Raw genomic sequence first — 72,089 nt, 5'->3', positions numbered from 1 at the left:
GCAATGATTCAACAGTCCTAATAATAAACAGATCTCAATATCAAGCATCACTTCATGACCAAAAGAAAATAGAAAAGAACAAATAAAGATAACCTATACTACAGTCCAAAAAAGTACTCAATCACCATATACTCAAACAGCAAACAGCATATAAAACACTGATGTAACTATGTGATCACCCATTCCCTTTTATACAAGCTTCTCTCAAAACAGGTCTAATACAGTAACATAATTTGAAAGCACTCTAAAAAAGATTTTTATAAAGGGTATAAGAGAAGGATGAAAAAATTAAAGATTATTACCATTGTATTTACATTGAGAACACAAAATCAAAGCACATATCCCCATGGCAGCATAAAGAGCCTTCCATCTTTCAGTATTATAGATTTGAATTTGAACCTGTATTAACATAAAAAGTAAAGTGTGATATATATATATATATATATATATATATATATATATATATATATATATATAGCATAAAAATATAAAGGAATACAGTAAAGACATTGTATTTCATAAGACTAAAAGGAAGAAAATTTAAATAAAAGATAAAAAGATAAGTGAGTAAAACAATGTGTGATACAGCTAGAAGAAGCTATGCACATGTGACAAAGAAAATTAGTCACATATTCATAAACACTACAATAAATATAGTGAAAAGGAATTAAAAATAGAAAAAAGGAAGAACTTTACCTTATTAAAATTTGTATACAAAAAATGTTTATATTATGCTAATGCTCTTTAGACAGAAAAAGAAAGTTATATTCTTTAAATGTAGAGTCAGTGGATGTATTTGTTTTTACTTCCTCTTTTTGACATCTGACCAGTTAGATTTAACTGAAGATCTATTAGAAGAGGATGGCATCCAGTCCATTTCTTCTAAGGAAATTATATTATTTTTGTTGAAAGACCAAGCTTCTTCTTCTAAGATGTTAAAGTTTCTAATATCAGAACATACATGCATTTTTATTTTTGATGGAAAAATTAGTTGAGCATTGATATGATTTTTTTCTTAATTCCATTGTTTTAGATGAGTAGTCACTATCAAATCTGACAGTAGATTGTTCATATTTTACTGGAGCTTGTGACCAAGCAGATTTCAAAACCAACTCTTTATCCGAACAGGAAAGAAATTTAACAACTATTGATCTGGGGCAAGTACAGGAGTCTAATGAATTTTGTTTACCAATTGAACTGTGAGCTCATTCAATACCAAATGATAAGCTTTCCTGAAGATTAAGAGTTTTTGGTAACCAGGTAGTTAGAAACTAAATCATGACATCTCACTCTGATTTTTCTGGTAAGCCAAATATTCTTATAGTCTTCCAGATCATCCACTTTTTCCAGTAACCAAGTTTTTTTTTTTAAGTCTCTGTCAGGGAATTATTTTCTCTGAGATGAAGGTCTATATCAGCTAAGGCAACCTCAAGATCTAAGACTTTTGTTTGTGGTTGCTGATGTAAGTCCATGAGAATATTTGTTTATTTAAGACTATTTTTTAACTTACAAGAAGTTTCATTGAGATCCACCAATCTTGACTGATAAATCATGTATTACTTGATATAGTTTCTTCTTGAGAGAAGAATCTGTGTGGTTATTTTTATAACTTCTCATTGTTACTTGAAGAGGTTCTTGAAGAGATTAATTCCTAAAAATAATTTGGCAGGATATATTTGGCAAAATGATCTCAAAATTGAATACAAGCTAGATGTGATACTCAGAGATCATTTAAAGTATAAAAAATATAATTTTTATAAGAAATTCCTGTCATAAATATATAATTACTGCAGAGCTCTGAAAAGAACTGTTATCGCAAAGCCCCCCCATCTTTACAACTTTTTTTCAGTTTTCCCAGTATAAAATTCCTCACAGAATTTATATATGGCAGTATAAGTTATATTTTAGTTGTGCAGTCTATGTTATAGAATTTGTCTGCTTCCTGATGCCTAAACCACTCTATGACAACTATACACTGTAACATATTACACTCATGACATTTTAATATGCCTCTTCAAGAGCTAAGCAAATGCTGAACTATATAGGTTGTTATATAACTCCTTCAGATTAATAGATTTTTAATAAATATAATGATACTTCAATACCACATGTAATACCTCACTGTTGGTAGTAAATACTAACCAACTATTTCATACAATTATCTCTATCACCTAAGATGAAACATATGTAAAAATAAAATGAATGTTGTCGTTATTAATTCCATCAGTATAATAGTGAGGGCCTTTGCGAAAACTTCTCGGATGTGATTTAACTTCATCTCCACCAACTTTATTACTTAACTCATCCACCACCTTAAACAACTTTTCTTGATAGAATCTGCTGGCTTTAGTAAGTTTTGATTAATGAGAGCAAGGAAAGAACATTAAGAGACTAAAAAGTAGTCCTTGATTTTCAAGAAAACACTTTGAATTCTGGGATGTTGGAGTTCATTCACGGGTGTTGGTACGCTTATTATATAATGTCATTCTAAGACAGATACATCAGAAATATCAAACACTGACACGCAATGTGAACTGAGATCTCAGGTGATTTCCTCGGTAACCACATTTACTACTAATTCTATAGTAGCTGACTTCAGATCTAAAGGAAATACCATGTCAGCACCTCATAAGTAAGCTGCCTTAAGCTTGCTGGCTCCATGATTATGGTTTAATGCCTCACAACTTTACAGTCTATGGTTCATCCTGATTTCTAGTTCAGTGTCTAGACAGTCTGTGTTCTTCTCTTGTCTTTGTGTTTCTTTTTTTCCAGGTACTCACGTATTATTCTATCTTCCACAGACATGCTGCCTCACTGGCTATTTTAAAATGCACAGTGCCTTCACTATCTCTGCAATAAGCTACCTGAGCAGATTAAAAAATGTGATATATTATCATCCTTCAAAAAGAACCTGGGGGACTGGATGAGTGCTCTTGAATTTACCCCAGAGCTAACTGGCCTAACCCTCTTGAGAAATGAAGCCTGTGGGTGGGTATTAGCAAGGCATTGATGGTCATGAGAATAAATTGCCTTAAAACTCCTATGTGGCCTGTGAGTATATATTTGTATTGTATTTACGTCTGCTTTAGAAGCTTGACTTGTGGTTAAAAAGGGTCTGAAAGTATCAATTCTCTTACGTATGAAATAAGAAAAAATAAATAAATCACTCTACTATACTGTCATCACTTAAAGGGCAAATGTAACATTTGGTAGTTGACCTCGCGTACTGCTAAATCAGTGATGAAGTCACATGAGATAATTTTTTTCTTCATTTTTCCAGATTTCAGAGCCGTTGTTCTTGAGTGGTGTATAAATTATATGTGGAAGGAATTATTCATAAATGTGGCAATAAGTAACACAAGTTCTGTTTCTGTGTTCTAGGATAAGAGTAGCATTCCAGCTGCTGTATCCAGTGATCTGACATATAACTTGTACACTCATCCAACTGCCATGAATGCAACATTGGAAGTGAATTACTGGGGTAGTCAGGGACTCTTTTTTCCAAGCAGTGCTGTATTCCCTCTGAAGCAAATCTCAGTGTGCACAATGTGTGTCCTCAAACAAACAAAGATCTTTAATATAACATTTTGAGCATTAAATAGTGAGCACTGTAATGAATGTCAAATAATGCAAATGGATATTGGTTATTTTGAAATGGTTTGTGTAGCCTGTCAATATGCAAAGTACAGCTATACCTCAGATACCTACTTCAAATAAGTAACCTGAAGTTCGTTTAGCTAAGCTGAGGAATTTTAACCTTTATTTATAAACCTGATACCAAACTATAAAGAAATAGCAGGTAATATTTAATTAAATTTAGGGCAAAGATCATTGTAGCAGTGCTTAGTATATTTACCACAGCCTTAGAGCTGCACAGCTTTTGTAGACCTCTTTAAATACAAATGAATGGCTCTATCTCAGACATGTCTGCAGGGCACATAAAATACACTGTTGTCATTTATTGTGGAATTATCTGTCTTGCTGACTTGGAGAGTATAGTACTGTTGGGGCATTTAAATCCTAGCTAAAGACTTTTTCAGTCAGACATTCATTGACCCTTGACATTTCTTTGCTCATAATAGCTATTATTTCATTTATACAGTCTGGAACATAAGATTTACTTTTATTATTGCTTATTTATCAGTGGTTTTATGTTATTACTTTATGGGTCTGTACTTAATGAATGCCACATGTATTTGTTTATGATGCTCTTTATCTTGTAATGTAAATGGTCAGTACTATAGGGCGCTATCAATTATGATAGAATTGAATTGAAACATACACTTTGTGGTTCAAAAGAACAATTACTGAATGACCTATAACATCTGTAGTCCTATCAGGTAATTTCAGTCATCCAGAATTGTTCAGCAAAAATATTCCACGTTGGGGAATATCAACTTCCAGTATAAGTTTATTCTCTGTATTTCAGGTTTAGTACTTGTATTGTTTTCTTCCCATTTTTCACTCCTTGCATTTGTCATCCATGAAGGCCATGTTTATTTCATTCATGAGTGTCATGAGTTGAAAGCTGTGAGTAATATAGAGCAAACGTTAAAACTTCTACTGGCCTCAGTTAATAAGATTAAACTGTTTCATTCTGTTTTTTTTTTTTTTTCTGACTGCTCTGTAAAAAATATTGCCTTCATCTGTAACTGTAATTTCTGCATGATAGCCTAATATATTATACAGTATTTTCAATATAATAAAATATGTTTTTATCTTGACATTACTGTTTGTGATTTAGCAGCTGAAATTATAATAATATAGCAGTATGTGCTGTTAAAGCATCTGCTATAATTGACAGACAGATCTTCTGTTAATGTACTTAAGGGGTCCATGTCAGTTTTCTCTTCTTAATTAATCCTATCTTACTGAAAACAATTTACAGAAAAGTCCAGCTTATGGAATGTTTACCAAAATGTATCTTGTAACTTTAAAACTACTACACAGATTTTGTGGGGAGGTAGGTCTCTCTATATCACTCATGCGGGCAGCTCTGCCCAAACCCCTAACTATTTAATACTCTCATTCTGAGGTTGCACTGTGTCAGAAAAGGGAAAATAAATAATATGCACTGCAGTCCATTTACAGACCTTTTCTTCTGCAGAGTTTCCATTACAAAAACAATGGTATTAGCTATACAGGTGAAGGCCTCCTTTTATATAAAGGCTTGACTGAAAGTCTGTTTGCCATATTGCCAAAGTATTTTTCCACAAGTACTTGTTTAACGAATGGGAAGGACATTGAGCTGAGAGAGTGTTTGACAAGGTTTGCAATGAGCCTTTCTGGAGTAATAAGAAGACTGAAATGAGTTTTGACAGCTATTTGTTTGGATGACAGAGGAGTAGGAATGCTGGTGTATTTGGTCATCTAATACTTAAGGTATATTTAGATACTGTATTTCAAACTGGAGAAGAGCTGTGTATCTGTTAATGTTGTCCATGAAATCTTGTATACCTGTTAAATGATTAACTTTCTGAGCAGATTAAAGAATGGCACTACATTGTGCATGTAGGAATAGTCAGGATGAGTGACAGAATTTTTTGAGAAAGTGTTTGATGTGAGGCATTCCTGCAGATGAAAAGGAAATTGATGTGTTCGGTGTTAGCAGGAAACATTAGTAAAAAGTGTTTCTGTTAATAGACTAAAGACACAGCCTGTTTGAATTAGGTTGCAACAAGAGTGCACAGAACACTGTGTGATTTCTATAAACTATACTGTAAGGATTTCAGCATTGGTATGCACTGAACAGAAAGAGTGAATACAGGAATGGAAATAAAAATTGGAAATTCTGAAGGAATGGGGTTCCCCTTGTTAAAATCAACTACACAAATGCTTGCTAATTAAATCATTGAAATGACTCAAAATCTCACCATTTATTAAGACTCAAGCCTCATGGGACACACAAACACAAGAAGAAAATATTCCCTTTTCTTTAATGTTTATGATCATACAGTGATGATATTTAAGCTTTTTGAGTATGAAAGGCACAGAACACTACATACTTTGGGAGCTTTCATACCTTCAAAAATTACATTTTTTTGCACTTTGGTGATTGCTCACCTTTTCATTTCACTGATTCAGTCAATCAGCATTTGCATCATTGATTTTGCAATGTGAACCAAGTAGGAAGGCAGAACAGCTAACAGAGAGATTGGGAAAAAGAAGCAGTATTGGTTAACAAAATGTTCTTACTGACAGCCTTTCATTTAAGGGTTAATTATGCATTCCAATAACATATGGAGATATCTTTACATAGTAAATTTGAGAATGTCACCTCAGTCTAGGTTAATAGGACACTGCTCTATCTGAAAATAAATGTAGGGTACCTAAATATGTTGAGCGTTATATTATATTATATTGCTAATTTTTCCAGGTGAAACATTTTTTTTTTATTTCTGCAGAAGACGTGTGGCCATCTGATGGCTATTGTGAATGAAGGATGTATAGAGAGAGGGTAGTGTTATGAGTACGCATGGTGTGTATGATCAGAATCTGCTTCTTACAAGCTAAAGTTGTGGAAAGTACAATGTCAGGATTATGGAATATTTATGTGTGCTTTTTATGCATGTTTGTAGTTGAGAATTTATATTTTGTTGGTGAGGATGTCCAGTTGAACAGAACCCATTTTCAAGTGGTTGTGTTGGGAGAAATCCTCCTCAATTTACATATGACAGCTTTAACAATCATTGTAATTAACAATAATTACTGAAAAATACTATTATACCTAATACAATAAAATAACTATCTCAGGAAAAGGCAGAAAAAAGGCATAAGAGTTAGCAATGAAATACAAAAAAAAATGTCATTAGTACATGAAATACATTACGGAGATCTTAAGTATGGATCAGGGCCTTAAGCCAGACAAAAAGCAGATGAAATTTAAAGTGTGATAAGGAAGAAAATACTTGGACAAATGGTCAAATTATGCAAAGGCAACATATGAAGCACCAGTTCTTGAGGAACCAGATTTCAGACTTTCCATTTAATGATTATGCTTATGCCAAGTAGGACGTTCAAAACTTTATCCAGGTAGACACTGCATATGCCTTCACCAAATGAGTTATGACTTATAGATGAGTAAACAGAAAAGGTGTTTCCATTGCATAGGTTATGCCAAAGAGTGCCTTTAAGACAAATTGATAATAAATACCTGCTTTCATTACACAGTAATTTAAAGGAAAAGCTTACATGCAGAAGATATAATCATCGGACAGCTTCATCAATCTCGTTTTTAGTGCAGAGCAATAAGGTTCCCTTCACCTAGCGGGAGTAATACATTTTGTTGCCGTGAGGCATACCATTTCTAACTTGCCAAGCTGACTAGATGACTTTTTTTCTGCTATATATATAAATAAAAGAGCCAGAGAGGAAGCAAACTATTAATACATGTATACTGAGAGTCTTGGGTTACAAATAAACTCAGATTGTAAAAGCATGCTAAAGTTTACTTTCTTGAAAGGACACCTGGCCTAATCCTCACCATCTAGTTCAGTATGAAGATAGGATTCCTAAATATTTAATTAAGCTAGGTTGTTATACATTTTATTAGCTCAAGTTTAACTAAGAGATTTTCCTATAAATGTAAATGCATTTTTCTAACCAAAACACCATGGTAGAAAACGTTTGAGAGTATTTAATGTAATCCATGAAAAGGAATTCTGTAGTAGGCAAGGAAAATGAAGAAAATAACAATATTCTGATTTTTTTTTTAATTTAATTATATCATGCAATCCATTTTATTTAATTATATCATGCATAAAACAAAAAGAAAGGAAATGTTAAGGACTTGTAAAATGAGAATTGGCAGTAGGATTCATTCAAGTTTATGTGGGAAAATTACTATAAAAATATAGTATTTTAAACAACGGTATCACATTTTTCAAATAACATGTTTATTTCTTGCTGCTTCAGTTTTCATAAACTGATTCTTCATTCATCAAGATCTACATCAGTGCTTATATGGCTTGTCACTTGAAGCTTTGTCATCATATGCATTCGGGGGGGGGTGTTTATTATCTTGGAATGTCATAGAAATGTTCATAGGTTCACAGCTGAACACTAGGCTAACTGCTCTGAAGGGCCATTTTAAGCCTAGCCAATAACCCATGGTCAGAATCAAACCTTGTACTTTGTGTCTGTGAGGTGAACACCTTAACCTTTATGCCAAATCCACCCCAATCTAATTAATGCGCTTCTGGGAGCAATATGTTTAAGTATACATGTATAGATTCATTCAAGATGAACCCTCTGACAAAAGAATCATCTATATACAATAACCTAAAGACAAGTGAAATACTGACAGAAAGAAAAGAAAAAAAATAAGGCCAGGTTCCAGTAAATGATTCCATACCAAATAGATGTTTCTTCTTCTTCCTAGCAGCTCAGCATCACCTGCCACCAGCTCTACTCATTCACAGGAACCACTGGTCCCACCTCATGCTCTCCCAGGCTCAACATGACCCATGTCTAGGGCAGATGAGGAGACTGAGGATGCTGTTACAGCATCATGCCACTGCCAGGGAGTGTGCCCAAACGTGTGCCATACGGATCAGCATTGCAAGCTCTGTAGTCACTGACTTCCTGAGGTGCATGCATGCTTCTGTGCACACTCAACTTCCCATTTAAGTGACACACTGCTTATGCAGCACGGCAGTCACCAGACTCACAAGGCTGGTTTATTGACATTGGCCATTCACTCCTATACTTCCCTAACAATCTCCCCAGGACTGTGCAAGTAATCAAACTTGTGTCATCTGGGTTACAATAAGAGCTTTATCCCTCTGTGCCACTGGACCACTCCATATTATATAGAATTTTCTGCATAGAGGAATGGCACCATTTCTGTGATCCAAATAGCTGAGATTTGTTTAACATTGTAAACACTACTGGAATATGGCAGAGAGGAGGAGTAGAAAAGAGCCATGGCCTACTTGCCTCTCCCACTGGAAAGCTGCAAACACTTGGACTTTCATGGAGCCAATGATATTTCCCTGGAAGGGAACTGCTTGTAGATAACTCATCTTGCAGAAGTAAGGAGGAACCTTCCATAATCAGCCTATTGCACAATCTCAGCCAGAGTGTTGTTGAGTGCACACAAGGAGTTAAAAGCCATAAAGTAAAAAGCCAAGCCCCCCCATGATGGCTGCCTAAAAGATGGCATGTCTCTGCTGACTTACAACTTGATGATTAGGGAATGAATGGGTACATTGGATGGGGGGGGGTTGATGATCAACAAGCAGCAGGGGGCAAAAAAGTCACATAAATGTAGACATTTCTGGTATTTCTTTGACATATTTTATAGTATCACTTTATAACACCCTTGTGCTGCATCTGTCTATCATCCCAAAATGGGTAAATGATTGTCTATCAAACTTGTTATGCGTTATCTTGACTTGCCTATCAAGTAACATCCAGTCACTGTTGCAACCAGGTGAAACGAACCAGTTGAAGCCATGACCAGATGATAAAGCATGTTAAATTTTATTTTTTCAGGGGGGAGTTCATCCCCTACCCTACACCGCTTGCCTGAATGTGTTATCACTATGGTTGTATAACAGTGGAGAAAATTGTAACGTTCAAAACCCTGTACTCCCTGGTGGCACCATTACTGAAGCACTAATATATCTCAATAAAGAATAACAGCTAGTGAACTGCAGTTTTTGCAGCTGTACTCAACAAGTTGCAACCTCAATAATTTTCAGTCGGGGAAAAGGAAGCCCTATTCTTAAGCCATAAACAAGCTATACAACAGAAGGAAGAAACTGTTGTCGAAAAGAGGAAGAACCCAGGATTCAAAAAACTCCCTCACCAGCCTCAGTAGAAAGCTGAGATTCCTCATAAAATCTTCCAAAGCTAGTTACGAAAACAAAATTGCCAAAGATTCCAAAGACAACCACAAGTCATTCTATAGCTATGTCAAGAATCTAAATGGCAATACTCAGATCTGTTCTGAGCTACAGCAGAATGGCACTAGATATACTGATCCCAAGGATATTGCCAATATCCTGGTAGATAGATTCAGTGCCAACTTCACCCCCCCTCTCACCCCTTAAAGGGCCCACCTCAATACAGAAAGAATGCCAAATTCCGATAATCAAGGCCACTCAGGTAAAAAAACACACTCTCCAAAGCCAAGAATACAGCATCCATGGGACCAGATGACATCCCGGGCTGTGTACTGCATGAACTACAAAATTAACTGACACCTCACCTATGTATCATGTTTAATCATAGCCTCACCTCAGGCTTCATGCTCACAGAGTGGCTCACAGCTACAGTCATCCCACTTCACAAGGAGGGATCCAATTTGGATCCCGGGAACTACCGCCCCATCAGTCTTACGAGCCAGATCTGCAAGGCCATGGAATGTATTATCATGGAACTTAACAAAGACATTTGCAACCTTCAAACACTGAACCCCACCCAGTTTGGGTTCGTGAAGTGCCGATCTTGCCTCCTGAACCTGACTTGACTTCTTCAAATCAGTCTCCAGAGCCATGAATGAGGGTAAGTTGGTTCACACAGCCTGCTTGGACCTCGGCAAGGATTTTGACACTATCCCCCACTCTGGAATCATAGATAAACTTACTAAGCTCGGCATTAATCCCTACTTCACTCAATGGGTTGCAAACTAGCTTACTAACAGAACACACACTGTAAAAGTAGCCAACTCCAAATCCAGCTCCAGACAATTGACAAGTGGTGTACCGCAGGGTTCTGTCCTGGGACCACTCTTGTTTGGCATCTACTTCTCTGAAGTACAGGCCAACAATAAGGGACTCTGGCTTACAAAGTTCACAGATGACTGCAAGCTGGGAGCCATTATTGAATCCCCAAATTATATGGATATACTACAAAAGGGCCTTACCAAAACAAATGCCTGGTGCCAGAGCCATGGGCTCAAGCTAAATGCCAAAAAATGTATAGTTGTCCCCTTTGGGAAAAAACACATACCTGTGAACTACCACATAGGTGGCAGTACACTAAACACCAAAAGTGTGATAAGAGACCTAGGGACACAGGTGGACAGTGGTCTCACCTTTGATAACCACATAGCCACAACAGTTAGAAAATCATCCTTCTACGTGGCACACCTCATCACTCAGGGCTTTTCATCCAGAAAAAAGGAGGTCATTGTCCTTCTGTACTCATCCCTCATTAGACCCATTATAGAATACAATGCCCCATTTGGTATGTACCTCACAAGACATCTGCAACAAATTGAAAGGCCGCAGAAATACCTCACAAAAAGAATCACAGGCCTAAAGCATATGCCTTATGCTGACCATCTAAAGAAACTCCAGCTATACTCTGCCGCATATCACTTACTCAGAGGCGATCTCTGCCTAACATACAAGGCCATGTCAAACCCAGAGTTGTTAGACATGCTACAATTAAAGAAATCCCAATCCCTCCGAGCCACATGCTACAGGGATCTTAAGCTTGTCATCATGATGAATAGAACATGCTGGCAGGATAGGTTCCTGATCTAGAGACTCCCCATACTCTGGAATAGGCTGCCCATACATGTCAGGCAGAGCACCTCAATGGCACGCTTCAAGGTGAACCATGACGATTGGATGGGAGATAGGAAATTCACCCCGGGGACACATCAGTAACCCTGCTAGACAGGAGTCTAGGAAAGTAAATAGTTGTGGGAAGCAATAGCCAGGGAATCATTATGGCTAGACTTGTATAGGCCCTAGGCCCAATAGCCTGGTACCTGCCTATGAACCTTAGCATAACATCTTCCTTTACCTAAGTATCCCAGTCCTGACCCTTTATTTCCTCTTGCTTGAGGGTGTTGCTAGTCATTTTTCTGCCTCATTTAGATTTCAGCCAGAAAACTATGTCACTCGTCTTGTATATCTGAATAAGATGATGAAGCTTGGGTGTTCATTTAAGTACTTTATTACATACAAACACATATGCATGCTTACATCTTGACTGCTCACTACAAAATGGCACTCTTCCTTGCACTTGCTCAGTACTTATATGCACGTGCCTGCTGACTGGAAAGCTTCTTAAAGGTATATCACACACTTTGATCTACATCCTCCCTCTTTACTGAGCTGTCTTGCAATAATGATGATGCTTGAATAGGCATGCAAATTATACAGACAATAATAAACAAAACAACATTCACATCCAGGTCACCATGTATCTAGAACTAGGTCTGGAAACATGACCTGATCTTGTAAAGTAATAGTTAGGACTGGGTTTAGCAACAGGGACAGTCACAGGTGAATGTTCTACTTTAGGACTCTTGGGGATATTCTTAGGAACAGGGATATCTGTTGGATTGTCCTCTGGAATTCAAACATTGGCTAAGTCACTCTGAGAACTAGAGTTTTTATCACAAACAAGATGCTGTAACACTGGCTCGGACACCTGTAATAAATGTTTCCAATTCTGTCTAAATTCTATTCCCTGTGATTCCACAATGTACAATCTCAGGTCTTGACACAAATTTTTCATAAATCCAATCTGATCAAAACCTTTTGCTGTCTGTATCTCACTATTTCTGCTGTCTTCATCTCACTGTCTCCCCTTCTTGTAATGGATTGAGCGATTTGCTGGTCTTATCATAATTGGACTTCTGGGGCAAACACTTTTTCAGGAGGTGAGCTTTCACTGCTTTGTTGTTCTTAGCACATGGAACCAACAAACTGCTTTTGGTTGGTAGTGTGGTTCTGGTTTGTCTCGACAAAAGCCTCTGGGCAGGCGACCAAGATGATTATTGCAAGGAATGTCTCTGAGATTCAGGAGATTTAGAAAAACATTAGTATTGTCTCATTTTGATTTCTCTAACAGCTGTTTTGCACCTTGAACTGCAAATTCCACCAAGCCATTTGACTGTGGGTATTCAAGAGTACTCATAATGCAAAGTCTCACATTTCAACAAATCTCTTGAACTGTTGACTTGTAAACTGTGCACCATTGTCAGAAATGACTCTGTGTGGACTACCATGGACAGAAAAATGTCTCTTCAACTTAGAGATGACATCATTGGACAATAGATTAGGAAGTAGGTCAATCTTGAACCAATTTGAATAAGAGTCTACTAATACCAAGTCTTCTTCTTCTTTCGGCTGTTCCCATTAGGGGTTGCCACAGCAGATCAACTGTTTCCATTTCTTCCTGTCCTTTGTAACTTGCTCTGTCACACCAACCACCTGCATGTCCTCTCATACCACATCCATAAACCTTATCTTAGGCCTTCCTCTTTTCCTGTTACCTGGCAGCTTCATCCTTAGCATCTTTTTCCCAATATACTCTGCATCTCTCCTCAGCATGTAATCTTGCCTCTCTGGCTTTGTCTCCAAACCTTTCAACCTGGGCTGACCCTCTAATATACTTATTCCTAATCCTGTCCATCCTGTCCATCCTCGTCACACCCAGTGCAAATCTTAACATCTTCAACTCTGCCACGACAAGCTCTGACTCCTACTTTTTTGTCAATGCCACTGTCTCCAACCCATATAACATAGCTGGTCTCACTACCCACTTGTAGACCTTCCCTTTCACTCTTACTGGTACTCGTCTGTCACAAATCACTCCTGACACTCTTCTCCACCCACTCCATCCTGTCTGTACTCTCTTCTTCACCTCTCTTCCACACTCACCATTACTCTGAACTGTTGATCCCAAGTACTTAAACTTATCCACCTTTGCCACCTCTACTCCCTGAATCCTCACCATTCCTCTATCCTCCCTCTCATTAACACACATATATTCTGTCTTAGGCCTGCTGACCATCATTCCGCTTCTCTCTAGAACATATCTCCACCTCTCCAGGGTCTCCTCCACCTGTTCCCTAATCTCACTACAGATCCCAATGTCATTTGCAAACATCATAGTCCACGGGGACTCCTATCTGATCTTGTCTGTCAAGCTGTCCATCATCACTGCAAATAAGAAAGGGCTCAGAACTGATCCTTGATGTAATCTCACCTCCACCTTAAATGTATCCGTCACTCCCACCGCAGACCTCACCGCTGTCACACTACCCTCATACATATCCTGTACCACTCTTACATACTTCTCTGACACTCCTGACTTCCTCATACAATACCACAACTTCTCTCTAGGCACCCTGTCATATGCTTTCTCTAAATCCACAAAGACACAATGCAACTCCTTCTGACCTTCTATGTACTTCATCAACACTCTCAGAGCCAACATCGCATCTGTAGTGCTTTTTCCTGGCATGAAACCATACTGCTGATCACTAATCATCTCCTTCCTTCTTAACTTAGCTTCCACTACTCTTTCCCATAACATCATGCTGTGACTGATCAGTTTAATCCCTCTGTAGTTACTACAGCTCTGCACATCACCTTTATTCTTAAAAAATCTGTAACAAAACACTTTTTCTCCATTCCTCAGGCATCCTCTCACTTTGTACTAATGCCAAGTAATAATGACCATTCCACTCAAAGATATCTGTGGCTACTGTCGACCAAGGTAGTTCAGGAATCTGGTTTAACTGAAGTGGTTCATCTTGTTGATGCGTTTAGTACTATTGCAAACAGAACAAGATGAAATTTCTCTCTCAATGTCTTTTGACATAGAAGGCCAAAATACTAGTCATCTTGCCCTTCTTTTGACAGAATCAGTTACAGGGTGGCCACAATGCAAGATCTTAATGTACTGTTGTTCCAAAGATTTTGGAACAATCACTTTTGAACCTTTCATGATGATACCATTGTCAGACAAAATCTCTTCTCTGTAAGGAAAATGTTGCTGCACTTCTACTGGTAAACATTATTTAGAAAGCCATCCTTAACTGAGGAAGTGGTTAAGCTTCTGAAGAAATGGATCTGAAGCTATGCGATTTCTAAGCTCATCAAGATGAGTGGAAGAAAAATTTCTCACTTCCGTGACTTCAAAATCAGATTTCTCAGTTTCATGCTGTTCAGTTTTTTTTTTTTGGGGTGATGTGGATAAAGTATCAGCAAGATAAAGAAGTTTGCCTTTTGTGTATACAAGATTGAAACTGTACATTTGCAATTTGAGCATCATGCAATGCAATCTAGCAGGAGTTTTGTGCATTAGCTTTCGCAAAATATTAACTAGAGGTTGGTGGTCAGTCTCGAGTTGAATAGATTTGCCATAAATATAATCATGGCACTTCAAACATGCAAACACAATTGCCAAGAGTTCCTTCTCTATCTGACCATACTGCATCTAGGTTTAGTTTAGAGTTCTCAACACATAGGATACTGGTCTCTCCCTCTTGAAAAATGACTGCACCAAGACCAAACATAGAAGCATCAATGGAGAGAGTTACTGGTTTGTGAACATCATGGTAGCTTAAAGTAGGTGGACTGGCAATTTTCTGTTTCAGGACATCAAATGCTCTTTGGTGTTGTTCTGACCAGGACCAAGATACATCTTTGCATGTCATCTCGCTAAGTGGTGCTGAAAGTTGGCTCAAATCTGGAATTAACTTACATAGTTGATCATGCCAAAAAAAACTTTGTAGGGCTTGGACATTGTCTGGAGCTGGCATCTCAAGAATTGCTGTTTGCTTGGAAGAATCTGGTCATAAGCCTGAACTGGTAAATAAATGGCCAACATAATTAACTTCTCATAGCCTGAATTTACATTTCTGAGGATTCAGCTTAAGACTGACTTCATGAATTCTGTCTAAAGCTGTTTTGAGGTTTCTATTATGTTCGACTTCACCATTGCCTACTACAAGAATATTATCTACTATAATAGCACATGGATAGTCAGAAAAAATTTGCTCAGTCTCACGCTGTAAGACTTCACTGGCAGAATTTATCTCAAATGGCATTTCCACAAATCTGTACCTTCCAAATTGTATACTAAATGTGGTTAGTAGTGAAGATTTTTGTCAAGCAAAATTTGCCAAAATTAACTTTTTGCATCTAAGACAGAAAAAAACAATGGCATTTGGCATAAGAGCAGCAACTTCTTTCGACTGTGTGCATTGGATGATGAGGTCATTTTAGTGCTTTGTTCAAGTCTCTTGGGTCAATACATATTCTAATATCATCTGAGCGGAGGATACCCATTCAGTTGGTTCTTCAGCTGGACAAATTACTCTTTGCTGCACCATTCTATCCAGCTCAGCCTTGACTCTGTTCTGCAAGCTACTGGCACTTTCTGTGCTGGACTGATAACTGGGCTTATTTCAGGGTCTAGTTTCATAGAGTACATAACTGGGAATTTGTCGAGTTTGTCTTTGAAAAGATCAGCATGGTCAGAAAAAATATTTTTGGTGAAATTTGAGCTGTTATCCTTCAAACTTACATGGTGGAATTCCTTATTAAATGAAAGCAGTCCTATTTTCAAACTGTCTCTGAGGCCTAATAATGACCGCACATGTCCCTTGACTATGTAAAATTGCAAGTCACAGCTGTTCCCAGAAGAGTAACATGAAAGTACTGCGGAGCCTTTGGTTTGAATTTCTTCACCACCATAAGCAACAAGTTTTGCACAGTTCACCAAATCAAGCCTCTCACCAGCTTTTACTCTAGAGAATGTTTCTGCTGACATAACATTGCACTTTGAACCAGTATCAACTTTGAGCTCTACACATCTCCCATTAATCCAAACAGTACAAAATACTTCATTCTTTGCCCACAAGTCTACTGCATTGACTGTTTCACCAAGCACAGACGCATTATCAACATAAAAAAGTAGGGTCACAGCTTTCTAGTTGATCAACTTGCCTCTTTGAATGCTCTTTTTTAACAAAAGAATGAATCTCTTTTGATTTACAAAACCTTTTGAAATTATGCCACTATTTACATTTGTAGCACTGCTGACCAAAAGCTAAACACTTTTCTCTTTTAGGTTCATGATTACCCCCGCAACTGTGACAGTTGACTATGAGGCTAGGTGGGGGCACATTCTTTGATTTAGCTGACTCACCCTTGTACTTCACTGAGCATGTCCACTTCACAGAGCATGCTCTAGAACTTGTTAGAAAAGCTCTGGGTTTCACTGAAGCTGCCACATCTTTGGGCCTGTATGTTTTAACCATGTGCTGCATACTATCTACATTAGCACTGGAACTGGAACGCACTGGAAGCATGCTTTTCTCATTTGTAAGCATATTTGTGTGCTTTTCTGTCAGCTCATATATCTGACAAATCTCTATGGCCTTATTTAAATTTAAATCACTGCCTTGAAGCAAAATCTTTCTCACTGCATCATCTTTAATACCACATACAAGCCTGTCTTTTATCAATTCATCTCTCAAATCACCAGAGCTGCACATTTTAGCCTTGTTTCTCAAGTCAGTTATATATGCTGCAAATGTTTCTCAAGGCTTTTAATCCCTTGTGTAAAATGTGTCTTTCCATTGTAATATTCATTTGGGGGTTACACATTTCCTAAATTTATGTTTTAAACACTCAGGGTTTTCCCGCATTTTAGCTGTTACCACTATATGGCAGTTTCCCCCTCCCTTGCATGCACAGCAGGTGCATACACAAATGAATGCTCTCTTTCAATGTCTTCTGAACCAGCTAAATTAAGCAGAATAAATGCCTTTGCATGTGTGTCTTTGTCAGAAAAAATCAGTCTGTATGAAAATATTGTACTCTTGCTCAAACACTCTACAATTTTCTGCAATATTTTTATCAAACACAAGCAGACTTGGTCTGCGAAATCTTTCTGCCATGCCAACAAATTATGCTTAAACACAATGCAAATATGGCCCTTGTAATTATGTATGAACATGCACACACACCAGGTACTCGGAATAAGATTTAAATGCACAACTCTTTGAAAGACTGTACTTTGTGAAATATTCTTTGAAATGACTGCACTTTATGAAATAACTGTGCTGTAATACTGCATACACTTGCCAACATGTTGCACACTTCAGATACTTCGCGTAGCTTTACTTAATGTGAAAAAGTAGCACAGAATGAAAAAATACAGTCGCTTTCCCTTTTTAATATTTTTTATCAATATGTCACAGTTTTGGACATTTTGTTTAATTAGAAATTCATTTTGAGCATTCAGAGTGCTTCATTTTATATTCGTTGAGTAAAAAAATCATTTAAGTGTGTTTTAGTATCTGGAATTCATTTCTAACTTGTTTGTGAGTTGTTCGAGCAGTAGAGGATGATCCACTCCTATATATTCCTTCAATTTTAACTGTGCACCTCATGGTTTTGATTCTGGATACCATTCTGACACAGTGTCACTTAAGACAATGAGGCTTGGGTGTTCATTTAAGTACTTTATTACATACAAACACATCAGGATGGATATCTGGAACATTAAACTTTAACTGACTGACTAACACACATATGCATGCTTACATCTTGACCGTTCACTACAAAATGGCATTCTTGCTTGCACGTGTTCAGTACTTATATGCATTTGCCCACTGACTGGAAAGCTTCTTAAAGGTATATCACACACCCTGATGTACAAACTACATACCTTTAGTGCTTTGCCTCTAACTTCTGCTACCTGATGATTTACCTCTGTGTCTTTTAATGTCACTGCCTTTATTGCTCTACAGTCTGGAGGGTGCAGACTTCTATAGAAAGGTGAATCATTTCTAACCAACAGCCAAATGGAATCTCAACAAATGTCATTCCTTTTTAGACACTTCAATCTGTATGGGATATCTGCGTAGCACTAATCTTGTCATAAGATGAAATGAAGCATGACCCATCATGCCCTGAATTATTGTTTCTTTTTCCACTCAGTAATGACTTAGCCTCTTGCATGAACAGAAAATTAATTTCCTGTCCTCTGAATTACCCATGCGGTTCTTCTAACATAAATGGACTAGAGGTGGATGCAGTGGAGCTAACTGCTGGGATTTTACAAAGTATTAGTAAAGCAATTTTAATATCACAGATTGCTACTAATAGCTGCTAACTCACTAAATGCTTGCATCACTACATGCATATCCTTGTTATGTAATTTACTTCCTAATATGTTATCCCAGGATGCCCAGAACACCTCCAGATTAGGAGGGATAATACAGAAGAGCCTTTTCCAAATAAGACAAAAACTGTACTGAATGGCTACCTGATTGCAGTTGCAGTCTAGTTTGCAGTCTAGAGTCTCTAGCTATTTCTAGCCTTGTACTAATAAATAATGGCATATTGTCAGATTTTTTTAACTCTGGTTGTCTGTGTCATGGGCAGGACTCCTTCCCTCTGTGACATGAAGCAGTATTTGCAGACACCTGAAGATAAAGTTTGAGAGATGTCAAACTATGTTCTAAGCCAAGAATCACATTTTTACTAAAGAAATTATACAGTTCACACAGGTTCCTTGCTGATCAGGATTCAAAGACACTAGCCAGCTCAGGAAGTATAACAACCATTAGATTTAGAATAAGCATGAGTAATCAGAATGGGTGACAGAGCTTCCCAGCTACTAACAGCTGATTCAGTGAAGTTTGTATGCCTTATGTGTAAATACCTCAAGGAGAACCAGGATTAGAAACTTGCTTTCAGTCTATTCCCACCCCTTTAGCATCATGTAGTGCACGCGACACAATGGTAGTAACTTTAGTGTCCACATTTATATTTTGCTGCCCACATGTAGAAATCCAGATTTATGACATTTTATTTATTTTATTTATTTATGTATTTGCAGTTGGTTTACCAGGATAGTCCATTGGGCCAATAAGAACCCATTTTCAATGGAGTCCTGGGGAGAAAAGCACCAAAACAAAGGTTACGAAAAGATTACAGCAGTTTACAATTTTAATCATTTGTAGGTTAAAGACAAAGCTTTAAAACAGTGGTAACAAAAAGATTACAGCAGTTTACAATTTCAGTCATTTGTGGGTACAAAACAAAACAAAGATTAAGCAGTTACAATGCAATTTTAGGTTTCATTTTGTAGAAAACCAAGATTTAAGCAGGTGCAATAAAAATTTTTAGGTTAAATTTTGTAGAAAAATAAAGCATTGCTGTAGTAAATATATAGTTTCTTTAGTGGAATAGTAGGAGTAGAGAATTATAAGATGTCATTACAGTTGGCTTATTATTTTGTGTCTGGTAATATATGATATAGTTGCCTGTAGGAAGTGGAGAATAGGCTATGAGGGGTGGGAGCAGGAGCATTCACATGAGGATGTTAGATGTGAGTGCAGTGATTTTTTAAAAGCAGGGAGGTCGGTGGTGATACGGATGGAGGGAGGAAGGGAGTTCCATAGGCATGCCAGGGCAAAGGACATGAGGTTTTGTCCTGGAAAGTGAAGGGGTTTGTACAGCTCTATTAAGTTTTGGTTATTAGATCTTATGAGTCTTTGTGGCAGGTGCATTTTAAAGGTAGAGCTGAGAGAGGGACAGAGGGAGGGATGAAAAATTAGTTTGTGAGAGATAGTTGGGAAACTCTAGCCAGTTAAGTTTGTGGATAGATGCACAGCGATGGGTAGATGATTTGTGGCTAGTGGCAAATTTGGCAATTTTATTATAACAAGAGGACAGTTTTGTTTTGAGAGATGATTGTAAGTTTGTTAGGAGAGGGGCACCATAAAGGAGGGAAGGGATGAGAAATGTAGTAGCGAGAGTGAGCTTAGTAGATGTAGTGAGGAATCGATTGTGTCGGTAGAGCATGCCAAGTTTTTGGTGTTTTTTTTTATGTTTAGTTGTAGGTTGCTATTGAATTTAAGCTGGTCATCAATCTGGACTCCTAGTAGTTTGGTTTCAGATACCAGTTTAAGAGGTGTGTTATTCTGGCTAGTGATGGAGAATAGTTTTCTATCAATGGTGTTGGTTTTTGAGGGGGTAAATACCATAAGTTTGGTTTTTGATGCATTGAGTGCTAGATGATTGTCCTTCATCCACTGTTCTGTGGTAGAGAAGGTGTCTTGAGTCAGTTTTAAGAGAGTGGGGATGGATGTGGCTGCACAGATAATTGTAGAATCATCTGCATATTGAATAAGTTTAGCATGAGGAATTGAGTGGAAGAATGGAATCTTGGGGGACACCAGTGGGTGTGTTAAAGAAAGAGGAGATGGCTTTTTTCCACTTGACAGCTTGTTGCCTGTTGGAGAGATAGCTGGTGAACCAATTGAGAGAGGAAGGGGATAGGTTTAGGCTAGATAGTTTAGTTAGGAGAAGGTAGTGAGAGATAGTATCAAAGGCCTTAGAGGGGTCAAGAAAGAGGGTAGATACAGTAGAGCCAGAATCTCTGGCTTTATTTACAGTTTCCAGGAAGGAAAGGAGGGCAGTCATGGTGCTGTGACTGGGTCTGAATCCATGTTGTGTGGAAGTTAGTAAGTTATTATGTAAGAGATAGGGAAGGAGTTGAAGATGGATACATTTCTCTAGGAGTTTTGATATAGGAGAGAGGATGGCGATGGGACGAAAATTAGTAATATTGTTATTATTGCCTCCTTTGTGCAGGGGAATGATGAAAGCCCTTTTCCAGAGTTTGGGTACAAGACCTGCTTGGATAGAATGATTGATTAGGATGCTGATGGGGAAGGCAATGGCTTCAGCAGCTATGCTGAGGAAGGATGAGGGAATGTTATCGGGGGCATTGGAGCATGATTTTAGCTTTTGCAGGAGTTTTCTTATGGTAGAAGTAGGAATAGGTTTTATGGAGAATGGTGGGAGTTGAGAGACTGGAGTTGAAGGTGGTGACAAGAGGGGGATGCAGAAGTAGAGGGTGAGGTGTTATTAGAGAAGGATGAGGTTAGTTTGGAAATAGAGTCTATGAAAAAAGAGTTGAATTGGGTAACCAGATCTATATCTAGTGCATTTGGGTCTGGGCTTGGGTTTTCTGCTGAGCCAGGTTTTAGGAGGGTAGTGATGCTTTTCCAGAATTTTTGAGGATTGGTTTTGTGGTTGTTTTGGAGAAGTAATTCTGTCAATCTGCTGTGATAAGCTTTTTAACAGTATTGCAAAGTGTTTTGAATTCATTAAGGGTGGTGGGAGTTTTGTTTCTTTGGTAATGTGCCCAGGTTTTGTCTCTAAGTCACATGGCAGTTAGTGTGTTTTTTGTTAGCCAGGGGGCGGTATTGTTTCTTATTCTTTTGGTTTTTATGGGGGCAAAATTATCCAGCAGTTTCAGGAAAGTTGTATTGAAGTGTGCAACAGCATTATCCAGGGGCAGAGTTTTTAGGGGGTTCCAATTTATTGATTTTAGGGAGTCTGAGAAGGTTATTGGGTTGAAGTTTTTTAGGTAGCGAGAGCTGATGTAATTATGAGTTACTTGTAATGGAGATGGAAGACATCTGGTGAAAATGGAAAGGTGGTCACTGAGGGAATCAGGAAGAGTTCCACTATCAGTGTAGTAGTGGGGGTGAGAGACTAAGATCCAGTCTAGAGTACTGCCACTGGAGAAGTCTTTAGAGGGCCTGGTAGTGAGGTTGATGAGCTGAGAGTACTTATATAGGTTGATGTTTAGGGGGTATGTAGGGGAATGAACGGAAGACCAACTAGTATTCGTGTCTCCCATGTTAATAGTTTCATTACTGATACTGGTAGAAAGCCAGGATAGGATATCCTCAAGTACTGAGATATTGTCTCCAGGGGGATGTAAATTGAGACTATGCAAATGTGTTTGTGTTTATTTAATTGAAATAGAGCTAGTACTAATTCTGCATTGGAGAAGTGAGGAATGGGTTTGTTATAGAGAGCAATGGATAGGGTGGATGAGTAGAGTAGAGCTACCCCACCACCCTTTTTGTGGGCCCTGTCTTTTCTGATGATAGAGTAGTTTGGTGGTACTATTTCAGCATCTTTTATATGAGGTTTTAACCAGGTTTCAGAAATAGCTAAGATGTCAGGTTTGTTGTGGAGAAGCCAGGCATGAAAGTTGGGGATTTTGTTAGCTATGCTTTGGGCATTTAGAGAAGCTAATAGGATGGGTTTAGATGTAGGGGAAGGGGTGTTTTGGCCTGGGTTAGGGTGTATATCTCCAGATAGAAGTATGGTTGTTAGGTGTTGGATTATGCTGATGAGGTGTTTGGATTGCCTTGTTTGTATGTTGTATATTGTCAGGTTTGTGTGGATATTGGAGTTTAGAGAGGGGCTAAAGAGTTTATAAGTAGAGCTTAGTTTGTAGTGAAAAAATAGGTGGATAATGGAATACAGTCCAGGGGAGATTGAGACAAATGAGTGTAAGTGAGTTGAAGGGAGTGAGCTGGTTGTGTGAAGTAATGATGTGTGATTTGTGGAGTTGGGCTGGGTAAGGTAGTGGATATAAGTAAGGTTCAGAAGTAGTAGTAGTTGGATTGAGAATGATATACGTTTTGTAAGCATGTTGAGGCTTTGATAAAGTATAATATGTAGTGTAGGGAGAAGGGTTAGAAATAGATATTGTGTTGTTAAATATGAAGGGAGGTGTGAGGAGATGGATTATAGGGGTAGGGGGTAGGAAGAAGATGGTGGTGAAAGGGGAGGGGTGCAATAGGTAGAGAGGATGTAGGAGTGGTTAGGTAAGTATAAGTGTAGATGCACTGGGGGTGGGTGTGAGTTGAGGGTAGGGTAGGGGAGCGGAGTGAGCCCGCAGGGCGAACAGATCAGGAAGAGACAAGAGAAGGAAGAAGCAGCCAAAAGAACAATCAGTGAAATGCAGTGTATGCAAGGTTAGTAAAGTTGTGACTGGGTATAGCATTTAGGAAAAGTGGTGGGGGGTAGTAGGGGGATAGGAGGGTACTAAAACTAGAAGTAAGAAAAAAGTGGACAATAATTAACAGCCACTTCTAAGACGTGGAGCTGTGAAATGGTTAGGTTATGAATTCATAGGATAGGTGTGAGGAAGGTAGGACTAGGTAAAAGTATTACCTAGTGGACAAAAACTATATAATAGCAGGTGAGTTTGAGAGGGAGAAGACTGGTCGGGGATAGAGGTGAGAGAGGCTAGCAGTAAAAAGGAGGGTAATAATATTACAGGGGAGAGGTTTGCTAGCTATAGCATAGTAAGGAATATGACTGCTGGCTGTCCTGGCTGGGGACCGAGCTTAGAGCCACCTAGAATTAAATGCTTATAAATATAAACATTACTGCCCAGTGTAGTAAAAGAACATACTTTCTCACTTTCTTTTAAAAATAGAGTTCTGTATCCAGGGACAGGATATGGAGGCTGGAGAGCTGGGTACTTTAGAATAGGAAGAAAAATAGAATTGAGGGGTCAGAGGCAATATGAGGAAACAGCAGGTTTTAATGGTTCCTTAGTCACCAGGCCAGAAGAATTCTATATCCAGGGACAGGATATGGAGGCTGGAGAGCTGGGTACTTTAGGATGGGAAGAGAAATTTCTCGCTTTCTTTTAAAAATAGAGTTGAGGGATCAGAGGCAATATGAGGAAATAACAGGTTTTAATGGTTCCTTAGTTGCCAGGCCAGAAGAATTCTATATCCAGGGATAGGGTATGGAGGCTGGAGAGCTGGGTACTTTAGGATGGGAAGAGAAATTTCTCACTTTCTTTTAAAAATAGAGTTGAGGGATCAGAGGCAATATGAGGAAACAGCAGGTTTTAATGGTTCCTTAGTCGCCAGGCCAGAAGAATTCTATATCCAGGGACAGGATATGGAGGCCGGAGAGCTGGGTACTTTAGGATGGGAAGAGAAATGTCTCGCTTTCTTTTAAAAATAGAGTTGAGGGATCAGAGGCAATATGAGGAAACAGCAGGTTTTAATGGTTACTTAGTCACCAGGCCAGAAGAATTCTATATCCAGGGACAGGATATGGAGGAGGGAGAGCTGGGTACTTTAGGATGGGAAGAGAAACTGAGTTCAGCTCGGTTCAAAGAAGCAATCTAACCTAATCCACCCCAGTGTAGCCCTCATGCATGTCTAATTTTCTGCAGCCATCAAATATGATCAGCAATCTCTATGTCTCATTTTCACAGGATCCTTTGGAAAGAATAAATCTAGTGTCCAAATTAGGTTGAGTAGCCTAGGAAAAAAGGACATTTGGATTCCCAAGATCCTTTATTCCAAAGGCAGTGCTAACAGTCTGCAGCATTCTATATTCTCTGTTACCATTTATGTGGTCTCATTTAAATTAATAGAGCATGTCAACCTTACACTGCAATACATAATGGAGGTGCCATGCAAGATAAATTGAAATTTCTCCTTTATATATTCTAATAGAGGACATTGCATAAAAAGAATTGTACATCTTTTACTTATTAAGAGAATAACTCAAAATTTCTCCAAAAGCTTGTAATACCTTCTACAGTGGACAAATGACTGATCAGGATTGCTAGGAAAATCATAAGGTCATTTATATAAATATTTGTTTTGTGTTTCTTTTTCTGATTTTAACCTCCAATATCTATATCACCTCATCAGTTTCTTAGCCCAGTGGCATAAAGAGCAGAAAAGGTGTAGCAAAAACCTTTGCCTCATTTCTTTTATAATTTGTAATGATAAAGACCTTTTTCCCCAGTTGTCCATTGCAAATGCCCCTTGATATAGACATTTCAGCAAATCAAATAACAGCCCAGGGGACTGATATTCCCATAACACTGTGAACAAAGATTTCCACTTCAGCTTATAATTTTTTCTTACATCCAGGCTAAGCAAGAGACATGTTCTCTCCCTTTTATTCAGCTAATATAGTAACAGTAATTCTGTCAAAGTCACAGTGATTTGGGTATATGAGGTTAGGTAATATATTCTTTGCGGCAATATTTGTATCCCCATAAAGATCATATAATCTATGTAAATAAGAGATATCAGCATATGGGATGCCATCTTTATCAGAGGATGGTTTCACTGAAAGATCACCAGCATTGTCAAATGACAGCGTAATGCAACATACTGTTGCTCTTCTTAAGCTTCTTCACCATTCTGCAAAGTACCATCATCTCCTTTCCCTCATTTTATACATCCCTGCCAGGAGCATATCTTCCATGAGGATTTACAATTTTAGTAACATTATCCCTCTTTCAATTCCACCAAGAGATACTGGGGAAGACTGTCTTTCAGGGACTTCTACAATAAACCTGCATTAAGGGAAGATAAGCTTAAGAACTGAACTGCTACATGCCACATTTTATCACCCAGAATCTAATAAAACACCCACGTGGTCTGAAGGTTTCTACCATAGTTTTATCCCACTCCTGCAGATTGCTGATAATAAGATAATAGGATCATAGGAGTTTACTAGGATATCGACCAGGTGGTCATTTCAAGCCTAGCTGTTTCATCTCAAAGCAATACCATAGATACTCTAGTCCATTCCCTGGATTGTATTTAGTAATGACTGCCAATGTTCAGGAGGGTTGTGGGTGCTATCTCCAGTAAGAATTTATGGTGCCCCATCCACTCGTCCAGGTTCCTTTTGAACAGTGTCATAGGGGTGCTCTGCTTCACATGAACTGGTAGCCTATTCCAAAGAAGAAGCAGTCGCTGGGAAACAAATCTTTCCCTCCAGTATGTCCTATTCAAGTCACAGGTCATATTTACGTCCCTGGAAACAGTAGTTCTAGTCCCATTTGATTTATGGATGTGCAGCAAATTTATTAGATTTGGGTTTGAGATTTCTCTGTAAGACAGGCATAAGTCTCCCCTAAGAAGCATATACAATAGAATATAGTGACAGGGAATTTAGTTGGTCTGTGTAAGGCACATGCTGGAGTCCCTTGATCTTCTTTGTTAGAAACCTCTGAGGTCTCTCCAATTTCTGCAGATGATTGGTATGCTACATTCCAAAAGGGGTATTATACTAAATTATTGGCCTGATTAGTGATGAATATAAAGGGGTTATAACTTCCTTTGCACTAGAGGCAATGCCTTTATTAATCAAGTGTGCTACATAGAAAGCCTTCCTTACTGCAGTAGACACATAGTGGTCAAAGTTAAGGTTGCAGTCAACTTGTGATCCCAGATCCCTTACCACTTCATGGGTACTTAGGGTATTGTTGTTGATTTGATAGTGTGAAGGGACATTGTTTTTGCTGAAGGGAATGATGATGCATTTCTTTGCATTCAGTTTGAGACTGTGACTAATACACCAGTCGTTGGTCTGCATAAAATCCTCCTGAAGTATACTGACATCATTTGGGGATGCAATAATTGCACCTTGTTTCCAGTCATCTGCAAACTTGGTCCCCCTTGGTTTTATCCTAAACTTCTGAGAAGTACACACCAAACAATAGGGAACCCAGCAGTGACCCTTCTGGTACCCTGCTGGTGACAGGTCTGCTGGTTGATGTGGAGTCACCCACATTGATAATGTCTGTCTGGTTTGTGAGTCAGTTAGCAACCCATCTTACAACAAAGAGGTTTACATTCAGTTTGCTAAGTTTATTGGTAATGCTTGAATGTGGGATTGTGATGAAAGCTTTTGCCAAGTCAAGGTCTGCTCTGTGCACAGATTTGCCCTCATCAATGCCTGTGGTCACATTTTCAAAAAAATCTACCAGATTTAGCAGGCATTATTTCCCCTTGACAAAGCCAAATTGAGTTGGTCTAGGGTTTGGAGGTTGCCTATGTCTTTATTTATCCATGATGTTACATTCCATGACCTTACAAATGAGGCCAGTCAGGCGTATGGGTCTAAAATTCCCCAGGTCTGTTGCTAGTCCACTCTTGTGGAGGAAAATTACTGTTTCTGTTCTCCATTCCATAGGAACTGACCCTGTGGTTAGGCTATGATTGAATAGGGTACTTAATGACAATACAAGTTCATGTTTTAGCTTGTTTAGAAGAAATTTTGGGATGCCGTTTGGTCCATAGAGGCTGTGTTTTTTGCCTTGGACAAGGCTTTAATGACCTGCTCTTCCGATGTGTAGGGTGAGGGGGGAGTTGGGGGCAAGGTTTGTGATAAGTTTGGAGGGGATAAGGGAGTAACATTATCACCAAATCTGTCTACTAGCAGGTTTGCTATCTCTGTTAGGTCAGAGTGTGTGATATCATTAGTCACAAGTTCAGCACATGCTTCAGTCCTGTCTTTTATGCTACGTGCATAGCTGTAAAAGGCCTTATGGTTATCATTGGCTGTGCTTGCTAAGTTTTTCTCAAAGATGCCCTTTGAGGGTGATGTTTCTATCTATATTACAGATAAATTCACCTATATTTTGTCATAGTTTATATGTTACACTTGGAACTGCCCTGGATTAAAAGCTTTGTAAATCCAATGTAATTTTTCTGACTATATGTTCCTTTTCCTTTTGGGGTGCGGACTGAATTTGCTGGAGTAGCACTGTACACAGTCTACTCACCCCTGACCTAAGTTCATAGCAGAAGACTGAGGATCTTAATTCTGAATATGCATGAGCTGATTTTCTCTTTGCCATAAGAGATGTCTCAGCTCTGTGACTAGTCACAGATGAAGATGCTCTTTGATTGTGCCGCATAGATGATAGACTGTCATTGAGACCCTGCACTTTTAATTGCTCTAATCCAATCCATATTCATAGTATCAGTAATTTTGGTTTCAAGTGCTTTAGCAGCATTGGCAGAAGGTGTCAATGGCAAGGGAGATTGACTTAGATGGTCCCAGATGAATGTGACAATCTGAAAGAGCTGGTGAGCTCTTATTCTTGGACATCAGAGCATCTGAACAGTAATTCCTGTGTACTGCATCAATGGAATGCAGGCTCCAGTGTCTTTCAAACAGGATATGCAATGTGGCTGTGTGCCAGTTGTAAAGAAATCTTTAAAGGACTTATCCAACCAAAGAAAGCTGAATGTGGTAAAATAAAGTACTAAACAAACAATTATAACTATACGCATCACTATATACAGCAATTGTGTACTTAGGCCACTCTGGTAGCACATAGCAATAAAGTCCTGACTATGATCCAGGTGACCCAGGTTCAATTAGCAGCTCAGGTGACTGATAGAGTATCAGGAAGGGATGGCCGTTATTGTCCCGGGGGAGGGGCATGACCTATGGGCTGTTACTGTGTCCATCCTTGGTTGAAGTTGAGGAATATACACTAGTAGGCATTCCTTAACTCATTACAGCCGAGTGACGTCTCCAGGCGTTTCTGCAGTTACACCCTACTGCTCCTCAAGGGGTCAAATATTGCCTGTTCATATTTGCATTGATAATTCCAAAACCATGTTACATACAAGGTATTGGAAAATTTTATCTTGAAGCATACATGATAGCAAACACAATTGTATTGATATATGACCTCTGTCAATGGGTATTTGTTAAAAATGTAAGGTGATAACTTCAATTTTTAAATGCTGAAGCTACGCCTACTAGGGGTTAAAGGTACACACTCAAAAGAGCTCTACTGGGGGGAATGAGTTAAGTGGAGTACAGGGTGGAGACATGGATGAGTTACTGTAGAGGCATGTAACAGAAGTCCTTACCCTTGTAATGCTTTTCACACCACATCAGGATTTTTGAAGTCACACACCCCCTGGTTTATTGCAACTCTTAAAATATAAGGATACTGAATGGGGCATTTAATCTGTCTGTATGAAACAGAATAAAGTGACAGTGATTTCAGATGATCCACATAGAACAGATGCTGAAGACCTTGAACTTTCCTTATGAGAAACGTTTGTGGTTTCTCCAATTGCTGCAGGTGCTTGGAAAGGTACATAATAAAAGGGGCATTGTACTCAATTAATGGCCTGATGTGGGAAGAGTACAGGAAGGTTATAACTTCTTTTTTTCTGGAGGCAATGCCCTTACTTATGAGATGAGCAATATAGAATGCCCTTCTTACCACTGTGGAGACATGGTGATCAAAGATAAGGTTCTGTCAACCTGTGTGCCCAGGTCTCTCACAACTGAGTGCGTACATAGGGTGTTGCTGTTGATGTTGTAGTTAGCAGGAACATCGTTCTTACTGAAAGGGATGATAATACATTTTTTTTCATCATCAGTAAACTTTGTCAGTCACAGACCTTTAGTTTTTGCTTGTACTTCAGAGAAATAGATTCCAAAAAGTAGAGTTCCCAGGACTGATCTCTGTGGAACACCACTGGTTATGGGTCTGCTGCTGGAGGTGGAGTTCCCTATTTTGACTATCTGTATTCTTTCAGTGAGACAGTTAGCAATCCATCCAACTATATAAGGGTTGATACCTTTTACTTTTCTAATATCATGAAGGAAACAGACCCCATTCCTAAGTCTGAGTAAGATTAAAGATCATAAAATTAATATTGTTTTAATCTTTGATGTCAGCCAAAATTGCTCTTCTCTGCAACCACTATGTGCCCAGTAATGACTCCTGCAATTCATATGGGCTTACATGTGTTGGTAACATATTTAAATACGATTGTAGATTTGTCTTTATAAGACCCATTGCTACTACTACTATTGCAACTGTCTGGGTATCTTTCTTCCACATTGCTCTTATTTCTGCCTGCAAATCCTGATATTTTACGACTTTGTGGCTCTCTGTACTCAAGACACTGTAGTCATTGGATGCGGTGATTTCAATGATCAATGCTACTTTTTCCTTCTTTTCATGGACCCCTATATCCAGTTTTCTAGCATCTATCTTTTGAACTGTTGAAAATGGGCAATCCCATGTGATGTAGACTTAATCATTTTCTATGATGCTTTGTGGCTTATGTTTCCAGTGATTTTCAACCACTTCAATGCCATAATGTTTGCACAATCCCCAGTGCAACAGTCTTGCCACATTATTATGCTTTTCAGTATACAGTCCTTCTACCATTAGTATGTCACAGCCAGCAATGAGGTGTGCAACTGTTTCCATTTCTGTTTTACAAAACCAACATTTGTCTGTTTCTCCCACATGTTCAATGAACTTTGTAAACTAACATGTATGTGGCCCACTATCTTGGGCCGCCAATATTAGCCTTTCATCTCTTGATTTGAATTTGCCTCTCCTTGACCATTCCTGCATTCGATCTTGATCAACATGAGGTTCTTCCAGAAGTTTTCTATACTTACAACTATATTTATGCATTTTCCACAGTTCTTGCCTTCTCATCTGGTCCACCTTATATTCTTTCTTTTGTATTTTTTGGCACATTCAGTTGCTGCTTGATTTTTATCTACTTCTGGTTTGATCTTTATTCCTGATTGACACCAATATGATTCTGCTAGATTGAGCTGAGAAGTAATCTTAGATTTATTCTCATGTTTCAAAACTTTTATGTTTGGGTCTTGTGAGGTCATCAGATATGTATGCAATCCCACAATTGCAGATCTATACATGTATTCAGTTTCAAGGAGGCCCATCACTCCTTTGGAATGGGGAATATATAATCTTGGTATGCATTGATTTTATAAATCATTTGGTGAGCATGAAGCATCCTTCTATTTTCCTGTCTAGTCTATCCAGCATGTTTTGGGGCCATTCAATCACTCCAAAACTATAAGTTAGTACAGGAATAGCAAATTTGTTTGCAGCTTGAATTTTGTTCCTAGATGTCAACCCTGTTTTCAGAATTAATTTAAGTCTTCTAAAGTATTCCTTACTTTTATTCACATTTGTTCATGTTTTACTGTTGATCCTTCATCAGTTCCTAAATATTTATACACTCCCTCTTGCTGAAGTTGTATTAAATCACATTCTGGTCCCAAACTGATGTTTTCTTTGTGCTGCAGTTTTCCAGCTTTAAAGGTTGCTTTTGCACATTTATCAAGACCAAATGACATTCTTATATCATCTGAAAAAGTTTTGACAACTTGCAGTTGTGTTTTTCAAATCATCGATGAAGAGAAGATGAGAAGTCTTTACACTTTGTTGTTTTCTAGGAGCCAAGTTATAGCCATGGCCTAAGCTGTTAAGTAGACAGCTTAATGTGTTAAGGGCAAGACATTATAGCAGCGGTGACAGTCACCATGGAATATCCCCCTTTGAATTTTTATCATGGCTTAATTGCAAAGGGTCTGCCACTGTTTCATGGTCACTGTAATGTAGTTGATCAGTGTAGGGTGTATCTTATACATTTTTAAGCACTCATTTATCCAGCCCTGAATTCAGCACTACACTGAAAACTGGACTATACTAGCTGAGAAAGGTGGGAAAACAAGTATATGTTTTGTTTTTCTCAGAAAATAAAGTAGATACTATCAACTGTTTTTTTGTAGTCAGGCCATGCCATTCTTAGATTCTTCCCCTTTTTACAGTTCTACACTATGACTTTATTTAACAACAAATTATTCTTTATTCCATATGGCTTTCTTTTACTGCCCTTTTGTTCTATTGCCATAATTAAGTTTTCTTCTAAATGGCTATAAACTCTGTTAGCATCAATTCCAGTGTATAGTTTATACATTGTCTGAAGGCAAGTTATTGGTCTATAATTTTTAGGGTAGCTTGCAGGTTCACTCTTAAGTAGGAGCATTGTTTTTCCTGTTGTTAGCCAGATTGGTGAGTGTTCCGGGGGCACATATAAATAGTTCTTACTTATGACTAAATCTTCATGCAAAGATGTTAATACTTTTAACCAGAAGTTAGGTACTGCATCTGGGCCCAGGATTTACCAGTTAGAGGCTTTTCATAACTTTGTTTCAATCTCCCTGGCTATTACTTCATCCCATTTCATATTCTGTACCTTTAAACTTCTTATTCTTTCTTTTACTTTTTCTATCCATTTAGCATCTTTGTTATATTCCACAAAATCTTCATAAATACTTCTCTAAAATATATCTATTTCTTCGTTTTTTTGGTGGTCTTTCAATTCCTTTTACCTTGTTTCTCACTTCCCTATAAAACTTTTTTGGGTCATCAATAAATTGCTTATTTTATACTTTTCCTTTATATTTAAATGTGCATTTTCTAATTTTTTTCCACCTGTGCTGAGATTTTTAGTTTGTTATTTGTGATAATGCATGATAGATCCTGATCTGTTGTAATACTGCACATTGCTTTTATCACAGCTATATTTCTAAGTAAAAGTAGAAGAAACATAGTTTCATAGTTTAGGGTAAAGTGCCTCAGCGATAGTGTATAGTACAATCTAATGAAGAAATCCAGAGGCAACATCATAAACAGTGAAGGAGACTTTATTAACTTAAGATACAGACAAAATATGAATGAGTGCTTTCACGTTCCTTAGAATTCTTCTTCAGACTTAATAAATTCATCTCTAAAAGCATCAGTTTAAATACATCCTGGTATTTCAATAATTAATTGTTTAGCCAATCACATAGTAGTGTGGTTTTAAAAAATTTATACTCATTACATGAAATATTACTTCATGCTATTTGTTTAAGGCAACAACATAACTTAATGAACCCTATACATGAGTCTGATATTGTAAAAACATATATATAAATAAAAAGTTGATATAGAGTCAATATAAAAATCTATATAAAAAGTGATTTATACATCATACACTTTCAATAAATGTTAAATATATATATATATATATATATATATATATATATATATATATATATATATATATAAAATAAATAAAGGTAAATAAATAGGTAAAGCACAGGAAGTGGGCAAGAAATGGAACTCTCATGCACTTCCTGTGCTTTACCATCAGTGTTTGCCTTGTTGATATGATCAGGCATACAAGTTGCAACCATATATGGTCAGTTTCATACATATAAATTAAATACATCTTGATAGCTATTTAGTCACATCCCCTTCTTTTGATAGAATATTTCTAGACAGAATAGTGGAATGCTATCGTACATTATTTAGTGACATATATATATATATATATATATATATATATATATATATATATATATATATATATATATATGTTCTCACAGACTTGTTTATGTTTTTAAAGTAAATGTATATAGTCATCTAAACAATATATATATATATATATATATATATATATATTTTTTTTTTTAAACATTTATTGAAAGTTTATGGTGTATAAATCACTTTTTATATTATTTTTTATATTGACTCTATATCAACATTTTATTTATAAATATATATGTTTTTACAATATCAGACTCATGTATAGGGTTCATTAAGTTATGTTGTTGCCTTAAACAAACAGCATGAAGTAATATTACATGTAATGAGTATCAATTCTTAAAACCACACTAGTATGTGATTGGCTAAACAATTAATTAATGAAATACCAGGATGTATTTAAACTGATGATTTTATTGATGAATTTATTAAGTCTGAAGAAGTGTTCTAAGGAATGCAAAAGTGCTCACTCATATTTTTTCTGTGTCTTGTCTCCTTCGCTGTTTATGGTGTTGCCTCTGGATAGCTTTCTAAGTATTTTTTTTATCTGTTCCCTCTTCTGTACTCTTCTAACAGTGACACTTTTTGTCTTAATTGCTTTATATTTTCTTTGTTCGATACTTCCATGATAGTATTCAGTTTCTCCCCTTCCTTTCCCTCACTACCCCATGTTCTTGTGTCAGAATTTTTTTATGTTGACCGATACCTAGCTGGGTGAGTTTGTCAATGATGCTTGAGTTGGGGACAGTGTCAAAAGCCTTGGCTCACTCTAGGTGGGCTGTATGCACAGGTCGCCCCTCATCCAGGGTGTTGGTGACTGTCTCAAAGAAGTCCACCAGGTTTAACAAGCATGATCTCCCCTCGACAAATCCAAACTGAGTAGGGTCAAGTGTCTTGAGATTACCAATATCTTTGTTGATAAGGTCCATGATGATTCGCTCCATGGCCTTGCAGATAAGGCTAGTCAGGCTAATAGGTATATAGTTCCTGGAGTCAGTGGAAGCACCACCTTTGTGCAAGGGAATAACAATGGCCATTCTCCATACAACTAGGACAAAGCCGGTGCTTAGACTATGTTTGAAAAGTATACCCAATGGTGCTGCTAATTGCTGTTGGAGCCCATGTGGGACACAGCCTGTGATGTTATCATGTCCCATAGATGCTGTGTTTTTGGCCTTAGAGAGGGCATTTATGGCCTACTTTTTAGAGATACAAGGTTGGGGACAAGTAGCAGGGATGTCATGAGGTATGTGTGGTGGGGACAGGGGAGAGAAGTTGTCACAGAACCTGTTGGCCAACAGGTTAGCTATGTCCACAGGCTCAGTATATTTGGTATCATTAACTACCAGTTCAGCATAAATCTCAGCCTTTCCTTTTAGGTTATGGATGCAACTAATGAATGCCTTATGGTTGTCCTTAATTGAGGAAGCTAATTTGGATTCATAGTTTGGTTTGGAGAACTTCACAAGAAGTCTTATTTGCTTGTTTAAGCTGAGGAGGGAGTCTTGCCAGTTTAGGGCTCGCTTCCTCTTACTCTTAGACAGAAATTTCTTCCTGTTGTTGTAAAGCCTGTTAATGGCAGTCGTCCACCAGGCATGTTTGCTCTTCCTTGAGGAACTTGTTTTGACCCTATCAGGTATGGCCGAGTCATTGCAGTTATGCAGGGCCAGAGGTACCCCCTTTTCTCTCACCAACTGTGAACATTGTTTTATTTTATTTTATTTTATGTTGATTTGATATATACTAATGCACATTACATAGAATAAGAGAAGTGCTTTGCTTTATGTGGGGTGGAGGATGGTTCCATAGAAGCCTCTGTGATAAATACATATCCCACTAATATGTTATATTTATGTTGCAAAACAGATTGAGATCCCTTGAGTAGGTGTTCATGCTACCATTGGGCTTGTGAATATGCAACAAGTATGACAGGATACAGTCTGTAGAATCTCTACAAGTGAGGCAGATATCATCTCATTACAGCCTATAGAATACTAAAGCAGAGGGACAAGGCTTTGTAACAGTCTGTATAGTTCATGTGATTTAGGCCCCTGATTTCTTTACTGAGAAAGTATTGTGGTCATTCTAGTTTTGTGTGTGTGTGTGTGTGTGTGTGTGTGTGTGTGTGTGTGTGTGTGTGTGTGTGTGTGTGTGTGTGTGTGTGTGTGTGTGTGTGTGTGTGTGTGTGTGTGTGTGTGTGTGTGTGTGTGTGTCAAATGTGGCATTATGAAACCGGAGACAATGCTGGAAGCAATAATTTAATAAATCCAAAATAAATGTTGAGCGCTTTCTGCAGTAGAAAGAACTGCCTTCATCAGAACATTGAAAGTTTAAAATACATCACATTATATACGCAACCTGACATGATAAAACCTGCCTTTTTTAATCAATTAACCTATTAAGATTTAAAGAACACATTTTTATATAACAAGGTTAAGCACTTTGAATATTCTGTCCAAAACCTAGCAAACAATTCCCATTATTACAATTGCTCACATGTCCGATAATAATGTATGAACTATCCATAAAATTTCTAAATCCATTTAAAAACCAAGGTTAATGTTACTTTTCCTTATAAAAATTGATAAAAATGTCCACATATTGCCATTTGGTAAAAAAATATCAAACAAAAGCGAAATTGCTATTAGTTTTTGTATCACCCATCCTATTACCTATAAATCTTTGTTGTTAGGTCTAGTTCCTTACCATAGTAACAAAGTTGTTAGAAAATTTTAAAACAAAGTATATACTGCTACCCAACATACAGGTTGTATATAAAGTTTATAACTTAGTATATATATAGTTGACAGAGAAAGTTTATAAATTCTAAGTCCTGACTAGTGGTTTTGTTGGAATCACCTCATTAAGACCAGGTGGAGTGGCTGCATCTAGCATAATCTGCCATCTAATCTCCCTTTCTCCTACCGCAGCCTTGATATTACCCCCACGTGGGTTTGGAATAATAATGTCAAGGATGGCATTTTTTAAAAAATAGGATATATGACCATACCTATTGCATGAGGAAACTAGATATGAACAATGCTTTATCTAGACACTTAATTAATAACCCTCAGTGTAAGATGTTTAAATTTGCCATCCTTGACATTATTATTCCAAACCCACGTGGGGGTAATATCAAGGCTGCGGTAGGAGAAAGGGAGATTAGATGGCAGATTATGCTAGATGCAGCCACTCCACCTGGTCTTAATGAGGTGATTCCAACAAAACCACTAGTCAGGACTTAGAATTTATAAACTTTCTCTGTCAACTATATATATACTAAGTTATAAACTTTATATACAACCTGTATGTTGGGTAGCAGTATATACTTTGTTTTAAAATTTTCTAACAACTTTGTTACTATGGTAAGGAACTAGACCTAACAACAAAGATTTATAGGTAATAGGATGGGTGATACAAAAACTAATAGCAATTTCGCTTTTGTTTGATATTTTTTTACCAAATGGCAATATGTGGACATTTTTATCAATTTTTATAAGGAAAAGTAACATTAACCTTGGTTTTTAAATGGATTTAGAAATTTTATGGATAGTTCATACATTATTATCGGACATGTGAGCAATTGTAATAATGGGAATTGTTTGCTAGGTTTTGGACAGAATATTCAAAGTGCTTAACCTTGTTATATAAAAATGTGTTCTTTAAATCTTAATAGGTTAATTGATTAAAAAAGGCGGGTTTTATCATGTCAGGTTGCGTATATAATGTGATGTATTTTAAACTTTCAATGTTCTGATGAAGGCAGTTCTTTCTACTGCAGAAAGCGCTCAACATTTATTTTGGATTTATTAAATTATTGCTTCCAGCATTGTTTCCGGTTTCCTGGTGTGTTGTTGCCTTGTTTTGGCTTCTTTGCAGTTACTGGTTGGACACTGGGATATATTTATTCATAAATGTGGCATTATGTTCAGTGCTCAGCCTAATGACAGCCAGGTGCAATATAAGCTGTGCATGAGCGCCCTTAGGTCAACTGGTGCCCTAGGCAAAAGGGCTCCACGGCGCCCCTACCACACCACCTGGTGTCTCCATCCTGGTCTACCTACACCAAATAAATACTGAAAAAGCGCCCCTGCTAGAGCGGCGACCTAGGCGACCACCTAGTTGGCCTATGCCTAAGGCCGGCTATGAAACTGTGCAATAAAAAAGGACTTTCTTACAACAGTGGATATGTTGTGATCAAAGGAAATTCATTGCTGACATAGCTTACCAGATTCCAGAATACAGGATCAACTGTCACTGTTGTGTTTTCAATTTAATAGTTAAAAGGCAAGTCACGCTTGTCAAAGGATATTATTATACATTTCTTAACATTTGGTTTTAGCCCATGGTTTTGACATCAGCTGTTTGTTTGGAAAAGACCCTCATGGAGGATTTTGAAATCCTCTGGGGAGTTTATGACAGCGCCAAGTTTATAGTCATCTGCAGACCTGACCAGGCATAAACCCTTAACGTTTGTCTTAAGAGGAGTGTCCAAAGGACTGAAACCTGGGGTACACCTCTAGTGACAGGTCTGGTGAAGGAGGTATAGTCACGACCCTAATTTCTTCCTGGGTTCTATTATGAGCCAGTTTACTGTACAATGAGTTACACAGGGATTTAGTAGGAAAGTTTACTAAGATACCTGTGTGTGGGATGGTGTTGAATTCCTTTGCAAGGTGTAGGTATGCTATGTGTACTGATTTGTCATCACCCATTGCTTCAGTAATTTTCTTCAAGAAGTCCACCATGTTAAGAAGGTAGGATCTTTCCTTGATGAGTTCGAATTGGCTTGAGTCAATAGGTTATATGCTACCATGTCTTTATTTATTAATTCCATAATGATGCGTTCCATAGCCTTACAGATGAAGCTGGTCAGGCCTATGGTTCTGTAATTGCCCAGGTCTGTTGACACCCCACTTTTGTCCAAGGGGATAACTGTTACTGTCCGTCATTCATTCTGCACACAGTCTGTTTGGAGACTTAAATAACCTCTGTAGGGATCTAACAAGTCTTATTTCAGGTTAGCCAGTAGGCAGCTTGATATGTTATCTGGATCTATAGGTGTAGTGTTCTTGGCCTTGGGTAGTGCCCTGAGGACTTGTTTTGCAGAGATGTGAGGGAGTGTGTAAATGCAGGTATGTGATCTAGGAATATAAAAGAGGAAGGTGGCATGAAGTTTGAACTAAATTTGTCTGCTAGTATATTGGCTATGCCCTCTGAGCCTGAGTATGTGATTTCCTTTACTGTTAGTTCTGTGTTTTGGGCATAGTTTCTGAGATTTCTAACATAGTTTAAGAATACTTTGTGTTTACCCTTCACTTGAATGGCTATTTTTATTTCATACCTGGTTTTGTTAGGTTTGATCAGGGTTCAGAGTTTCTTGTTAAGTTTAGCAACAGCATAAATAGCATTTTAAAGCAAAATTTGTTTTTGTACGAAATGAGTTTTTCTTTTATTATATTATATTAGGGTTACACCACAGTGGCTTATTTTAAAGTTGGCATAATTGTATTTACTTCTGAAGGGGACAGATGTATCTATGCAGCTATTTACATGTGCAAAGAATTTGGAGGTAAAATATTCCACATAAACAAGGAGGGTCATCAGGATGAAAGAGGCATTTGAATTTAGTCAAGTTATCACTCGGTTTTAGTAGATTATCATTGGCATAAACTCTGAATACCAAAGTACTGGCAAATGATTCCATCTTCATTTTCAAGGTGAATGTGACTGATTTATGGTCCATTTTGAACAGAGAAGAAGTTACAATTGGTGGGGAGCAAAGCTGCCCCATAGTGGCAAAGACCAAGTCCAGGATTGTATCATCCCTAGTTGGGGTGAAAACTAATTGGTCCAGAGAATTTGTATTGATGAAGTCCACAACATTATGGGCAAACTCATTTGAGTATGTATAAGTCTTCCATTTAATGGGGGGTAGTTAAAATCTCCTAGAAAGAGGGTGCTTGGCTTAATACATGGAGACTTCATACTGGTTATGTGGGAGGTATGGGCTGAGAAGGGGAATTAAGGGGATATTATAGTTAGCTATGATATAATAAGGGGTTTTGTTAATAGAAAGTTGGACTTGGAGGAGTTTCAGGACTTTATATTGTCCAACAAGTCTGAAAGTTAATTTTTCTTCAAGAATATGGATATACCACCACCTTTAGTGCCTTCAAATCCTGCAATGATGGAGTGCTCTCACTGGTCTTGAGCCAGGTTTCTGTGACATTGCATATACCAATATATATATATATTTTATGCTAAGGCTCCCAGTATTGAGAAATAATATCTTTCTGTTATCCAGTTTCTGTTTTGTTATGTTGAAAGCTTGGAAGACTGACAATGCCTAAAAAAGGCACTATGGGGTAGATATGTTTTTTAGCCAATATTATAAAGTTTTGTGGGGATAGGTGCAGGGCATTCGTGCAAAGCACAAAAAATACAACCAACTAACCACCAAAAGCTTCACCTCTTGAAAAACATCAAAGAAACATCACCATGAAAAGAACAATGCTTGGAGATGCTTTTAACCTTTTATTTCACGTTCTGGTACCTCGGCCATTCGCCTTCAGTGGAACAATTTACTTCAAAAAATCAACTCCTTATATACCAAACACTACAAACAATTACATACAATTAATTAATCAATTAAATATTCCTGCAAAGCAGTTAAGACTTTCTACCATCTCCTTCCATGATGATATATATTGCACTAAATAAGAGTGACACCAGAAGCTTAGCCAGTTGCTGAAATCAATAATCTTTTGTCTGTATGATTCTTGGTTATGGTGTATGCTGCTGAAGGTTCATTTTATGGCCTACTTCAGACACATATTCCAAAAGTATTCCAAAAACTGCCATCCAAAAGGCTAAAGTTGAGTAAAAACAGTTTTAATAGTAATAAATGTACACAAACCAGCCATACAATTAACAGATGTCAAGTCACATGGTGCAATTCATGATGCAATCCTCTCCTCTTCAGAGCAGGTTTTAAAGACACAGCATTATTCAGACCTGGGTATACAGTAGCCCTCAGATCAAGAATCCATCTTAACTCAATATATTTTATTTCATTAACTATATCACCTCCTCTTATGTTAGTACCAAGTTTATGTAAAACCAAAAGCTTAAATTGATGGGCATTATCAGTTTCCATCACATATTTGGCTAACGCATTACTTTCTTTCCTATTGCGTATATCGTTATCGTGCTCAAGTACTCTTTCTTTCAACGTTCGATTGGTTTTCTCAATATAGAACCCTTCACATACAATGCACTGTGCCCAATATACTATGTTCTTATCTGTGCAGTCAACATAAAAATTAAACTCATTCTTTCTAATAGTTCTAGGATGTGTAACAGAAGTAGCTGTCCACACATGCTTACAGGCACTACATGATCTACATGCATGCGTACCTCTCCTTTCAGAATGTACCCTGTCTATATAGTTCTGTCTATAACATAGACATTGCTTCAGGCTTTTATTGTTTTTAAAATAGAATTATGGATGTGGTCCAACCACATTACCTACACTTCGGTCTGTCATAAGTATTGGTCAGTTCTTTTTCACCACATCACAAATTACATTAATGTTACTTGAATATGTTAAAGTTACCCTACTTGCATTGCCTTTAGGTAAATGTTTCTCCTTAGCTTGTTGGTCCAGGGAGTCAGAGAAATAAAGTCTAATCTCATTCCCAGTGGTAGATCTAACCTCATTAATACCCCTTTCAATGACCCCTATTTTGTAACCATGCTCTAACAATTCTATAAGTGAAGTATCCAGAGCTTCTTCTAGCATAGTTTAATTAGTGTGCAGTCTCAATACTCTGAGTACTTGTTTTTTAACCACATTCCTTGGAATGTGCCTGGGTGCATGCTAGTGTTGTGTAGGATGTTGTTCTTCCTACAGGGTTTCCTATACATACTAGTGCAAATGCTGCCTAGCTCATCCTTCTTAGCTACAGTATCAAGAAAGTCTATATCCTCAGCAGAGTAATGCATTGTAAATGAAAGAAAGGTAGTTGTATTTTGTAGATAATCTACAAACTCCAGTAGTAGATTGGTTGGTCCTTGCCAAACAAAAAGACATCTTCCACAAATCGTTTATAAAATTTCACATGTGAACTAAAGCTAACATCTGTAAAAACTGACTGCTTTTCCCAATATGCCAAGACAATATTGGCATAAGAGTTGGCACATGCCATGCCCATTGCAACCCCCAGTTTTTGCAGAAAATATTCCAATTCAAAGATGAAAACATTAGTCTCTAGTATTAGATCCAGTAGTGCACACAATAGCTCTACCTTAGAGTTAGAAAAAACCCTGTTAGATGTCAAAAAAATCCTTATACTGTCTATCCCTAAATCATTTGGAATGACCGTAAAAAGTGAATTAACATCTCATTCAACTCATTCAAATTTATTGACCATTGATATAGGTCTTGTAGGAAATGCTTGGTATCCTTCAACACAGTTGTAATGGTGTCAAAAACCAATCTAAGTTGCTTTTCGACTTATATATAGATGAGCTCAGTCAGCCACCCTCTCCCCGAAACTATAGGTCAGAGAGGGGGGTTGACAGTATCTTTATGCATTTTTGGTAATCCATAAATAATGGGTATTCTAGGATGGTCAACTGTGAAGTAGTTTCATAGGTTCATAGGTTGGTACTAGGCTATCAGTCCTAGGACCTATACAAGCCTAGCCATAACAATTCCCTGGCTATTTCTTCCCACACTATTTACTTTCCTAGACCCCTGTCTAGCAGGGTGACTGACATGATCCCCAGGGTGAATTTCCTTTCTCCCATCCAATCATCAAGGTTCCTTTTGAAGAGGGCCAAAGAGGCGCTCTGCTTGACATGTATGGGCAGTTTATTCCAAAGTCTGGGGAGTCTCTGGGTCAGGAACCTATCCCTCCAGCATGTTTTGTTTATTGTGATGACAAGGTTTAGATCCCCGGGGCATGTAGCTCTGAGGGATTGGGATTTCTTTAAGTGTAGCATGTCCAACAGCTTTGGGTTTGACATGGCCTTGTATGTTAAGCAGAGATTGCCTCGGAATAGACAATATGTGACAGAGTATAGCTGGAGTGTTTTAAGGCGGTCAGCATAGGGCATCTGCTTTAGGCCTGTGATTCTTTTAGTGAGGTATTTCTGCGGCCTTTCCAGTTGTTGCAGATGTCTTGAGAGGTACATAAAAAATGGGTATACCAAGGTATATAAACCATAATCAATCTGATTCATCATCAGCAAATCATATAAATAAAAGTTAACTCTGTTAATGATTCCAGTAACTTGAAATTTTTTCAACTTCATATAAACATCTTCATCATTTAACATATTAGACATTTTTTCAATGTAATTACTTCTGTGTAGAACCACTATCCCTCCACCCTTGTCAGCTGGTCTATCCATTAAATGCTGTGCCTTAATTAAATCATGCAAAGCTTCCATTTCTTTAGAGGTCAAATTATAAAACGTAGCACCATTACACTTATTTGCTAAATAATTCCTTAGGTCATTCTCACATACATTCAAAAAAGCCTCTAAGGCTGGTTTAAATTCAGGAGTAAAAACACTTGGTTTCCTAAATAAGTCATGCGACTGAACTTTGTCTGGAAATATCACATTTAACATTACATTTCTAGCAAACAGCTTCAAGTCCAAAAAGACATCCTTTAAGTCTGTTTTAACTGATGGAATAGAGGAAAGTCCTTTATTCAGTACAGCAACCTGTTCTTTAGTAAGTTCGAATGATGATAAATTAAAAACTAGATCACCTGCTGCCATCCTCTTCTGTCTGGTTTCCTCCATTTCACTGAACTGTCCGACCCTGTCCTGGGCCTGCATTGCTGGCACTGTAAACGCCCCTTCTGTTTCTCCTGCTATATAGGCAAAGCTTTCTCTATAAAAACAGAGTTCAGTGGCTGAGATGTGGTAAGGACAGAAGCACTGTTCAAAGCTTCATTAGATTTAACCACAGGTTGAGTTTTTGGTTTAACAACTAGAGCCCGTTGATTCCCTGGAATAAAAATACTTGACATACTAGGTGAAGGCAATACAATACCTTCTCCAGTACTCAACTGACTTATTACTTGTTGTTCAAGGAGACTAACATCAGAAACAAGCTCCGTGGCTGCTAGAGCACTCCCTGAGGCTGATGCATCCACATTTCAGAGTATCTTTCCTGTGATGTTCTTCCTTCTGGCAACTCCCTCCCTGACTAGGCGTTGTTCCTGTGGGTTGGTTTAGGCTGTTGGATCCACCCACATGTATGTTATTTCTGGGCCATGAAAAATCATAGCCTCTTTTAAAGTCCAGTGAGTCCCTTTTCAGTTTCTTAAGCTTTTCACTCTGTAATCTCTGCTCATAGAGTGAAATATTAGACAGTAGTATTCCTACATACATATTCATGCATATTCCAAAAGCTCCATCATGTTCTTCTTCATATAGTCCGGGGGGTACGTCTCAAGTCATTAACACCCATATGCATTAGGACCTAGCCACCAAAATATGTAAACATTTATTCCCCACCAGCTTTTTCATATGTCTTCATAGTCTTCTAGGGTACAGATGATGAACAGTGGAATCATACCTCTCAACTGTCCAGATTTGTGCCTCATAGTTTTCATCTGTTCATCATAAAATTTGTGTTTTTTCTGGATTTTTGTGGCAAATCATTGCGGACTGAATTCACTATATAATGACAGGCATTTGAGTTTTAAACTTTATATCCTTCAGCAAATTTATTGTAACACATGGCTTTTTATTCTAGCAACTTTCTAAATTTATAAGAGCAATATTTAAAATGTGTCCCTATTTTTGGGGGCTTTGTCCCCTATTTTTTTATGCCAAGAGATTGAAAGCTATGACTGGAATTGATCTTAGCCAGTGAACATACAAACTCATTACATCCGAATGACACCTCCAGATGCATCTGCAGTTAGGCATCAGATATACAGCTTGTTCATATTTGCATCAATAATTCCAAAACCATGCTATGTACAAGGTTTTAAAAGATTTCTTCTTAAAGCTTACACAATAGCAAACTCAGCTGTATTCATATTTGACTTCTGTCTAGTGCAGGTAAATAGATATTAACTGTTGTTTTTATGATATTAATTTATATAGCGATAATTTTCACATTTTTCTAAATATCTCAACAACCAAGTAACACAGACAGAACTCCTTAGCCTCATATGAAAGCTCTCAACTAGATGAATAAAATACTTCTGACATTTTGTGTGTAAGTTGAGTAGTTGCAGAGATATTGCAGGTTGTTTACAAAATATTACAAATGCAATAGTTATTGTTTTTACTGTGACTTATAAAATTTGGTTTAAGACCTAGAACCTAAAAATTACTACCACTATAAGAATACTTTGTACTAAAGAATTTGCCATTTTTACTTCTTTCATAACCCCTATGGTTCCACAGATATGAACATTTGTTTGAAATGCGAGAACATAATTTGATTCTGTCAAAAAGCTTAGGCTCCACCCATTGGAAGTTACAGTGCAAACTTCCTGATCTCCATTGGAGTGAATGACTTTAAGAAAACAAGAAAAAATGTGCTTAATATCATTAAAAATAGTAACATTTAAATTACATATTAAAACCCATTTCAATATGCAAGTTTAACCAAAGCCCCATCTGCTTGAGTTGATAGTAGCTCAAGTGGATGTAAAAGATCTGAAAGCACCTAGCAAAAACAGTAGGCCAAGTTTCTTCAACTAGCATAAGCTCCCCAGAAAAGAGGCAACTAACTTAGTGGAGCTAACCAGGTCAATAAAGAATAAATAAATGAAATAAACAATGAATGAATAAATAAATAAGAAGGCTTTTTAGATGTCAATGTTGCGTGTTACTGGTTTCAGCTTCTGCAAGGATTTCTAACTGCTATACAAATATTCTTATATAAAATCAGAAAAAAGCCTATTTATTAGTTCAGACACAATTATTTAATTAATTTTATTCCCATGTATGTCAGAAATTTTTCAAAAATACATTGACAGTCACTATTAATCAGAACTTACTAAAGTTAAAATTCTGAACATAATAAACAACTCAGTCTTCATTACTAACCACCCACTAACTTACATATCAGCATATCTTCTAGTAATAAATTGTGAATGCAGAACATAATGAACATAACGAAGGCATTCATAACTAGGCAACTGTAGTCATCAAGATACCAAGCAATTTAGTTTTGGTGGATAACCAGTCCATTACTTGTACAGCCACATTTGTTTCCTGTCATTTTATACAAAGTGCAAAGTACAGATATGGGCATTTTTAACTAGGTTGTCAATTCCTGTCAAAACAAAAGTTGCCTATTTGTGGACTTGTTAATGTCTCACTATAATATTAGCTATGTCACCATCCTCAGTGCATAATTGTGTTCTACTATTCATGCTTTTACCTATGTGTAGTATGACCCACAATGTGTGTTCCACAATTATGTGAAGCCATGTAAATGACCAGAGATGAGTGGCATGTTGTAAATTGTCTGACCTGATAAATACCTTTAAAATTGTGAGTTAACAATTCTTTAGCATTGTTCATGTACTTATACAGTGAACAATCTCTGCAGGGTGCAGAACTCAAAGATTTGGGTAAGATAGTAATGGGAACATATAGCTTAGAGCTTTCTAAATATGATTTTATATTAAGGACACATATTCAATTAATATTAGAACAGTTGTAAAAAAAATCCTGACAAGCTGTCATCTGTATCCCTTAAGGCTATGTAATTTAGGGAGATGAAATAAAATAAAGCAGTGGGTAGTAATACCCAGAAATACTATCATTAATTAGGCATATATGGTTAAACTTGTGCCATTTTTTCAAGGATCAGGGTTCACATAATTCAACTGGTGTGATTTATGTAATAGCTGAAGTCATATTTAATTTTAGTAGCCAGTATTCTGGAGGGAGTTAATTACACAGTGAACTATGGAAAATATTTCAAATGCAAACTATATTTTAGCCATTTACTATTTTTGATTTGTTTTATTTTGGGAGATTATTTCATATTCATTTTCCTTATTTTTTTGCTATAGCATGTTTTCATGTTCTAGTAAAGCTGCTGTCTCTGTGTATCTTTGGTTGGAGTAGCTTTTAATTGTTTTAAATAAAAAATGACCCCACACAGTTTTATAAATACCAAACAATCTTTGACATCTACTTGAGTTACCATGAGTTCAGGCAGATGGGGCTTCATTTTAATGTCTTCAGAAAAAAACAGCAGCACTCCCAGATGCCACACTGCACTGCAACTAAAGCAATATAAATCCAAAACATCTTATAGGGGCAGAACTCATACTGTTCTAATTTACCAGGTATCTGAGGCAAACAATGAACATAATGTCTCTGCCTCAGCTAACACATAAGGAACAAGTAGATAGGCTTAGGGCACTCCTTGCTGCATAAGCCTGGTCCCTATTTTCATCTGTTCACAAACCCTTCTTCCCATTTTTTGCACATGGGGTCAGGGTGTCACTTTAACAATGACAATCATCTAGAGCCAAGGTTTACACCACTGGGTGGCTAGCCCTGCCATGGTAGTTCTTCCATACCACACACTTGCACACAAACTCACACCTATAGACAATTTAATGTGTCCAATTCACCTATTGCATGTGTTTGGAATTTGAGAAGAAACCAGAGCACTCGGAGGAAACTCACATGAACATTGGGAGTACAAGCAGACTGCACAGAAAGCACCCCAGCTTAGAATCAAACCAGGGAACCTCTTTCTGTGAGGTGACAACACTATCCACTGCACCACTCTGCTACCCCTAAACTTTTAACAATCCATTTTTTTAGCCAATCACTTGTTTACAGTATTATTTTCTACTTGTATATATATGGGTATGTAAAATGAGATAGGCTAAATAGAATATTTGTTCTGTACAAATGCAACAGAATGTTGAAAGTGAAGTTATTTTATGCACAGGTATGTTAGCAGAGCTTAGGGCACATTTGACAACTATTTCCTGTCAAAAGTTATATTAGCTTATTTAAGGTAAGACATTTTTGGCTGTCTAAACAACTTTACTTTGGGGGAAGTTATTTGGATTTAGAATGCTGATCAAGCAGAAAGTTGTGTCATGTCTTCTTTTCAATAATGCAAAAAGATGGTATTTGTCAAAAAGAACTGTGCTAAATTAATATTATTTATTGTTGGTTCATCTAGGACACTGCTATGGAGTTTTTTTTTCAATTAAAATAACTTCTTCTTATTCTTTTGGATACTCCTGTAAGGGGTCGCCACAGCAGATCAACTGTTTCCATTTCTTCCTGTCCTCTGCATCTTGCTCTGTCACACCAACCACCTGCATGTCCTCTCTCACCACATCCATAAACCTTATCTTAGGCCTTCCTCTTTTCCTGTTACTTGGCAGCTTCACCCTTAGCATCTTTTTCCCAATATACTCTGCATCCCTCCTTAGCACATGTCCAAACCAACGTAATCTTGCCTCTCTGGCTTTGTCTCCAAACCTTCCAACCTGGGCTGACCCTCTAATATACTTATTCCTAATCTTGTCCATCCTCATCACACCCAGTGCAAACCTTAACATCCTCAACTCTGCCACGTCAAGCTCTGACTCCTGCCTTTTTGTCAATGCCACTGTCTCCAACCCATATAACATCAACTCAGCAATTAGTCCAGTCATTCTGTACTTTTTATCAGGTTGACACTTCAAAACCAAAGGAACATTAAAAAAATCTGTATGAACTGTAAATAAAAAGTGAGATAACATGCTGCCCAAAGTCACTGGTTCAATTCTGTGAATGGTCATAAAAGTCAGATGTCCATTGACTACAGCTATTTTCACTGGTATTGAGAAAACCAGATAACTCTTACACAGTGTATTTTATGCATCTATCAGTTCAAAAGATTTTATCATATATTTTGATGTGTAAGAGCATACTTTCAGTTATATATTTTATTTCCAGATTGTGTCATGCAATCCCATCCAGTGAAGAATTTAACTATTATATCTTAAAAACTTGTGGCTGGCTGTTTTATTATTTATTTAGTTATATAAGGGTAACTGCACAAATGATAAATTATAACTGTTGGTGTCCATACTTCTGTAATATTTTGCTAGTAATTCCACAACAGATGATTAACTGTCCCCAAATATGCCAACAGACCTGGACCTAATCCAATATTCAGGGCAACAGAGGAGACAGAGAGTTCTCTGTGCTCAGTACTCAACTCTAAAATGTGGAACACTATATCCTATAATATGGATAAATGACCAAAATGTGGAACATATTAACAGCTTACCAATAACTTCAACTAGAAAGACCACAAGATGGTTAAAATGCTAACAGCTTACTAATAACTTCAACTAGAAAGATCATAAGATGGTTAAAATGCATCACGTTATACTCATAAGAAGTTATTTTGATGAATTCATATGATTTAGTATTATTAACCATGTAATATTAGTTAAAAAAGTTCTTAACACTGAATGTGACAGACCCTTTCAATGTAGAACAGAAAGGAACACTGATTTTTAATACCCAAACTGAGAAACATTCCTCATAATGAGGTACACTTGAGAAGTATGTCTCTGTGTCATGTCAGACTGCTGCAAAGAAGAGAATTATTGCTGTTAGAAGTAGGGCATCTGCTAATAGTGCAACTGTCCCACTGTAAGAATATACAGGACCCATATGCAAAAAATGGTCTGGCTGGTGATAACATGTTACCAGAAAGGCAAGAAGATACAGAGATATAAAAAAGTATTGTTAGACCTTCCTGAAAACAGTGACATATACTATCTGCATGTGTGCCTGTGGTGGAGGAGAGGAATATGTGTGTGTGTGTGTGTGTGTGTGTGTGTGTGTGTGTGTGTGTGTGTGTGTGTGTGTGTGTGTGTGTGTGTGTTTGTGTGTGTGTGTGTGTGTGTGTGTGTGTGTGTGTGTGTGTGTGTGTGTGTGTGTGTGTGTGTGTGTGTGAATGTAATGCAGTTTTAGCCAAGATACTGTCACTGTTGGTCAAATGATATCTAAAGGCACTGGGCTGAGAGTGTGGTGGATGAATTGTTGGGAGGACTGTGTCCACAATTCTGCTCTTCAGCTATTCAGTGTAAAGTTTGCATGTGTTTGGCTGGTGTAGGTCATACCCCAAGCAGCAACATTCTTTTACCATTCAACCTTAATGCCAAGCACTACATATGTTTTTGTTGTCAGTAATACAGTTTAAAGGCCCATCTATAATACATTTTATCTTCTCAAGCATTCAACAGCAATCAAAGCTGAACAACACCTTTGTGTAGACCAGTAGCAATGGCCTTTATGATTTCTGACTACAACTAAGCATATGCCCTTGCTAGTCTTTTAGGGTTCATTTATTTTATTTATTGACATTTGTTAACTGGGTTGGTCCAGCTGGGCTTGTGGCCCATTTTCAGTGGAGACCTGAGGAGAAAAGCTCCAAAAACAAAACACAAACAGTCTACAGAGAATCAAACATTTCAGTCAAAAATATGGTCAAAATCAGTTATACAAGAATGTTAGAGAGACAAAGCAGAAGTGCAAACACATGATATATACATATCAATATTTTACAGACTAAAAATATGTTTACATATTTACAAAAAGAGCTAAGTCCAACAATATTGATTGTAGAGTTTAATAAGTATCCACAAGTGCTGTATGTGGAGGGACTGAAACGGTATGTCGTAGGGTTGTGGGGAGCTTAAGTAGGGGCTTGACAAGGACATATTATTTTGGAGTTGAGTAGATGAAGTTTGAGTTTTTCTTTAAAGTGGGATGGGTGAATGATGGAACAAATGTCTCTTGGGAGTTTGTTCCAGGCTTGGGTGTTGGATTGTTTATATAGGAGATTGCCAGCTATTTTTGGTGGTTGGTAAATTTGTAGTAGTTGCTGATTAGAGGTACGGAGAGTCCACGGAGGAGTGTAGATAGAGATGAAGGAAGAGAGAGCAGGGCAGGATGAAGGTTTGTTAAGAATGAAGTGTAACATTTGAAGTTGTGACAGCAGTAGAAGATGGGGGAATTCTAACCAGTGGAGAGTATTTAGGGCAAGACAGTGATGTGCATTGTATGGAGAGATTGTGATAAATCTAGCTATCTTGTGTTAAGTTTGTTGGAATTTGTTTAAAGTAGTAGTTTGGATGTTGGTGAGTACTGGGGCAGCATATAGAAGGGAGGGGAGGAGAAGAGCTTGTGCAAGGGAGAGTCTGGCATTTGTAGTTAGAAATTTGTGCAAGTTGAATTTGAGTTCATTATCTATGATGACCCAAAGAGTTTAGTGTGAGCCTCAGGTTGGACAACCATTTTATTAGAGGAAGTAATAGTACAGGTGGATTTGAGGTGAGAGAGATCAGGGAAAAATAATAAGAGCTTGTTTTTTTTAGGGTTGAGAATGAGTAGATTCCTGGACAACCACTGTTCAGTGGATAGGAAGGCCTGTTGAGTAAGAGTGTGGAGATTGGAGATATTGTCTGAGATAGAGATGAGAGTCAAATCATCTGCATATTGGATGAGGAAGGATTGTTTACAAGAAGTATAGAGATCATTGGTAAAGACATTAAATAGGAGGAGACCCAAGATGGAACCTTGTAGTACCCCGGTTGGGACAGGTATGAATAGAGAAGTGGAAGAGAGCCATTTAACAAATTGCTGCCTGCAGGATAAGTAACTGGAGAACCAGACAAGGGAGGAAGAAGATAGATTGCAAGTTTAGATAGCAGTACGGGATAGGAGACTGTATCAAAGGCTTTGGAAAGGTCAAGGAAGAGACATGATATGAGTTTGTTATTGTCTAGGGCCTTGGCAATGATGTGTGTAAAGGATAAGAGGGCAGTAGTTGTGCTGTGGTTGGGATGGAAACTATACTGAGTGGGAGTAAGGAGATTATGCTGGAAGAGGTAGTTGAGTAGTTGTAAGTGGATACATTTTTCGAGAATCTTAGAGAGGGGAGATAGAATAGCTATAGGTCGGTAGTTAGTTGGGTCTGTAGAGTTTCCACATTTATGCAGGGGAATAGTGAAAAAGGATTTCCATAGGGTAGGGACGGTGGATTCCTGAATAGATATATTGATTAGTATAGATACTGGATAGGCAATGAAGTCAGCAGCAAGTTTGAGGAAGGTAGGAAGTAGATTGTCAGTGGAGGGAGAGCAGGGTTTGAGTTTGTGAAGAAGATATCTGTTGCAGGAAGTAGGAAACGGATGTAAAGAGAATAGCTGTTTGTTAGAAGGATTGGGAGGGGTAGGCAGAGAAGTTGTGTTACAGTTGGTAGGTATGAGTGTTTGAATGGTTTCAATAAAGTGTTTATTAAGAAGAGTAGCAGTTTTCAGCTGAGATGTATTTGGGTAGGGGCAGGGAGTTGAGAGGCAGCCTGGATAGAGAATTTTTGTTAATAATATACCAGAACTTGTGAGGGTTGGATTTGTTATTGAATTGGGCAGAGTTATAAAAGGACTTTGGTCATTATTGGTTTGTTTTTTTGTAAGATTTCTGAGGCATCTATAATTATGTAGCAGAGGTAATTCCTTTGTTTTGATCCAGGCTTCCCAAGCTCTATCTCTTTTTAGCATAAGGGACTTAGTTTCTTTTGAGAGCCAAGGAGCATAATTGGGTTTTATTCTAACCGTCCTAGATAGAGCAAGGGAGTTCAGGGTATTTAGGAAGATGCGACTGAACCTTGTATCTGTGTTCTTGAGAAGTATTTGTTTAAAGATGGACCAGTCAATGGTGGATAGAATAGAGTTGAATTGGACTACATTCAAATTAGAGAGTTTTCGGCAATTTCTATAAAGGTGGGATTTGGGGGGGGGTTGGATGGTGTACCTAAGGACCAAGATGGGGAGGTGGTCACTAAGTTGGTCTGGTAGGGTAGTGGGGTTGTGGTAGTGGTGAGGGGAGTTGGTGAGTATCCAGTCAATTATGAAGCTGGAAGATGAGTTTTTATTGAGACGGGTAGGCAAAGACATCAGTTGATGGAAACCATGCAGGTTGATGCTGAGCTGTGGAGAGTCAGTTTTCCATTTAGATGAGTCTAGGTAACATTGCCTACAATGAGGGTTTCATAAGGAATATTGTGGGAAAACCAGGATGAGGTATTCTCTAAAATGGATGAATTGTTTCCAGGAGGGATATAGATAGCAGCAACAGTTATTTTTTGTGAGGGTTAAGGTGGCAATTAAGGATGATGATTTCAGCTGGGTGAAAGTCAGGGATGGGTGTGGGGAAAGGTGAGAGATTGAGGCTATTGGAGTGGAAGATGGCTACACCACCCCCTTTTTCTAGGAATCTATCAGAGCAATAGATATTATAGGCTGGTGGGAGAATTTCATTTTTAGTGATATGTGGCTTAAGCCAGGTTTCAGATAAGGAAAGTATGTGAGGGCTTTTATGCATTATCCCAGCATGGAAAATGGTGATTTTGTTGGTTAGGCTTTGAATATTTAGAGAATATATTGCCAGGTGCTTGGATATGGATGTGTTTAGTGTAAGAGGCTGGGTATGGTGAGAGGTTTTTGGGGAAGAAAGGGAGGTAGAAGATAAGGGGGTGTTTGATTGAGGGGAGAGGGGCCTGGGTTGGGGTGGACATCCATAGATATGAGTAAGTTATTAGTGGGAAGAGGGAGTACAGTAGTACATAGATATACTTTGTGTAACTTGAGTTTAGATTTTATAGGTAGGAGGGTGAATTTGCAATATAGCCAGTTTGTGAAGAGAAGAGATGGAGAGGTTGAAAAGGGGTGGGGATATGAAAGTAGGAAGGTGTAGAATGAGTGCCAGATGTATAGGAGGTAGGAGAGCATAAAAGAGAATAAGGAAGGTGTGAGTGATAAGAGGTTAGAGCAGGGAGAAGAAGCAGGAGTGAGGTGGTAATGATAAGGTGTTTCATTTTTGATAGAGGGTGTAGGAGTTACAGACAGGGTGTAAATAGTAGGGGAAGGAAGTGATGTATTTGGAGTCTGACAGAAAGTAGTTTGTCAGTGAATGTTTGGGAAGGAAGGGAGGGAGTGGATGGCATAATGGAAATTGTAATGGGGTGGGTGGAAATGGGGGTGGGATAGAGGAGCAGGGTGAGCCTGAGTGGAGCGGGCAGGGTTGGGCTAGGTCAACAGTGTGAATCAGAAAGGAAGCAACTGTGAAAATCAGTTATAAACGTACTGATGTACTATAACTTCATCCTGTTGTTTTACTTGGTCTTTTATTATTTTTAAGTACCATTTGTTCCATTAGTTTATCTTCAAGGGAGAGTTTGGGATCCAAATGGAAAGATGATGAATCAGCAAGCAAAGGAGAATAATAATGCTGGAAATGAATTCATCCTCAAGTCTTGGTGAGTACCTTACCTTCATGAGGTAGTCTCTGTTTTTGCAAAATCTCACCAAGATGACACAGATATATAGACTGTATGTTTATAGCATATATCATGGAGAGTAGTAGGTTAAAAAATAAAAAAGATAGTTGGGTGCACAAGAACCGGGATAAAAAGTGTCCAATCCTGGTAGGTGCACTGGTGCCAGGAATGAAGAAAATGACAGTGTAGAATCCTTGACACTGAAACATTCCTAAAATGTGGCCAGGCCAGGCCCAGGGGGAGGATGACCCCCCCCCCCATTGTAGAAGGAAGTAGTAGTCCACAAAAATCTGAAAAAATTGATAAGCCAGAAAAGAGCCATAAAGAGGACGGAGTGGACTATTGAGGATAATAAAGAAATATGTATTCTTACTATTATACAAGAAGCCCAGAATTTCCAGAAAAAGATACAAAAATATTAATAGAGAAATTAGAAGAAAAATACTTGCACAAAAAACTGCCAGGAAATTAAAATAAAAATGTGTGTTCATTAATATAACAAATTTATGAAAAACATTATAGAGGCCAAGAAACCTTGAGGCATTTGGAAAAAAGAAGTAACTGAGAAAGTATAAATATATAAAGAACAAAATCTAGAAAATTTTGAAAGGTATAAAAAAGAAATATGAACATGGGAAAGAAAGAGAGATCTTCTATGGTGCAATATTTATGCAAAGGAAAAAGCCAAATTAATCAATATAAAAAAGCAGCTCCAAAAATATGTGCAGAGAAATACAGGCAACGACATCCAGATATGAACAATTTCACAATACAAATAATAAGATCACAAAGATGGGACAGAAGATTAGTAAAGTATAAGTTAAAAATAAAAGCTGAAATTATGGAATACCTGTAAAGTGAAGTATTTAGTGTAGAAGGTCTAACACAGGTAGTGTTACAGAAAGATAGAACAACAAGTCCCCGGGTAAGGAGAAACAGGAGAAGCAGGAAACATCTCAAGAAGAAATATGTACATGGAAAAGAGAAAGACATTTAATATGGTACAATAGTTATACAAAGGAGAAAGCAAACTAATCAATAGAAAAGAGCAGCATAGACATCTGGATATGGAACATTTTACTATAAAAAAATAAGAAAAAACAGAGGAAAAATAGAGAAAAGGATTAGCTATGAAGTAAAGGATTTAGTCTAGAAAATCTAATTTTGATAACATCACAGCAGGATAGAGCAAAGGATCCCAAAATTTATTCAAAACCAGTGGAGCAGAAAACATCTAATCAGTTACTATATGAATATACATTGGAGCCTTTCAGAGGAAACCAGTACAAAAATTCAGTTACAGTTGCACAGCAAGGGAAAAACAGGAAACTGTGGCAACTTTGACACAGTTAGTGCTGTGGAGTGATAGGCAAGTGAGTTCCCATATGAAAGAGCAACGTATGACACAGGATGAAACTGAAGAGAATGTGGCACAGGAAGATGTTCTGGAACTTTCTGTAAAATGCCTGCAGGAAATGGAGAATAAAGAATGCACACTCAGTTTAGAAGAAAATGATCCAAGAGAAGAGTTGCTTGATTTAATAGAGATGGACAGACATATTGAAAGAAACAGACTACAGAAAGTCAATAAAACCCTAAACGTTCAAAAGTTTGATAAAACAAATGAACACAGTAATTAGGACTGTTCATAGAGATTCATGCAATATAACAGAAGTAAATAGGATATATTACTGTGCAGCTAAATTAATAACAGATAAAATCTTACCACAAAAGCACAGGGCAGTAAAGGAAAATAAGGGGAGAAAGGGGAGAAATCAAATGCCATCATGGAAATATTGAATAGAGAAAACTATAAAGCAACTAAGACAAGCGGTATCACTGTAGGAAGAGTATAGAAGAGGGAGCAGATCAACAAATATACTCAGAAAGATGTATGTGTTAAATGGAACACGCAGTATGAGAACATATCAGGATCTATAGTGCACTATCACAAAATTTCAAAAATTTCTAGATTTTGTTCTTCATATTTTTTCGCTTCCTCGGTCATTTTTTTTCCAAATAGCCAAAGGTTTCTTGTTCTATATAATGTTTTTCATAAATCTGAAACTAAAAATAAACTAACTAAAAATATCAGCACAGGCAGAAAAACTTAGAAGATATGCAGATAAATATAAAGGAAAATTGCAAAATAAGCAATTTCTTGATGACCCAGAAAAGTTTTATAGAGAATTGAGAAAAAAGGCAAAAGAAATTGAAACACCACCAAAAAAGAAGAAATACATACATTTTGGAGAAATATCTATGGAGATCCTGTGGAACATAACAAAGATGCTAAATGGACAGGCGAAGTAAAAGAAAGAATAAGGTCAAACGTACAGGATGCGAAATTGGATGAAGTAATGACCAGAAAGATTGAAACAAAGTTAAGAAAAGCTCTTAACTGGAAAACCCCAGGTCCAGATGCAATATCTAACTTCTGACTAAAAGTAGTAACAACTTCACATGAAGATTTAGCTATGAGTAAGAACTATTTGTATGCACACCCTGAACAGACACCAACCTGGTTAACAGCAGGAAAAACAATGCTCCTACTTAAGAGTGTATCTGCAAGCTGTCCTAAAAACTATAGACCAATAACTTGCCTTCCAACCTATAAACTAAACTATACAATGGAATTCATGCTGACTGAGTTTATAGTCATTTAGAAGAAAACTAAATCATGGCAATAAAACAAAAGGGTAATAAAAGAAAGTCAAGCGGAACAAAGGATCATGTGTTGTTAAATAAAGTCATAATGGAGAACTTTAAAAAGGGGAAAAATCTACGTATGGCATGGATAGACTACAAAAAAGCATTTGACAGTATCCCACATTCATGGATAAAAGACTACTTAAAAATGCATAAGATACACCCCGCTCTGATCCATTATGTTACAGCAACCATGAAATAGTTGCAAACCACTTTGCTGTTAATCCATGATAAAGGACAAATTATTATTCCAGGAACAAAAATCCAAAGGGGGTTTATTCCAGGGTGACTCTCTGTCATCGCTGATCTTTTGTCTTGCCCTTAACCCATTAAGCTGTTTACTTAACAGATTAGGTCATGGCTACAATTTGGCTCCCAGAAAACAACAAAGTGTAAAGACTTCTCATCTTCTTTTTGTGGATGATTTAAAACTGTATAATTCATCAGATGAGGAACTAAAAACACAACTGCAAGTAGTCAAAATTTTTTCATATGATATAAGAATGTAATTTGATCTTGACAAGTGTGCAAAAGCAACCTTTAAAGCAGCACCAAGAAAACATCAGCTTGAGACAGGAATGTGATATAAAAGAACTTGATCAAGAGGGAGCATATAAATATTTGAGAATTGATGAAGGATTAACAATAAATCATGAACAAATGTGAACAAAACTTAGTAAGGAATATTTTAGAAGACTTAGATTTATACTGAAAACAGCGTAGGAACAAAGTCCAAGCTATAAACCAATTTGTTCTTCCTGTCCTAACATACAGTTTTGGAGTGACTTACTGGCTCCAAAAGGTGTTGGATAGGTTGGACAGGAAAACAACAAGGATGCGCTTATCAGATGATTTATAAAAATCAGTTCATACCAAAACTATATATTTCCCATTCTGAAGGAGGTATGGGCCTCCTCAAAATTGACTACATGTATAGATATGCGTTTGTAGGACTACATACATATCTGCTGACTTCACAAGACCAAATGTAGTTAAAGTTTTAAAACATGAGGAGAATAAGTCTAAAATGAGTTTCCTAGTTAGTTTAGCAGAAGCATATTGGCATCAGGTGGGAATGAAAATCAAACCAGAAGTAGATAAAACAAAATAAAGAATATAAAGTGAAGGATCAGATGAGAAGGCAAAAAATGTGGAAAATGCAGAAATATAGTTTCAGGTATAGAAAACTCTTGAAACCAGCTCATGTTGATTGGGATCAAATACATGAATGGTTAAGGAAAGCTGAATGTAAACCAAAAGGTGAAAGGTTATTATTGATGGCCAAGATAGTGGAATACATACACATTAGTTTACAAAGACCATTGAACATGCAGTTGAAACAGACAATTGTAGGTTTTGTAAAACAGCTGTAAACAGTTACACATCATGTTGATGGTTGTGCTATACTAATAGCAGAAGGACTGTATACTGAAAGGCATAATAATATGGCAAGACTGTTGCATTTGGGATTGTGCAAAATTATAATACTGAAGTAGCTGAAAACATTGGAATCATGAGCCACAAAGCATCACCGAAAATTATAAAAGTTTATGTCATATGGGATCATCCATTAACAACAGTTCAAAAAATAGATGCGAGAAAACTAGATATAGTTGTCTATGGAAAGAAGACAAAAGTGGCATTGATCTTTGAAATTGCTACACCCAGTGTCATGTGTACAGAGAAACACAAAATCAAAAAATACCATAATTTGCAGGTAGAAATGAGAGCAGTGTGGAAGAAAGATATTGAGTTCCAGTAGTAGTAGGAGCAAGTTTTATAAAAAAAGAATTTATAGTCATACTTAGATATGTTACTGATACATATAAGTATGTACATATTGCAGAAGGAGTCATTACTGGGCACATTGCGGGTGCTGCAAAGAGCACTTCTGGCTAATATTAAAGACTGAAACAATATTAACTTCATGAACTTTAATTATACTTTGAAGTAGGAATGGGGTCCATTCCCATCATTGTATTAGAAATCCAAAAGACTTGGAGAAATTAAAGAGAGAGTACAGTAATTGGTATGTGGGTATTTGCTATGATTTTCATGTTTGAAATTAGGTGCAGTTGTGTATCCTTCACATCTGCAGCAAGAGTTTAAAGAAAATGTTAACTATGTTGTTGCACTTTTATCAAATAAATGAGAAGACACACAAAGGCATAAGTGTCTGTCCTTTGACAGTAGAGGGGAGGGGAGACAAGGCAGAATCCCTGAGGTATGAATGGTACCGGAGGAAAGCCCCACTGAATACTAATTTACAAGGAAATGCTCAAAAGCAAGAGTACTGAAAAGAGGAGTGGATATAATTTCCTAAATTATATAAGTCTCATGATTACAGTATAATGTGGATATAATTTCCTAAATTATATAAGTCTCATGATTACAGTATCATTTGACTCTTAACAAAGATGTCCTACAGCCATCTCCCTACTTCCTTTCCAAAACACATAGGTTTCTTAGGCACTAGTAGGCATCTACAGATAAGTTCTCAGTCTTTAGCAAAATACGCAGGAAAAGTAAAATGGTACCCTCCATCTAGTAATGAATTCTTAAAAGGAGATTTTCATTTGTACTCATCAGATGATTTCATTTACTTCAATTCTGCTATATGTAGTCAGAAATCAAAATTGTGGCACACACAACTTGTAAACCAGTCAAGCTAATGGTGTTCTAATTTTTAATGGCTGTTCTAAGTGAGGACCCCCCCCCCCCCATGAAGGTGGATTTGCTTACAACCCTATTTTATGTATTAGGTCTTAGAATTGTATTATTAGCAGTTCTGAAATATGAAAATCATTGTTTTGATTCCTGTGTCCTTAGTTACCTGTATTAAATACCATCCGATATCAAGGAACTATGACTTAGCCACATCCACTGCTGACAACAAACTGATAATGGTTATCAAAGCACATTCTGATAACCAAATTATCTGCCAAGTGCTGCACTGAGCAAATATTTGATGTATTTAATCATGAGCTTATCTTCAATGCTAAGAAATGCACTCATTTCCTTTGGTAAATGCATCATCAACCCATCCTACCATATAGATATCATGCCACTTGATCAAGTCATCAGGAACTAGGGTGTCTATGTAGATAACAAACTTTCTTTTGACTACGACGTCTCAGTAATAGTTACAAAATACATTTACCTTACAAAACTTATCCACTGCAGTATCACTTCAAGGTCTAGACAAATTATTCTCCCTTATTAAACCCATCCCTGATTATAATGCGTCATTTGGCATGTACATAGGTTCATAGGTTCATAGGTTGGTACTAGGCTATCAGCCCTAGGGCCTATACAAGCCTAGCCATAACAATTCCCTGGCTATTTCTTCCCACATTATTTACTTTCCTGGACCCCTGTCTAGCAGGGCGACTGACGTGATCCCTGGGGTGAATTTCCTTTCTCCCATCCAATCGTCAAGGTTCCTCTTGAAGAGGTCCAAAGAGGCACTCTGCTTGACATGTATGGGCAATCTATTCCAGAGTCTGGGGAGTCTCTGGGTCAGGAACCTATCCCTCCAGCATGTTTTGTTTATTGTGATGACAAGGTTTAGATCCCTGGGCGTGTAGCTCTGAGGGATTGGGATTTCTTTAAGTGTAGCATGTCCAACAGCTCTGGGTTTGACATGGCCTTGTATGTTAAGCAGAGATCACCTCTGAGTAGATGATATGCAACAGAGTATAGCTGGAGTTTTTAAGGTGATCAGCGTAGGGCATCTGCTTTAGGCCTGTGATTCTTTTAGTGAGGTATTTCTGAGGCCTTTCCAGTTGTTGCAGATGTCTTGAGAGGTACATACCAAATGGGGCGTTGTATTCTATAATGGGTCTAATGAGGGATGAGTACAGTGGGACAATGACCTCCTTTTTCTGGATGAAAAGCCCTTCGTGATGAGGTGTGCCACATAGAAGGATTTCCTGACTGTTGTGGCGATGTGGTTATCGAAGGTGAGACCACTGTCCACCTGTGTCTCTAAGTCTCTTATCACACTTTCTGTGTTTAGTGTACTGCCACCTATATGGTAATTCATGGATACATGTTTTTCCCAAAGGGATAACAATACATTTCTTGGCATTGAGCTTGTGCCCATGGCTCTGGCACCAAGCATCTGTTTCTGTAAGACCCTTTTGTAGAGTATCCACATCATTTGGGAATTCAATAATGGCTCCCAGTTTGCAGTCATCTGCAAACTTTGTTAGCCAGAGTCCCTTAGTGTTGACCTGTACTTCAGAGAAGTAGATGCCAAACAAGAGTGGCCCCAGGACTGAACCCTGAGGTACTCCACTTGTCACTTGTCTGGAGCTGGATTTGGAGTTGGCTACTTTTACAGTGTGGGTTCTATCAGTAAGCCATTTAGCAACCCATTGGGTGACATAGGGATTAATGCCCAACTTAGTAAGTTTATCTATGATTCCAGAGTGGGGGATGGTGTCAAAGGCCTTGGCAAGGTCTAGATAGGCTGTGTGGACCACCTTACCCTTGTCCATGGCTCTGGAGACTGATTCAAAGAAGTCAATCTGGTTCAGGAGACAAGATCGGCCCTTCACAAACCCAAACTGGGTGGGGTCCAGTGTTTGAAGGTTGCCAATGTCTTTGTTTATAAGTTCCATGATAATACGCTCCATGGCCTTGCAGATAAGGCTTGTCAGACTGATGGGACGGTAGTTTCCAGGATCCAAGGTGGATCCCCCCTTGTGGATTGGGATAACTGTAGCTCTGCACCACTCAGTGGGCACAAAACCTGAGGTGAGGCTATGATTAAACATGACACTTAGGTGAGGTGCCAGTTCATATTGTAGTTCATGTAGTACACAGCCCGGGATGTCATCTGGTCCCATGCATGCTGTATTCTTGGCTTTAGAGAGTGCGTTTTGTACCTGTGTGGCCGTTATTACTGGAATTTGGCAATCTTCCGGTATTGAGATGGGCCATTTAGGGGGTGAGAGGGGGGTGAAGATGGCACTGAATCGATCTGCCAGGATATTGGCAATATCCTTCGGATCAGTATATTTAATGCCATTCTGTTTTAGCTCAGAGCAGATCTGAGCATTGCCATTTAGATTCTTGACATAGTTATAGAATGCTTTGTGGTTGTCTTTGGAATCTTTGGCAATTTTATTTTCGTAACTAGCTTTGGAGGATTTTATGAGGCATCTCAGTTTCTTACTGAGGCTAGTAAGGGAGTTTTTTGCATCCTGGGATTTTCCTCTTTTCTGCAAAAGTTTCTTCCATTTGTTGTAAAGTTTGTTTATGGCAGGGGACCACCAGATTGGCTTCCTTTTTTTTGGATGAGAGCATTTTGGTTCTATTTGGGATGGCACGATTCATGCATGAGTGGATGTGCTCGTACAGTGCCTTAGTGTAGGATTCAGCAGTTGAACTTTCAGTTCCTGTCTGCATGGGTGTCATGAAGTTTGTCACTTCTGACTTGAGTAGCATGAAGTTGGCTTTGGAGAAGTTTTTTATGGTGGTTTCTTTACTGGGGGGTTGGGGTGGGATGTGGATGTTAAGGGTGATTAGCTTATGGTCAGACCTGACTAACGAGGGGGTGACCATAGGTATGGAGCATTGATTTTCCCATGTTGGTAATGACCAGGTCTAGGATATTGGAGCCCCTGGTGGGACTATGGATTAGTTGATCCAGGACGTTGGAATTTATGAATTCCAAGAACCGTTGCGCAAAGGTGTTGGGACATGAGTAGTTCTCTCAGTTAATGGCAGGGTAGTTAAAATCACCCAGTATTAGGGTGTTTGGTTCTATCTTAATATTTTCCAGTATGTTTAGAAAGGTGTAGTGAGAATCTTGGGGTATGGTGGGGGATCTGTAGCAAGCTAAACTCAACATCAAAACCAACTTGATAGACCGCTAGACCACAGTATTTTGTTCACCAAAAAGAACTCGGTATCCTCATTTACTCTGATATTTTAAAAGCCATTTCCATGTACTCAATCTCATATAAGCTTGTTATCAGTCAGGGCTTTAAGCCTTCCATGCTATGAATGGCCCCACACTCCTTCAACATCTTCACCTAAACAAAGATGATACTAAAGTAAACACCCACTCTAGAGACCCAAACCCATACCACCACATTAGTAATAACAGCTGGACCTGCAGACACCTAGCCCAGCATATCCCCAGTATCTGGAATGGATTTCCTTAACATATCAAGCTAAGTATTTTACTGGTTGACCGGATGCGTGATCACAAATCGTCACCTGGAATATGTCGGGAAAAAATGCTTAAGCTATGAGAAAGTTAAACTCAAACCAGTCATGCTTGATCTTGATGATCTCCTTTGTAATGATCTTAGTTAAGAACTAATTAACCTATAAAGTAAAAAGTTTATGACCTCTAAGTATGAATCCACATATTAAACTAAACATCCACTTGAATCATTCCTATTACTTAAAACTTTCACCTAGGAAATGAGTATGGACAACACACCGTTGTTTTACATTAATATAGAATTACCTCACTGCATACCTTAAGACAGACAAACACACATATGCTCTCTCTCTCTCTCTCTATATATATATATATATATATATATATATATATATATATATATATATATATATATGTGTGTGTGTGTGTGTGTGTGTGTGTGTGTGGACTCCTGAATTTGCTGGACACAGCAAAAGGTCAACAGCCACTTGATCAACCACAGCTGGTCAAAATATGCAATTGGTCAACAGATGTGCTAGATCGACAATTGTGCAATATCAGAGTTAGTAAATATAATTAGCAGAGGATGTGGGGGGTGCATGAGGTCTAGCCCCCAGCAAGCAAGCTGTTATTTATTTGTTTGCATACAGCAAAGACTGTTGATGTTTGCATTTTAAACCTTTTGTGTTTGACATTCTTGCCATCAACATTTTGCTGTGTTGACAAAAGTAATTAATCCCAAATATATATATATATATATAGATATACATATATATATATATATATATATATATGTATATATATATATAGATATACGTATATATATATAGATATATATATATATATATATATATATATATATATATATATATATATATATATATATATATATATATGCACTTCACTCTGTCGAACAGTTAGTTCATCAGTAGAGTGAAGTGCTGCTTGAGAAATTCATCAAAAGACACTGTTTGTCAAATACTGGAAGTGTCAAATTGAGGCAGATTGAATGTCTGTGGTTACTGTAAATGTAAACATTTGGATATACTGAAATTTAAGGCATTAGGAGTGAGAGTGTGTGTATTTGTGGGTGGTTGCAGGTAAAAGTTGGACTAAGGACTAGGGAAGGTGGTAGATATAGGAATGCACTTGAGTCAGAGTGTGTATTATGTGTCTGAGTGTCTGGTGTAGTGATAGTGTTATGTAAAGTGCTTTCTTAAAGTAGTCCTCGTGCCTGTCCTTATTAATATGTGTTAACCCTAAGCCTGCCCTAATGCCAACCTTATACATTGTCTTAAGAAAAGCCTTTAGCACTACCGCTGCTCAGTCAAAGTGTGTTTTAAGGTAGTGGTAGGGATTTGGTAAATTGATCTGAAAAGGAAACTGTTCATTTTCATTTCAAGACTGGTTGTGGTTTTGTTCTGTTGACTTTCTAACGTTCATCTCCTCTGATGCTTGTGTAGATTGATATTTCAACATAGGCCATCTTACATAATGCTTGTTTTACCTCGTCTAAGCTCATATAATTTCCTTTTCTTTCAGAATTTCAGAATGTATCCTTGTACTCCTGGTATATTATTCAGTTTATGTTTTGTTGCAAAAGTGTTCCATTACAGCCCATCACTGTCATCTCTTCTTCAGGATATATTTTTGAGGTCCAAGATTACCTTCCCATATGAGGATTTTGTCCTGTGCTAAGCTTGTCAGCATCGTGCCCCTTTCTATTCTTTTTTCAGACTGACAGTACATTACAGATCCAGGCTTCAGACAAAGTACGTCAAATGCATTCTCTTTAGTGGCGCATCTCATCATATACAATTATTACCACATTTTCTTACTTTTCTTGGCATCTATCAGTTGTCACATTCCCATCATGAAATGTCCCTGCTTTTGCTGCTGCTGGTGTTGTTTTTGTCATCTCTTTGTACTTATTTGTAGCAGCCACATCCCAGATCATGCTTACAGATTACCCTTATCTCTTCTCTTTCCAGCCTCTCAGAGTGCCTACTATGTTATATATTACCCCTATTTTCAACTGACCTGTTTGCTTCCAGCTTATTTATTTTGCTCATTTCAACCTTACCCTAAGTACCACAATAGCTCTTTACAGGAACATGCCATAGTTTACCCTTGACTTTGCTTGTCTCTTAACATCTTGACAGTTGAGCCTAATGCATACCCATTACATAAGTTTGGGGAGAGAGTACATTTCTAGAAACCCTAGCTGGCAAAGCAGTATGCTGTTGTGTTACTGCATGATATGTGCACACCTATACCTTTCTTTTCACATTTTCAGAGTCTTCACTGAACTTGGTCTCCATCAGAGGTTGTACAGGCTATCGTATCCCCCAATAGCCTCATTCAGGACAGGAGAGCTGGCTGATAACCAACCCTTTAAGCCCTCCATGTCTGGTCTTGACAGTAGGTCATCAGTGACATAGCTGAATGCATTTCCTCTATGCCACAAGCCTTACATTTTTGATGTCATCTACCTAACAACTACATTTTCCTTAGAGACTGTGTATGGTATTACTTCTAAAGATATTAAAAAATTCTTGGTTTCAAAAAAAAATCTATAAGCCATGCAAGTCATCTAGCATCCTTTAAGTAAGTCACCATTTATATTACAACCTGTTTTCTGTCATCTGCCAGTCTGTGTGTTTGTGTGCATATATGTGTCTGTTTGCTGTGTGTGTTAAAATGAGAGTATGCAAGTCTAAAATTAATGACAACTTCTTTAAAAGTGAGTAAAATCACTGCATGAAACAGTCATTGCAGATTGTGTGTTTGTGTTAAAAGTGGGTATGTGAGTCTAAAGTTAATGACAACTTCTTTAAAGGTGAGTACAATCACTGCATGGAACAGTCATTGTAGATAAACACTAAATACACATTATTCCTTTTTATGCTAAATAAAATGATAACATCCAATATATAAGACAAGCATTCAATGCCTGTGTCTGAATAAAGGCAATTAAAACTCACATCACAGCAGTTGCTGCCACTGAATTCTTCAAATTAGGCTTAGTTCTTAGAAGCAGCAAAGAGACAAAATGCATTGTATTTCAAAACTGCAATTCAGCTAAATAAAAACCCCTGTTATCATGCTGAAGACTGCCATTTCTTCCTGATGCGTACTTCCCAGACTTGACGTCAAAACATCTTCAGCTCGGGAGAAGAAGAACGATTCAGAGCAGCAATATGCATCATCTTTGTGGGAGGAAAAGCAAAGTGGCATAACCTTCACTGCTTTCCAAAAAAATGTCTGCCTACTAAAATGACATGACATTCAAATGCAACACAAAGCCAGTTAACAATCATAAGCAATAGTTGAAGTTTCACCAACTATGAAACAACGATGAGGTATGCACTTTTCTCCAATACACTTGTGCTGGTAGCCATGAGATTTCTTTTCTTGAAAAATACAGTTAAAACAAATTCTAGCTGTACCAAACAGCTAATATAGGAGACCTTTTACAGAAGCAGTAGAGGACTAAGGTACACGGGTAATGCTAAAAGGATGGTATAAACATATTTATACGTGTTGCTATTAAATGTATACCTAGGATTTAACTCTGACACCATCACAGAGCACAGACATAAAACACAAAAGAGAAGTGATTGCAATATTGCACTCCACACCTGAGAAAGAACGTATTGTCTCTTTATGCACATATACTATCTGCATATGTGCTTGTGGTGGAGGAGAGGAATGTGTGTGTGTGTGTGTGTGTGTGTGTGTGTGTGTGTGTGTGTGTGTGTGTGTGTGTGTGTGTGTGTGTGTGTGTGTGTGTGTGCGTGTGTCTGTGTAACATTATCAGAAGAGAGTTTAATAATTTTGTGCTTTAAATAACTTAATATTGGACAAGTTTATTTCTGATAATAGATGCATATAAGATGTATCCTGATAAAAAATTGGAAATGTTTATTGAATATTCATCTGTCTAACCCTTTAAACCAGTGCATTGATAGTTAACAGCATATAGGCAAATGCTGATGTCAGAGACATGAAGCTATTTTATTTTTTTTAATTCAGCTTGGAACAAAGTCAATTTTCAGCAGAGGCCTAGGCAGAAACACTCCAGACACATGTCTTTGTGACATAGGAGGAAACTCACACAAACACAGGGAGGAGATGCAGACACCACACAGAAGGCACCCCAGCCCAGAATCAAACCAGCAAACCTCTTGCTGTGAGGTGACAACACTACCACTGCACCACTGTGCTATCTGCATAAAAACTCCTAAGCTGGTGAAGTTTATTGTCTTAAGTGACCATGCAGTACTGGTCTAATATCAAAGTGAACATAGCATGTCCTTAACTAATACTCTAAGGAAGAGGTAATTCCTTTTATAGAGATGGTCCAAAACTTGACGACATATGGTTAAGGCATAGGATTTTTGCCCACATACCTACTGACCACCAAGACCAGTAAGTCTCCTTTCAATCAGGCATTACACTGTCTGGGGGAAGCATTCCACAGGCAGGCATAAGGATGCTTTTTCCTCTTCTTGTCATCCTGGCAGTGAGCATATTCATTGTTTGTCTAAGCACTGGATCTACTACACGTGCTTGCATGCTGCTAGCTTATAACACACATGCTCGCTGTTTCTTGCACAAAGAAAAATAAAAAAAAAACACAAGTACTCAAACTCCCAATAGACAAACCTCCAATTTCAATGTAGCCATCCCATCACCTAACCTTATAAAACTATATAGTCTTACCAGAACATAAGCTGCATCCCTGTAGCTCCTACCCAGTGTTCCCAGCCTGAGTCCTTGGTCCCTTACCCTAAACCTCCACTTACCCTCCCTAACCCTAAAGATCCCAGTCACTCTCTAAACCCTAAAGACTCGGCATCCTGATCGAGTGTGTCTTCCACTTTCCCTGCCTGGCTAACCAGGTTCCTGCAACCTCAGGATATCCACTCAGCTAACTATCTTCTACTTGAGAACAGAGAAAATTACAGCTAAAGGAAAACATCTAAGTTTTCCCTGCCTGGCTAATCTGGTCCCTGCAACCTTGGGATATCCACTCAGCTAACTATTTTCTACTTGAGAACAGAAAAAATTACAGCTAAAGAAAAACATTTAAGTTTTCACTGCCTGGCTAACCTGATCCTGCAACCTCACGATATCCACTCAGCTAACTATTTTCTACTTGAGAACAGAGAAAATTACAGCTAAAGGAAAACATCTAAGTGTAGGTGCTATTATCCTGCTTTGTAACTATTTGGTAGCATGCACTCGATCAGGCCAGCGCTGAGCCCTATATCTCTCTAGCAAACCCTCTAGCCATACTAACTCAGAATTCCCTGCAAAATTAATAAATCTAAAAAATAAAACAATTGGCTATAGAGAAAGATAATATTGAAGTGTGTAACAACAGCTTCACACTTATCCTCCTATCCTTAACTGGGGTTTTTGCTCTGCTATAGCTCCTCCACAACCAAGCTTACTTATACCACCAGTTCAAGGCACCATTTTTAAATCGGCATCCTGATCGAGTGTGTCCTCCACGTAAGTCTCTCTCTGCTTAATCTGATAATATTATAGCACCTATCCCTGCAATTTATTACATGCATTGTATTAGAAATGTTCCTTTTAAAATAAAACGAATAATATAGAAAAGCTGTTTGTGTAAACGTTGTAGGAACACTAACAGATTGCAAGACACGTGTATCTGAGTTTTACCAGCTGAACACCACTACTATATACTGCGCTATTTTAATAATTGAATAAGACATAGCAACAAGTAGTGTTTTTAGCATTTTTACTGCTGTTTCTTGTTTATATCATGAATTTGCCATAGAAACGCTAGTACTGTAAACTTCCCTAGTTTAGAAAAAAAGTTGGAAAAGCGTCTAGCAACATCCAGAATTCTATTACTGCTGTTTCCTTGGTTAATGTACTTCAATGCTGTAGGAACGCTACTGCTGTTTACTGCCTTATTGTATAGTTGGAGTAAGCATAAAGCATTCGTTCTTGTGTTTACTGATGTATTTAAAGTTGGAATAAGCAGAAAACATTTTTCTTGTGTTCCCTGTTACTACATTGTTTAAACTCCTCATCCATTGCAGATATACTATTTTTGCTGTGAACTGTCTTATCTTTTTTTTTAAAAAGACAGGAAAAGCTCATAGCTACATCTAGCGATCTTACTGCTGCTTCCTAGTGTATTGCTTAGCTACCGCAGGCACGCTACCACTGTAGACTGTCTCCTCTGTTCCCTGTTAGTTATATAGAACTATATTACCTCATATTAAAACCACACAATAACAACTCCCAACCACTTTCACTGCACACTCTCATCAACTCCGCTCATACACTCACTCTACAACTTCACCAGCCCCCCTACTAAAAATCTCTTCTCAATTCACTTACCCTACAACCATGCTCCAAATACATTTAAACATAAAATATTCGTAAAATATGACCGGCACTTCACTGCTTATATAAAGCACATTCTTAACTCCCTCTCCAAACTAGCCCTCAGTGGAGATATCCACCCCAACCCTGGTCCCACCTTCACTACCCCCACCTCAAATCCTCCCCCTATAAACTCCCCCATCTCTCAAATCACAACCAGCAAAAAGCCATCAGACCTCTTCTTTATATCACTAAACATTAGGAGCATCTGTAACAAAACCCGAGACCTCCTTGCCTATGTAAACCTATATTCCCCTGACATTCTCATCCTAGCTAAGACCTGGCTCAAACCTTGCATCAAAAATGAGGAATTTCTCCCACCTGGATATAACATCCTTCACCAATACAGACTCCCTATGAAAGGAGGTGGAGTAGCCCTGCTGTTCAAAGACCATCTCAATATCCAAAGTCTCAACAAATCAGCTCCTCAGTCTGGCAAGGAAGAAATCCTTTATGCCACTCTCAAAATCAACACAAAGAAAACAATTAACATCTTAGGTTTCTACCTCCAGCAGGCCAAAACATACCTCATCTAGAAACTTCCTAAACTGGGCCAATCTCTCCCTACCCCAAGAAACTATCATCCTTGGTGAATTTAACATTAATTGGCTATCCTGTAATACCAATCACCCAGCCCTCCACCTAAATCTCCATGGGTTCTCACAACTAATACAGTCCCCCACCCGGATCAATACAAAACATAATAATCATACCACTCTTGACTGGATCCTAGTCAGCAAAGACCCTCAAAATTACCTATCTGACTGTCTACCTGACAGTCTCAGCGACCATTCCCCAACCTTCCTACTAAGACATCACATAAACAGTATCAAGCTCATCACCCATAGATAAATCCGAAACAAAGCTAATTTCAACCTTCATTTCTTTACCTCCTCTCTCCAAAATATTAACTGGTCACCACTAAAATACCTCAACCTTGAAGAGGCCTTCCACTTCTTTAACAGCACCTTTTTCAACATCATGAGCACCCACTACCCCCCCTAAGATATTCCAAAGTCAGAACAAAAAGCTATCCCCGGCTACAGAAAACCACCAGGGACCTAATGAAGACCAGGGATAAAGCATGGGAACACTGGCATCTAACAAAAAAACCCTCAAATAAACAATTATTCCATGAACTACGTAATAAGGTCAAAAATCAAATAAAAATAGACAAGGCACACTACTATCAAACCTCAATAAACTCTTCTAACCACAACCCAAAGCTTTTCTGGTCTACAATTAACTCTATCCTCAGCCCAGGCAAAGTAAACGCCCCCCCCCCTCCCCACCATTTATCCCTCCCAACTCCACCAACATAGCTGAATCCTTCAACAAACATTTAACAGAAACCATACTATCTCTCACCAAACAACACATCCCTACCACAACTCCCCCCTCACCATACACCAATCCACCCTGTCCTGCTTTCTCCTTCTCAACAGTTCCCACCTCCTACATAAAAATAAACTTCTGACAAAACTCAAACCCACCAAACTTGCTGCTGGCAACCTCCCTGCCGAATTTCTAAAATAGCTGCAAGTCCTAGCATATCCTATCTCCATATTAATTAACTGGTCCATATCGGAATTCCAAGTACCATCACAATGGAAAATATTTTACATAATACCCCTTCATAAAGTTGGTCCCTCCACCGACCTCTTCAGTTATCGCCCCATTGCCATCCTCTCCCCTCTCTCCAAGACACTAGGAAAAATGTATCAATTCACAAGTCTCTAACTACCTCCTAACCAATAATCTCCTCTCTAATACCCAACACAGTTTCAGGCCACATCACAGCACAACCACTGCTCTGCTCTCCTTCACTAACACTATCCTTCAGCACAAAAACAATGGCCTCTTCTCCTCTGCTGTATTTCTTGATCTACCTAAGGCCTTTGACATTGTATCTCATGAACTTCTACTCTCTGCTCTCTCCAACCTCTCTTTCTCCAAATCAGCCACAAAATGGTTCCACAGCTACCTCCATGGCTGCCAGCAATCAGTTGTCTGGGAAAACACCCTCTCCCCTCATCTTCAGGTAACCCTTGGTGTCTCCCAAGGTTCCATCCTTGGCCCCCATCTATTCTCCCTTTTCACCAACAACATGCAAACTGCCTCCAAACAAGCCTCACTCATACAGTATGCTGACGATTCAACCCTCATTTGCTCTGGCCCCACCTTGCCTGAACTCCAACAGATCAGACAAGAATCTTTCTCGTCTGTAGAAAGCTGGCTATCCAACTCCCAGCTCCTACTTAACCCCAGTAAGACCAAACACCTCATCTTTCAACCATCCAAGTCTACCCCCAAACACCCCTCACTTCAATATACTTGCCAAAGATAATACCTCCATCTCTCCATCAGTTCACACCAAACTACTCAAAATAGAGATTGCCAACAATCTCAAATTTGACATCCACATATCCCTTACTATAAAAAAAGTTCACAAAAAACTTGGTGCCTTAATAGAAATAACCAATACTTCACCAAAACTGCTAGAATCTGTATTACAAACTCCCAACTAATCTCCACCATACTCTATGCATCTCCCATACTTACTAATCTTAGACAATCAGACTTAAACAAACTAGAGGCATGCTACAACAAAGCCGCTAAATTCGCCACTGGTGCTCCTTACCGCAGCCACCACTGTGTCTCCCTCAGAGAGCGAGACTGGCTCCAGCTCCCACAACTCCTTCACCTGAATCAACTCTCATCTGCCCACAGATTTGTAAACCACCCTTTCAAAATCCCATCAATGCAATCCCTTCTCCAACCCTACCACTCCTCCAGACCCCTACACTCCAGCAACAAAACTCTCCGCCAGGTCACCAAAGCCAAACACACTGCAGGAGAATC

This window comes from Protopterus annectens, chromosome 10.part0 (genome assembly GCF_019279795.1).
Source record: "Protopterus annectens isolate FY-2018-M chromosome 10.part0, PAN1.0, whole genome shotgun sequence".
In the NCBI taxonomy this organism is placed as follows: Eukaryota; Metazoa; Chordata; order Ceratodontiformes; family Protopteridae; genus Protopterus; species Protopterus annectens.
The sequence above is the reverse complement of the archived record's forward strand: the minus strand, read 5'-3'. Positions refer to the sequence as shown.